At 41.0% G+C, this 72,089-nt stretch overlaps 2 protein-coding genes across 5 annotated transcripts; both read left to right on the top strand.

Annotated features, from left to right (window-relative positions):
* Positions 1-3,013: 3,013 nt before the first annotated feature.
* On the top strand, positions 3,014-12,721 carry LOC139543536 (T-box transcription factor TBX3-like). Of its 4 annotated transcripts, none has more exons than XM_071349706.1 (7): positions 3,014-4,074; positions 4,950-5,217; positions 5,716-5,862; positions 7,228-7,304; positions 7,907-8,064; positions 9,021-9,664; positions 10,825-12,721. In XM_071349706.1, exons 1-7 carry the CDS (start codon positions 3,683-3,685, stop codon positions 11,251-11,253), a joined length of 2,115 nt encoding a protein of 704 aa, XP_071205807.1. In that variant the 5' UTR covers positions 3,014-3,682; the 3' UTR covers positions 11,254-12,721. The 4 variants fall into 4 exon arrangements, with proteins under 4 accessions (XP_071205807.1, XP_071205805.1, XP_071205806.1 ...); XM_071349704.1 differs by having other exon boundaries at positions 5,698-5,862; XM_071349705.1 differs by having other exon boundaries at positions 4,950-5,232.
* A 20,475-nt stretch (positions 12,722-33,196) lies between these two features.
* On the top strand, positions 33,197-56,790 carry LOC139543535 (T-box transcription factor TBX5-A-like). The gene is made up of 9 exons (XM_071349702.1): positions 33,197-33,655; positions 34,529-34,701; positions 35,351-35,445; positions 37,117-37,236; positions 38,739-38,886; positions 45,365-45,517; positions 50,468-50,559; positions 53,291-53,523; positions 53,697-56,790. Exons 2-9 carry the CDS (start codon positions 34,558-34,560, stop codon positions 54,284-54,286), a joined length of 1,575 nt encoding a protein of 524 aa, XP_071205803.1. The 5' UTR covers positions 33,197-33,655; positions 34,529-34,557; the 3' UTR covers positions 54,287-56,790.
* Positions 56,791-72,089: the final 15,299 nt, after the last annotated feature.

The raw sequence follows: 72,089 nt of genomic DNA, 5'->3' as shown, positions 1-72,089 counted from the left end.
TGTCCTGGGAAATGTTCTTGTTACTTACAACCTCATGCTAATCACATTAGCCTACGTTAGCTCAACCGTCCCGCAGGGGGGACTCTGATCCTGTAGAGGATATATATAGAAGAATAAGCATGTAATCGGCACAGGCCTGACCTCACAAACACAAAGAGGACTATAGACCTACTGTATGTGCCCTTTTAAGTGAACAGCATATTCAGGCTAAGATGACTGGAGGGAAGAGTTTGCCATAGCTTAGTAACCATAGGCCTATAGTTTGATCAATGCTGAATTGTATTTAGGCCTATTGTGTCAGCAGTTATCTCATTAGTTAGTCCAGAAAATATCAATAAATATTGACACCTTACAATACACAATATATGCTGCCCTCCCCTAATTAGTCATAGAGACACAAAGGATAGCTTGGGGACAGTTTCCCTGCTCTGACATAGCGGCTGACAAAAGAGAGCACACAGGGTGTCACTCCATTGACAATAACTAAGCTACACTCACACATAAAGTCTGGAGAACTGGACAGCGAAACTGCAAACTGGTTGTCCCTAATAATTGCATTCAAATGTTAAAGATTAACTTCATAAATACAACACAAGGAAACTATTTACAAACTGAAAATGAGGATAACCCTACACTGTTACAGAAAACTGTAATTTATACAGTCATTTTAGGTATTATCAACAGTCAAACATTCTGAAACGTTTTACTGCAGCATACTGTAGATGATGGTGAATTGTGGGAATATTGCTGGATTTCAAATGGTACTGTAATTCAACCCCACAGAATACAGTACCGTACCCTATCTTTAGAGCTCCATAAACCTATTGACCACTAGTGGGTGCATGGTAATGTTGTTTCTAGTCCATTAACATATTTTGTGGCACGCCTTGTAAGAGGCTATATTTGTTGCACCAATTTATCTCTTATGTGGATTATAGTGCACCATCAATTAAAATGCATAGGGGACAGGATGTGGCAGCAAATCTTTAAATTGTTTAACATTTTGCCATGTCCTTTTGGTCTGTTTTGCCCTGTAGTTGTTGTCAGTTTGGAAGCCTTTGTTTAGGCGTCTAGAAGTGCAAGTGATATAAAACACCAAATATTCATTAATGTGCTGTAATGTGTAAACACTTTACCTAGCAGCCAACCTGCTTGCACCAATCCCTTTCCATACCCCATTCCGATTACAGTAGCATTTACTTTTTTTTACAGTATAATACAGTCAATTTTACGGTATTGACTGTGTGTCATTACACAATGCTTGCTTTGATACCGTATGTATTATACAGCAGGTGTACTGTAATGTAAAATACATAACTGTACTTGCCACTGAGCTGCCTGTATATTACTGTCAAATTCATGGCAGTCCCTTTACATTGTAGGGACAACAAGTCTCCTGTCACCGGGAGCTGGTAAGACTATTGGGTTTGATGGGCATTCAGACACGCAGTACACTATGCCTCATGCAACTAACTACCCATGCACTCATACCATCAAATAGTCTGCTCAAAGGACCATGTCACCAGCCTCTGTCTTAGATTGCTCAGTCAAATTGACAGTATAAATAGGTGCGTTTCCCCACTAACAATCGTTTGGTTAAAGGATAAAGAACTTTCATGAAATAATGGATAGTACTAGTTCAAAATCATAGCTCAGAAGATTGGCAAGTCCCTATAGTTCAACCTTGTAGGCCTACGATTGGATGGGATGTTATTTGGTCAATGTTTGGTCAATATGGCTGACCACTGCCACTCCCTTTGTAGTTTACTTGTAAATTAATCCTTAAATATTTGGCTGGTGCAGCTGTCTAGACTTGCGCGTAATGTGCTTAATGTCCCTTGAATGACCAAATAAAACCAACCCGTCTTGATAAGTGATCCAATATCACCAACATATTATCACCACTAACAACGTTTTTAGTGGGTTGTATTTTCGAAATATCGTTATATCAGACTACACATTGTTATATTAGGTAGTGTGTGCGTGTGCGTGTGCGTGCGTGTGTGAGAGAGAGAGTGAGAGAGAGAGAGCGAGAGAGTTTTATTCACGCTTTATTCATGTTAACCTGCCTTAAAGTGTGTAAAACAATATTATCCACAGACCAAACCACACACTACAGGCGCCATGCATTCAGCACACGGAATGACCCTGTCATCTCTTCACATTCAAGGTAAAATGAATACTGCAATTCGGAGAGTTAATGTCGAGTGATGCTTAATGATGTCAAAATTGGCTATCAAACGCAACACTGTAGGCTAATGATTGTTACAAAGGCTGGCCAATGTGACAGATTAAATCAACAAGAAATAATATATGCAATAAAGTGTCAGCAAACATTAACATGATCGTTTATGTAACGTATTGTCATATTATTAACATTGCATAGCCTATGCTAACTGGACATCGGGTCATCGCGCGACAACCGGTCAAAATTCACTATAATATTTCACGAATATGGTGCTGATAATGGTAGCTTGTCGTGTTGCTCAAACATTCCTTTCCGGTGTTGTGGATCGCTACAACGAAGAACAACGGACAACGGACGATTTCTGTTCATCAAATAAATTCCAAATGATCAAATCAGTGACGATAAGTTGTGTATATTCATTCATTCCATATAGCCTACATAAAGCGTCCACGACTTCGCACAAACATTTGTCAGTCAATATTTTGATGACGGGGCCAACCCTGCCGCTCTGACTGCACACGAGACAGTACTATCTTACGGACAAAGCATCTGAGACTGGCTACTTTTCATGTGCAGGGTCCCAGAGACCGAGTGATCGCACTAGTTCTAATGATGTTGACATATTCACACAATATTGACTGAGGCAGTGGTTTTTCACAGCAGCATTTGAGTTTCCAAACACCTTTTAATAAGTCTGAAGTCTGTCCCCTCCACCCGACCTGTTAAAACCACGCCTACGAAGCCACACAATTGGTCCAAACGCGTGAAAGAGCCAATCAACAGAGCCCAGCTTCTCGTAACATGCAACACATCCATACAGTTTGAAGCCTATGGGGCACAGAAGCACTAGGAATATCTTGGTGCTGGGACCTTACCACCTCTCTGCCGTCAAACGACTCCTTTCTCTGCATACGTCTTTACTGAAATGTGTGTGTGCGTGAAAGAGAAACGAAGAAATAGTGTGCGTGCGTGTGAGGGTGAATGTCTGGAACAAGTAAAGACAGAGGAATTATACCGCGCTATCGAAATATTTCAACACATCGCTTTTGCAGGAGGACTGAAGCCAATGAAAGCGAATGCATTTTAACAGGAATGCCGATATTGTAGCCTAGACAACAGCAAGAAAAGAAGGCAGCAGTCAATTAAAGCGTAGTTACTCACCCTTGTTGGTTTAATTCGAAAATTGTTCGCAAGACAACGCATAGCAAAGTGCTCAACGCCCGTCAATCTCGGAAGAAAATCTTTATCTCAACACAATTGAAGACTAATGGAGTGCATTTGTTCATTTCTCATTGCAGACACTTTGTTGGAACTCATAGAACGACAGTAAAGATCATTCATACCACCCAGCCGAACACAAGTGGATGCTTATTTCTGCAGTGGTGACAGTGGACTTCTCAATTTGAGACAGTTTTGCTCGTCAATAAATCTGCATAGACTGACTATAGTATTCAACTAAATAAATCCATATATTTGGTACCTGCCTGGACTTGGATGAGCTTCCTGATGAGAGATCCAGTCATACAAGGAACGAGTATGGCATACCATCCGTTTTTACCTCACCGGGGTCCGGAATTTGCCATGAGTGCAATGTTGGGTCACCATCCTCCATTTTTCCCGGCCCTGGCGCTACCTCACAACGGCTCCCTCTCTCTCCCGGGCGCCCTGGGGAAGCCTATCATGGACCAGCTGATGGGCGCCGCCGAGTCCGGCCTCCACTTCTCCTCGCTGGGGCACCAGGCAGCCGCAGCCCATCTGAGGCCTCTGAAGACTCTGGAGCCTGAAGAAGAGGTCGAAGACGACCCGAAAGTTCACCTGGAAGCGAAGGAACTTTGGGAAACGTTCCACAAGCGAGGCACTGAAATGGTTATCACGAAATCTGGAAGGTGAGCTCAACTTTAATGTGTTCGAATAAGACATATTTGTGTTCTGCAGTCGAAATACATCAGTATGCATCTTGTTATTATGAAAATCATTCGGATCATCAATACGATGGCATGCCTCTCGAGTGAATTGATTTAATGACGGGCGCTTGGAACTGTACCTTCGCGAATGGTGGCCAACGTTTTGATTTCAAACTAGGGTGGTGATAGGCTACGTGTGTAAATCAGCTGAATAGAATAGCCTAACTTTGTCCTATCGACAGAATCTGTATGGCCATATTGAATGGTCATGTAATCCTAACACGATATCAAATAAAACCCAACCCAAACTATAAAATATACAACACATAAGGCTGTTACATTTTAACTTCTTATGACACAATAAAAGTGTGAGCAATTCTAAAATGTACTCTACAAAACAATATGTACTCTACAAAACGTTTGTAGATCTAAAGTCAGCCCACAATACTAGGCTATGAAACGGAAACATGTATGCCTACATGCCTATTATACTAAAGTGTAATAACAAATGTTATTATCACAACAAACAAATAGTAGGCCGTACAAATACATTTACACAATGCATGCTATACATATTATGCGTTTTTAAAAATTATTTGTGGGTGTTTTATATTCTCGCACAGCCTCTGTTAGATTAATAATTTCTTCATGCACTAAATCGTATGGCAGACGCATATACGTATAGGCATACAAGTAAATGCAAAATGTGTAATATTTGAGTATTCGCAGTGTTACATTTTCATTATCATAACCAGTATAATAGCAATGTAAAGATAGCTGCTCCATATGTATGTATGAACATAGGATAGGTAGGCCAGTTCACTGTTTTTAAGTGATTTTCTTATTCCATTTCACAGGCGAATGTTCCCTCCGTTCAAAGTGAGATGCACAGGCTTGGACAAGAAAGCAAAGTACATTCTGTTGATGGATATTGTTGCAGCCGATGACTGCAGGTATAAATTTCACAACTCGCGTTGGATGGTGGCTGGGAAGGCCGACCCCGAAATGCCAAAGAGGATGTACATTCACCCGGACAGTCCGGCTACTGGCGAGCAGTGGATGTCAAAAGTCGTCAATTTTCACAAACTCAAGCTGACGAATAACATCTCCGACAAGCATGGATTTGTAAGTTCATCTAATGTATGTTTTTTTCTTATTTGCATGCTTCTCGACATTTTTAGCATGTATTATTGTTATCATGATTGTTATTGGTATTATCAGAGGTATTATTATTAGTAGCCTAATATTAATAAGCCCGTTAACGTTGCCTCTCTGTGGTCATATGGAGCCGAGGGCTGAAAAGGCTTCACCAAAATATACAGGCCTAATTTCAATTGAATAGGTTTGTGTCCATCATGAATGAGGTTTTAATATTTTCACTGCAACATGTTTCTCCAACTTTTTCCCCAACTGCTTCGGTATATATAAATGTATTGAACCTTTTTGGTAAATGCGTTGTTGGTGAGAGAAATTCAGGATAACTTTCCAATACAGCCCATTGCATCAAGTAGGCTAGGCCTGAACTACGATTGAGTAAGCTACAAAAATGGCTAATCTTCATCAAAAGTTAGAAATCCGTGTGTGCTTATCTTTTTTTAAATCCAGAATTCTTTCCTGTTCCAGACCATCCTGAATTCCATGCACAAATATCAGCCCAGATTTCACATCGTGAGAGCCAACGACATTCTCAAACTACCCTATAGCACGTTCAGGACTTACGTTTTCCCAGAAACGGATTTCATTGCTGTAACTGCCTATCAAAATGACAAGGTAGGCAGAATCACAATTTATTCGTTTATTTTCATGAAATAGTTGGATATTTATTTTGCATCCATTTTTAATCAAATAGTTTCTATAGCCAATGCTAGCACTGCGCCATTTGCCATCATAAAATATGAAAGATTTGTTTCATCTTGTTTGAGTGTTGGGCCTACAAGCTATCGTGTTAGATACATGTAAACCTCATCTCATGCCGTGTTTCCTACTAAAGCAATTGGGTCAGAATTATCAGGAATGTATGTAATACATAATACTTCATTATATTTAATCACATGGAAAGGATTTGGCAACGACCCAGACTGTGTGTGTGTGTGTGTGTGTGTGTGTGTGTGTGTGTGTGTGTGTGTGTGTGTGTGTGTGTGTGTGTGTGTGTGTGTGTGTGTGTGTGTGTGTGTGTGTGTGTGTGTGTGTGTGTGTTTGCGAGACATTGAGAGAATGTTAGAGGCAAGGGGGAGGGAGAGTGTGAGAAAGAGAGGGGAACAGAATGTGCAGTTACTCAGAGAAAAGAGCATTTTGATTTTAACAGGCTGCGCTGGTGGTAACATTTAATTCCACATGTGATACACCGCTAATCAAAATCATCTCTTATGTTGGCTCTTTGATATAAGGGCGAAATGTTAGCTAAGTGTTACCTCTGGGCACTTGGGTCAAGCAAAAATGCAGTTAATGTTTGGCAGCCACATGAGTTGAAGAATATTGTCAATCCTGCCAAAATGTGCACATGGGAGGGGTGGAAAGCGAGAGGAAGTGAGTGGGGGGAAATAATGTGCTCTGCGAGGTTGACATTCAGTATGCATTGCACGTGTGTGTGTGTGTGTGTGTGTGTGTGTGTGTGTGTGTGTGTGTGTGTGTGTGTGTGTGTGTGTGTGTGTGTGTGTGTGTGTGTGTGTGTGTGTGTGTGTGTGTGTGTGTGTGTGTGTGTGTGTGGAAAATAAAATGGTCTCTAATAGCATCAGACCTTAAGCTCGTCACTAGTTTGAGAATCAATTATCAACACATTTCCAACCATTCAGATGGTGGCTCAATTATGCAATTTCTTAAAAAAACAATTAAGCTACTATTCCTTTCTACGATTTTATGGTTAACTGTTGAACTTTAAGAATAGAAATCGAGGATTTCACTCAATTTGTCACTCAATTTAACCACCTCTACAAACATTTATTGTATATTTAATTAGGCAAGTCAGTTAAGAACAAATGCTTATTTACAATGACGATCTAGTGGGTTAACTGCCTTGTTCAAGGGCAGAACGACAGATTTGACCTTGTCAGCTCGGGGATTCGATCTAGTCCAACGCTCTAACCACTAGGCTACCGGCCGCTACCTACAAACATTTATAACTTTGATTTCTTTCAGATTACACAATTGAAAATCGACCATAATCCTTTTGCCAAAGGATTCCGTGACACTGGCAATGGAAGACGAGAGAAGAGGTAAGGAGAAGTTTAAACTATTCCCTAACTGCGCAACAAACATTTTACGATTTCTGATGTCGGATTTTATGGACGCAATGGCTGACAGTGATCTTAGTGAATTCCAAAAAGCGGTACGACTTAAAATGATGCTATGTAGTTCACGTTTTATTAATGAGTTGGCAGAGGTAATAGACATAGTTTATCATGTTGTATTTACACTGTTATGGTTCTCCGAGTGCAGAGATCTAAAGAGGAAAATACAATTTTGAAACTCCTACTATAGAAATAGTGTGGCGTTATTGATAGTTAACTCTTCAAAAGCTTTTCTTTACCATTTTGACAACAGTATACAAGAAAATAGTTTGGGAGGTGGGTTATTAGTGTTCTACAGTGGGTTTGAATAGCTTGATTTCTTCGAACAGACATATATTGATTTATAAAATGCATCTGGATAATCTTCACTCAAAATGAATTGCAGGCCTGTGAATTTGCCTATACGCAAAGACTGTACATAGCAAGGCATGTCCTATGCCTTGAATAAATGATCCGTTTTCTTATAGATCGTTTTTTTCTTACAAAATAATAGTAGTGATGACCAATAACCTGTCTGTATGATGTAGGAAACAGCTGGCCCTGCAGTCAATTCGCTCATATGAGGAGCAGCAGAAAAAAGAGAACGGGACGTCCGACGACTCCTCCGGCGAGCAGGCCTCATTAAAATGTTTCGACCAGGCCTCGTCTCCCGCTGTGTCTACCGTGGGGCCTCCCAACCTGAAAGGTAATGGAGCCCATAGCCTCTGCTTGGGTTAAGATTCAGAACTAGGCCTACACGTTCCGCATCTCACAGACCCACATAGCATAGACACCTACAGTAACCTATGCTTGTAAAAAAAAAAAAGTGTGCTGTGAAATATTTTCCAATGAGTAGGCCTATGCTACATTTTGGATTTAGTTTGAATTCAGTTGAATGTCTTTGGATATCAGTAGGCCTATTGTGTTGAATAATTGCACGACAAATGATATAATTTCGTCCAGCACCAACAATAACATACAAACTATGTAGCCTACCTTTTATGTCGGCTCATTCTTGTAATTCCCATTCACATGATGGGTCTCTCGTGCTAAGCATTTAGCAATAAAATGAATCATACATCTGCCAGAATGATATACTGGATATAGATTTATTTTTTATTTTTTATAAAATAAACTTTCGAGATGTAGGCGTAGTCAGTTATCTGAATGACAAAAAATCGTTAGAATTGTGAAAACATTCCATCGGTTAAAATGAGGCCAATTTGAAGGACTTGATCATATGCTGAAGGTTAATTAAAAAATAAAAATACATCTGTAGCCTATGGATGTCAATGTAGCTCAATACATTATGAACACTAGCCTACGTAGCCTAAAGCATTAGGCCTAGGCCTACTTACCATGATTAGCCGTACAGTATCCTACAGATAATTACATCTCATTGACAGCGCAAATTACGATCCTCCAAACGAGCATGGATTAAAATCTAGGCATATTTGTTTATATGAGATATCATTTTGACCGATACTGATTATATATCTAGTTGTACATTTTTATTTTCATTTTTTATTAATATGGCATCGAAAGTTGTAATAAAGTTGGCTATATGAGAATTTAGGAGAATAAACCAAAAACTAAATGAATCCTGATGAACTTTGATCATCATTTCTCATGTATCACTAACTTTTGACTCATTCCTGATAGATTTCTGCGAGAGTGATGAAGACAGCGACGATGAAAGCAATGGAAACCTAAAGGATGGGCCGGACTCCAGTAAGATCTCAACCACTACGGAGGATGGGAAGGATCGTGAGGCAAGCCAGACTAAAGGCCATCAATTTGGTGGCAGTGATTCTACCGGCCGGTCTCGGGAAAGCGCCCGGAGGACTGAGAAAAGCCAAGCGGACTCACGACAGAGCCCCATCACCGTGATCTCCAGCACCACTCGGTCCGGAGAAGACTTCAAGAGTCCAAGCCGGGACCAACCCAAAGCGGACGAGTGCAGGTCTATAAGCAAGGAGAACTATATGCCTTTGACTGTTCAAACTGACAGCAGTCCGCACTTAAGCCAGAGTCACATGCATCATTTTGGATTTCCACCGGGTTTCGCGGGACAGCAGTTTTTCAATCACTTAGGGGGCGCGCATCCCTTTCTTTTGCACCCCAGTCAGTTCAACATGGGAGGCGCGTTCTCGAATATGGCCGCGGGCATGGGCCCCTTACTGGCAGCGGTGTCCTCTGCAGGGGTTAGTACCATGGACACGGCCAGTATGGCGTCACCCTCGCAAAGCCTGACGGGAGCTCATGGACTGCCTTTTCATCTGCAGCAACATGTCTTGGCATCCCAGGTAAAACCTGTTTTATTACCACCAGCAGTACATTAATGCCTGTGTAAAACACATGCTATGTGCTCCTGAGTTTTTCGTTACATTTTGACGAATATACTGTGTAGCCTATATCATCTTAGGTGTCCTTGTCCCCATTACTTTATGTGGAAATGTCAACATGGTGTAGAAGAAAAATAGTATAATTTACATTTCGTTTTAATAGCCAAGTTTATTCCTTATAGTGTTCAAAATCACAACAGGGGCGAGCATAGCCTATTGTAGACAGTTATGTTATAGCCTAAATAATAACCGAATGTGTTTTATAGGGACTCAAGTTTATTTGGATTTTAGGAAGGTGTGGATATTATTTGTCTCAATTGTTTACAGCATATGTTGGGATTTAGGCAGAGACCACCTAAGCGTTACAACAATAGTTTTAGGCTAGTGTTGATGTGAACTCATTAAGTAAGTCTGTGTTTTAGAGGAACATGGCGAATGAGATGTGCTTAGTGCTTCACTGGTTCGGGGAGGGAAAACAACTTCTCCTAAATGCATAACAGATTTGCTGTTTCCATCTACTTTCAAAACATATGTGTTGCAGAAATAGTTCCTTTTAAATTGCTATTTTATGAGCAACATCATATATAAAGAATGTTTATTTGCATTCACAATTCATGAACTATTTGCAAAGCTACATAAAACACGATATCACATAGTGGTGGGTCTAGATATCACGTAACACTAAAAAAAAAACTAAATATTTTGTTCATTTGATTCTCGGAATGTTTTCATGGATTTACGCGTGGATAGCGTTATATATTCCATATGTAAGGCTAAATTCAAGAAAATGTATTGGTAATGGGTTTACACCCATCTATGTCAACACCGCCGCTGTATAAAATCATTACGCATAGACACAGAACAGCATCATCATGAAAATCGCTTTATGAGAAAAGTGAACGTAGACTTACACAGCCACATAACACGTGTCTGGGTTCATTATTCACACTCACTACATGACCTCAATTCAATATTCAGGCTTACATAGACAGTGTACATTGTGAACAATTTAAATGTAGCCTATTTTCCCTGTTTTGCTGTGTTATTATCGTGACTAAAAGCTAGCGTCTGTTAAATTTGTGCATAGTTCTATTCATATCATTCCCCTCCTCTCTCCCCAGGGCCTGGCCATGTCTCCATTTGGGGGCCTGTTCCCTTACCCTTACACGTACATGGCAGCAGCCGCGGCAGCCAACTCCGCAGCCTCCTCCTCTGTCCACCGACACCCTTTCCTGAACGCAGTGCGCCCCCGCCTCAGGTACAGCCCTTACTCCATCCCTATGAGCGTTCCGGACAGCAGTCTGCTCACCACCGCCATCCCCTCCATCGCGAGCAGTGCGGCCGAGCGGAAAGGGGACGGCATGGCCACGAGCCCCGTCTCTGCCACCCTGGACTCCACCTCGGAGGTCACCAGCAGGTCATCCGGCTCGGTCTCCCTGTCCCCAAAAACTTGCTCTGGGAAAGATTCCATTAACGAGTTGCAGAGCATTCAGCGTTTGGTCAGCGGACTTGATTCCATTCAGGACAGGTCACGAAGCGTGTCCCCATAGATTCTAATGTTGTTGTTTTTGTTGTTGTTGTGATGATCATATAAGGACGATGAGGATGAGAATGACGACACCCTTCTAGCGAATGCGGGTTTAGAAAACTGACCTATTGAACAGTTTAGATTTTGAAATGCACTTTGGTTAAATACACATCTCATATGTATATTTCTCTTTTGTTAAATTAAACAACACTTTTGAATTTTTCCTGTTATTTGAATACCGTACAAGTATTGAAACTGAAAGGTTGGCATGGATAATACTCACAGATCTTTGATAAGTTGCTGCTGTGTGATGTCCTATGTATACGTTTGTTTTACGTCGAGTTACTGAGGTAACGAAATTTGTTCGATTTAATGTGCACTCTGAATTGGTTATAATTATTTGAATTCACTTCTCTTTATCTTATAAAGACTGCTGTGTTTGATGTATTAACTGCATAACAATTTGAAGCATATCATTATGCTTATAGGGGGGTAGGTGACACTTTGCATGCCCTACAAAACGCTACATGTCTCTTTTATGACTGTCAGTTTGTTGTTATGATTTATTTTCACGACCAAATTCAAATGAAACGAATAAGGCTAAAGGAATGCTTCAGGCTGATCTTAAAACCAATCTGGAGGAGAGAGAAAAACATGTCTCCCTCCCTTTTTTCTAAGGAATCAATCAATTGGTCTTCGGTTATTGATTTTACGAACGAATGTCTCTGTTTGTCAAATTATAAACGCAGGATTATGCTGCGGAAATCCATATGCTGGCACTTGTTTGAAGTATGCCAAAACAGAACCGAGGTTATGAACTTCATGTGCGAGTGGTTGAGACTGTCCTAATTTCGCATGCCGAATCCAACATAAGTATTCAACTGGCAAAGGGAATCTGAAATACAATTGAAAAGGTAATATTGGGTTTAAATGTAAATAGTGATATATACAAATATTTATGTAATTATTTCATATTGATATTGATATTGCGTGTAAATACAACGGAGTAGTTTGATTTTAGGGATCTGTCCTTAATTTATTGTCGATACCTGTGTAAAGATAGTTCGTGGGCTATTACCCTTGTTTTTCCATCTGCATTTTATATCCCACTGAATACGGATTTACCTGTACCTCAAATATCCACAGAGCTAGTTGTTTTAGCGGACACACATGTGCCATTGTACCTCTAGCCTACCTGTTGTCTCTGTGTGTTAAGTGCTACTGTTCAGACGAATGACAGCGAGAGCACACATCAACAGCTTTCTGAAAAGAAAAAAAACATTCGTCTAGGTGTGTGTCAAAATGGACGAATTTTCTGTTTAAAAATGCTTTGCAGCCTGATAGTAAAAATGCTGCATCTTATTGAAATATGAAGGTTCCTTTGTGTTTCTAAAGTTGTCATTGGGTTATGTTGTATTCGGTTTTTGTCTAGTTTACAACACCAACGATGTGTTCTTGAAAGTGTCAATAAAATAGTGAAATGCAGTCTCCATACGTTTCCATGTGTCCGTTTCTTTAGGCCTACATGATATTATTTAAACTATGATGTAAACTCTGTGGATAAATACAAAGTAATGTAATTGCTCAAACCAAATTTGTGTCGATCCTTCTCTATCATGCAGTCTGGCATAGCCAGACTTTCTCTTTCCACACTTTGTCCACTTTAAGCATTTAGGGATAGAGGCGTCGAGACAATGATCAAAGAGTTGAGAAATGTTCTTAAGATAACCTGAGAGAAGGCACTGGGATACTCTCAACCTCAGCTATGATACCTGGAATTCCTTCCTGGACGCGCAAGACCGCGCCAGAGTGAGTCATTGTGCGCGTGTGTTTTATGGGCCTGCTGAGTAGCCTATTGACGAATTGTTTATTTCGGCCAACGTGAACCCTAAAGAATGTAAAATAACTTGATTGCACTCTCCATTGCGCGTAGAATCATGAGTTTATTAACTTCATATCTTTATTTGTAAATTGTATGGTTAATAAGTAACGACAGTGGCGCTAGGGAATAGGAGTAAACATGACATAGAATCTCAATTGCTCTGTCTATTGCTCACCTGGCGCCCTCGATATCTTACTGGATTTTATTGCACGGAAGGCGGCAGTGCGTCTGCAATAGGCTAATGTTGAACAGGATTCTTACGTTGATAATCCAGACGTAACGCCACCTAGTGAACACTACACAAACTACACAACTACATGACAAAGTACTGCAGGATGATTACTTTGAACAGGGTCAATGCTATTGGGGATCATTGGGACGTCCAAAGTCTAAGTCCTAAACCTAACCTCAACCCTACCCTGAACATAACGTTAACCCTTACCTAACCTTAACCCTTACCTTAAACATGTTCAATTTCAACTTCAATTGGGGGTAGAGACGTCCCAAGGATCTCGGATAGCACGGACCTTTTGTATACTGTGGACTCTGACCTGATGAAGCCTACCTTGGTGTACGGTGACGATATTATTCAACCAGATATGGAACATTGGAGTGGAGAACAGTTTACGGCAACGTTTTTGCCACCTGAGATTAACCAGACCATCGCTAGATGTGTGGTTTTCTGGAAATGGAGAGAGAATTGGCACAACCAAAACTAATACAACACAACAGGCCTACAAGAATGGAGAGTTGGCATATTAATGTAATTACAGTGTGTTTATAGTAATCTTATATAATATAAAATATGTCACACTTAATGCTTTTCTTACGCCTTTGACGGTAGAAAATGAGAGGAGAGGAAGAATTTCGGCCTACTGCGCTTTTTACGTATGCGTCATGCTTAATTTGTCATTAATTTAGAATCCTCCAAACACCTAATTCATGTTAAGCTTACCTCGCTTCGTTTCATTGTCCAATATTGGTCATAAACTGAATCGATTGCGGTGTTGGGTTCTACATTTGTATTTTGGACCTATATTTCGAGAAATCGGACAAAGGTGAAAGCCTAGGAGGTGCATTTCACAAAATTATATAGGCAACTGCAGTATCCACCCCGACTTAATAACCCTATTTTTCTCATTCCCTCTCACTTTCTCACGTTGTCTCTCTCTCTCTCTCCCTCTCGCTCTCGCTCTCTCTCACAAACACAAACACACAGAGATAGAAATAGGTGTTTATATTTTCAATATTAGGCGCATGCAGTGCAAATAGTAGCATAATCTTCCACAGCAAAGTAGAAGTGTGCCAAACATCTATTCATGTGGATCCATTGTATTTATTCGAGGCAATTGACCTGGGATATCACTTTCAATTCTCTGCGAATGGGGTCAGGCCTTGGGAGAGTATCCTTTATAATAACAGCTCCATTACTCAAGCACCTGACAGCTTGGGCGAAGTTCTCCCGTGTCCTTGTTAACACCATTTCCATCACAGCGCGCATGCGACTTTGCTCCAATAAGCACCTGCTAGGCGCGCTCGGCGCGCGGTACTGGTTGCTCATACTATAGCGCGTTTTAGGACAATGTCATTACAGTTGATTCATACATAGTACCCATATATTGTGTATGTTGTGCTTTGTCAGTATGTCTTATGTTGTCTATATTTCTGACTGTCATGTATGCTATGTCATACGGCGCAGGACAATAAAACATGAAATACTTTTCTATAGCTAGGCCTACGTGATATTGGTCAACGGGATTGAGATGTCCAGTGCCCCAGAGACCTACAAAATAACCAGGTCTTTCACAGGCCCACAGTCTGATATTAGTTTCAGTCAGTGTAAACTAGGCTATAGTGCTGAGATTAGAGTTGGAGTGTGTTAAAACGCATGCCACAGTTTTATGCCGCCACTCAGTGGCTATGCAATAAGACTTTGGTATTACATCAAGTCAATGATTTACAAGTCAATTACGTGTATTTATTCAAAAAATGATTTATTCTCAATTAAAAAGTAATTAAAATCGAGTGAAAAAATACAAATTACGTAAATTATTTATAGATGAACATATAGGCCTACATGTATTGATAGAAGTTACTATACTAATTTCATGACAGAATCACACATTTTGCATGGTGTCTGTCTCCCTCATCAGGTAGAACTGGGATTTCCCATAATACTATGGCTTTATTTTGATCATGATTTAAGCATGTAGCACTGGATTGGCCTTAGTAAACCACATACAACACAAACTAGTCATGGTTATCTTGTGTTCATGAGTAATAACAGCTGGTATCACTGTCCCTAATGCATATCATTAAAGTTATGCGTCCTAACATTGATAGTTAAACCTACACAACTGCTATAAAACGCCCTACAACATTAAACAATAAGAATCACACATTTTGTACTCAAAGATTACATTTGAGAACTGATTTTTACACTGTAATAAATATTTTGAATGATACTTTTGTGTGTCTTTTTTGTGTTTGTACGAATGTAAACAATATATTTTGCAATCTCAAGGAAGTTTATTTGAAGTTTTGAATTTTTCTCTGTACATTAAGTAAACCCAGTACAAACCACATGTGCACATATTGTTTCCAATGATTCCTTTAATGTTTACTGGTTGCCTGCCGTAAACGTAAACCATCTTTATGGTATTGCTGATAGATGATTAACAGTTGCGCACAGAGACAAAATAACAAAGCAAACAAGGGTAAACAGTGATAAACAATGTTCCCTTCATTTTTTTGCAGCACTAAGTCAATTTCAGGTCTGCTGAGCGCAAACTTGAACGTTGTGAAAATGATGTGCAAGTTCCAGGGTGAGTTTACTGTGAACACTGAGGCTGTACCCGCTTTAAGTTACAGTTTTACAGTGAACACTGAGGCTGTACCCGCTTTAAGTTACAGTTTTACTGTGAACACTGAGGCTGTACCCGCTTTAAGTTACAGTTTTACTGTGAACACTGAGGCTGTACCCGCTTTAAGTTACAGTTTTACTGTGAACACTGAGGCTGTACCCGCTTTAAGTTACAGTTTTACTGTGAACACTGAGGCTGTACCCGCTTTAAGTTAGTTTTACTGTGAACACTGAGGCTGTACCCGCTTTAAGTTACAGTTTTACTATGAACACTGAGGCTGTACCCGCTTTAAGTTACAGTTTTAACAGTGGCCATGTAGGCTACTGTGGCTATTGGATCATAATGTAGGCCTACCAGAGTGGCCTACTATCAAAAACAATGGAGAAAATGCATCCCATAACATTTCAACATGGAAACAGCTGTTCTATCATTCAGCCTACAGTAGCAGACAATGTGTGGTGTTCAATGTAGGCCTACATTCCATGAGACTTTTTTTTTTGGGGGGGGGGGGGGGGGACATGCAGAGCTTGACATTAACCTGTTTATCCACTTGTCTTTCAGACAAGGAGGTGACTGGAAATGTTGTTGTGTTGTTTGATGCAAGAAACCACTGTCAGGACCCGGTGTGAGAAACAGTCACTAATAGTCGGCAGAACCCAGAAGATGAGGCAGACACAGCAGTACTAGAGACGGTGGTTTAATCAAAGTAAAAGATCTTCAGGCAAAAAATATAAATCCACAACGTCAAAAGTAAAGCCAAGAGAAAAAATGGATATCCTCCAAAATACAATGAAAATCCACAAAGTGGTAAGAACAGCAGGAAAAAACAAACCTCAAAAGACTAATCAAAAATAAACAAGAACAAAACCAGAGTACCTCTGGAAAATCCAACAAGAGAAATATATGTTCACAGCATGGCTGGGGCTGGGTGCTAACATACAAACACTGAGCAAAGAACTGAGGAACACTAAGGATTTAAATACCTACAAAGAAATAAGGCACAGGTGCAAATAATAATTAGACCAAGGGAAAAACAAAAGGTTCAAAAAAGGCGCAATGGGGGCATCTAGTGACCAAAACAATCCTGGCCAAATCCTGACAACCACTTTACAAAATAAAATGTTTTTTATTCACATACCATTATTGCAGATAATCAGACAAATTATGCTACCCTCTGACTATTGGCTAGCTTATTCAAACCTGTCTCAAAATACAACACTGCCCCTTTAAGACAAAAAAAGCTCTTTACTTGACTGGCTTTTCAAATATGTCTAGAAATGTATACATTGTGTGCTCTTGTAGGAAGCAATCACTCCCTTATTGCTGACTACAAATGATCTATAACTGGGCTAATAACTCACTAACTAGCAAAGGATATGAACAAAATGTGCACACATGGCTACATGCAGCTCTCGCTTTGATCTCAAAACAACCGCATCTACTCATGACCACTCATGCTGTAAACACAGTCCAGATCAAAGTAAATGGCAAAGATCCATATATGGCAATGGTCTATTTAAGCAATAAGGCACGAGGGGGTGTGGTATATTGCCAATATACCACGGCTAAGGGCTGTACTTACACACGACCCAACATGGATTGCCTGGATACAGCCCTTAGCCGTGGTATAGCTAAGGTACTGGTATAGCTAAGGCTAAGTACTGTAGCAATAAGGTTTGTGCAGTAAGCTATAGGCCTAATACATTATCACCGCATATTGGCTTTGCTTGAATTGCCCTGCCAATGCACTGTTGTTCGGGCCATTAAAAAATATATATTTCAAAATTTGAGGTAGGCTATATGATCACCCCGGTAATAGATCAGTTGTTGTATTACTTGTGAAGCACAGCTGAGTGAGCATACATTTAAATAATTTGCTTTTTATTTTTATTTTATTGGGCTAGCTTATCAATGTACTAGGCTGATGGTGCCTGCATCTGATGGTCAGTCTCGGCGGAGAGAGAGAGCAGCAGACTGAGGGTCCGCCTCTCACCATCCCTCTGGTCTCCCTTCCCTCCACTGACACTGACCAGATGATGGAAAAACTCGAGTCGCACCGCATTAATGCACAAATTCATGTTGTTACTCCTATGAACAGAAAACGTGAAATATTCCTCGATATTAAAAAAGACCAAAGCCGCTAATAATAACAACGCAAGGCTATAGATACACTTTCCTACTCAATAATTACTGCTGCAGTGCTTGTTGTAGCATGAGTGGAAATAGGAATGCACATTTTATGGCTTATAAAAGTGTTGAATACAAAGTGTTGACAGTGCTGAGTAAGAACTTAAACATTAACTCACTCATAAAAACAGTATATATTTTCTGTATTCGTTGATAGTCTCTCTTTTGTCATTGTTTTAAACGTTCTGAAATCTCACAGTATCAACTTTGCTGTAGCTATCTTTTATGCCTGCTACATTACTGCAGACACCGCCATCTGACCCATCCGTTCGGCCAGGTCGGTAGACCTTTTGTGCAGTTGATTTGCTCTCTGGGCCCGCCCGGGTATGCAGAAGTTTGTACCTTCAGACACATAAAATTGTTCAAAATGGCAACAGTTCGCCTATCCGACGCACAGGGCAGCTGAATTGGGTCCACATACAGCCAACAGCCGGAGACGAATAACAAGAAAATAAGAACAGAAGGCTTTATCGTTGGGTTTTTTACAGAAATGTTTGGCGGTCGACTAGGAATGCCTTGTAGATCGACCAGTTGAGCGCGATCGACCGGTTGGTGACTACTGCTCTAGAAAATTGAGTGAAGTTCTATCTCGTGCTTCTCTGTGGGTTTATATTTCTGCGCGGCAGTCCGGGGGAGCAGCGTGGCAGTCTCGGGGCTACTGCACGCGCTCAGTTTAGAGGCAACCTTGGTGAAAAGTGGTAATCTAATATGGTGTTCTATATGTACAGAACACTGTTATGCAACTGATAGTACTTCTTGCCTTCGAGAAAAAAAACAGTGCTTTTGGGCGAAGTACAAGAACATCAGAGAGTACGTGACGTCAAAGCTCAAGAGTTTAAAGGAACAGAACTAGCGATATGTAAATCAAACCTATGGATGTCAGTATCACTGGACATGTAGGCCTAGTACCCCATGACGGACCTGGTGGAGAAGATTTGGACGCGTTACACGATTTCCTTTCCTGTGCATAACATTAGTTTCTGAATGTAAGGCCATAATTACAATCACAATATGAAGCGCCATTGTTCCTCATAACATCCTATAAGAGAATGTAGTCAGCGGCACGCCCATGATCCTTAAGACCTACCATAATAAGCTGATGGCATGGCCGTTGGCACACCAGGAAGGAACACGTCGCATCCATCTTTAAGTCATACCTGACATAAATTAATCAATGGAAACAGTAAAAAATAATTGTCACGGTTGTCAAAAAAGAATGAAAAAGATCTCAGCAGTAGTGGCTCAGGCTAGAGTCAATCATAGGTAATTGTTACCATAGAGACAGTTGTTCTGTGTAGTTCTTTACATTGTGAATGACTTGTTTAAACTGACACAGTTCAACTCAATTTCACACCTGCTTGACTCGCCAGAGTAATAAAAAGCATATTGTGTTATGCTGATTATACTTATTTTCACTAACAAGTACAGAATGGCAAATTCATTTGTTAGTGTGGGTAAGCGGTTTCTTGTTTTGGACTTTCTTTCCCTCGTAAATGCAACCAGAGAAGATAGCTGAATTGTTATGGTTAAGTTGACATCTTGAATTCATAGTAATGTGATGTATAATGAGCAGAGAAAAAAATACAAATTGGCACCTATAATTAGTGACTCATCTTAATTTTCCTCAATCTTACTGATGAGTGACTACACATGCAATCTTCTCCGTTGTGCTGGCCACTTCATAATTGCCAGCCAATTAATAGAGATGTAGCATTAGCAGACAACTAGAGGGATGGAGTTGATTTAGTATCTAGTCTGGAACAATATTTTGAATGACAATTAAATGTTGAAAACAACAGGCTTTATCCAGGTGCAACTATGGTAAATTAACTTAATTAAAGTTGGAAACAAATGTGGTTATGGACAGTGTAAAGGAGAGGCCTTACATCAGGTCACTGAGTTACCAACTGATTGGAGCTAAGCATGATAGATCACAATAAGTTATTGGCTAGAATATGAGGCCACCATTGAAAAGCAAAGAAGCCTGCACTTGGTATTACTGTATCAGACAGTAGGGGGTAGCATTTGCCTTGCTTGGTCACAGTACATTTGATGTGGCCTATAGGTCACGTGTTGTAAATTTTGAGCTGCAAACCAAAGTCGCAAAACCTTTGGTCCTTTGGTCAATATCCCACTTCAAGAGAGACTTTAATTCAATAAATTAAATCCTAGAGTCCAACCACTATTGTTATTGTATCCATGCTTCAAATATACTACAGAAACACCTAATCTAATTACACAAAGTGGCTGGATGAGATTCCTTAAATGAAAACAATGTAAACCCATTTATTATACGATGAAACAAAAACATTAGGTAGTACAATAGTATAGATTTAAAGTCATTGTGATCAGAAACGCTTGTGACTCATTAGTAATACCACTTTAAACCACATGGTGGAGACATCAGTTCACATTTTTAATTCAGGGTCCCAAAAATGTAGTCAAACATTTACTATATTAACTCAGACTCTGTGTAAAACAGATATCTGGAAAATATGTATACACAGGTTCATAGACAATCCACACGATATGGAGACAGAGACTGAGATAATATTGTAAATGTTTGATTACATTTTTGGGACCCTGATTTCAAAATGTGAACTGATGTCTCCACCATGTGGTTAAAGGTGGGATTACTAATGAGTCACAAACGCTTCAGATCACAATTACTTTAATTCCATACTCTTTTACTACTTCATGTTTTTGAACATATTTTCCAGATATCTGTTTAAAAACACAAAGTCATCTTACGTAAATATGCATCAAAACGTTTTTGGAATCTAATCCACTGTTTCTCAAGTCAATGATGGTGAACCCTCATTTTTGTTCTAACCCACTACTAACACTAACTCAATAAACCAAGGGTCTGGTGATTGGTTGAGTAGTCTAATCAGGTGTGTCAGTGCTGGGCTAGAATAAAATGTGTACACCATGAGGGTCCCCCAGGAATTCATTCAGAAACACTTATCTAATCTACCCATCCAAATATGGCTTTTTATATATATATATATTTAACTAGGCAAGTCAGTTAAGAACAAATTGTTATTTACAATGATGGCTTACCAAAAGGCAAAAGGCCTCCTGCGGGGACGGGGGCCTGGGATTAAAATAAATAAATAAATACAATATAAATATAAGACAAAACACACATCACAACAAGAGAGACAACACAACACTACATAAAGAGAGACCTAAGACAACAACATAGCAAGGCAGCAACACATGAAGAACACAGCATGGTAGCAACACAACATAACAACAACATGGTAGCAACACAACATGGTAGCAGAACAAAACATGATACAAACATTATTGAGCACCAACAACAGCACAAGGGGCAAGAAGGTAGAGACAACAATACATTACCCAAAGCAGCCACAACTGTCAGTAAGCGTGTCCATGATTGAGTCTTTGAATGAAGAGATTGAGATAAAACTGTCCAGTTTGAGTGTTTGTTGCAGCTCGTTCCAGTCACTAGCTGCAGCGAACTGAAAAGAGGAGCGACCCAGGGATGTGTGTGCTTTGGGGACCTTTAACAGAATGTGACTGGCAGAACAGGTGTTGTATGTGGAGGATGAGAGCTGCAGTAGATATCTCAGATAGGGGGGAGTGAGGCCTAAGAGGGTTTTATAAATAAGCATCAACCAGTGGGTCTTGCGATGGGTATACAGAGATGACCAGTTTACAGAGGAGTATAGAGTGCAGTGATGTGTCCTATAAGAATTACTAAGCATGTTTTATCTTGTTAAGCCTTTGATGTCATCTTTATAATTTTTGGAACATTTATTTTACTCAACACTTTTTTACAAACAGGAAGTTTGGGGTAGCCTGCACATCATTTCGTCATTGCAACATCAAGATTTGGAAATAAGTGAAATTCCAGACTACACGCATGTAATTGCATCATTGCAAGCAACATGTATGTGCATTGCATGATGTAGGCCTACAGTGAATGTACATTTCACAATCAACCAGTTAAATGTAACTAAATGTAATCAAAAAAGTAATCTACATAATCACCAAAAGTAATTATTTATCATGAGAGGTCCATAAACAATAACTAGCAACGCTGCATACTCAAAGAAAGGTTAAAATCTCACCTTTCTGGTAAAAAAAATAGTTGTAAATTGCTTGGTCACTTTGGAGGACACAAGCTCAAGTACACAGTACAAATAAGATAAAAAATATGAAGATATGTAATATTTTTTATTTCCTATTCAACAAAGGTGTATGAATAAGGCTTGAAATTACTTGTATGTTTTCTAAATACAGCATAATCAAATTATAAAATGACTAACTAAGATTTCACGTTCCTAATAAATGTAAAATACGTATTTGTATTTTTAGTGTTAGAGAAAATTTGCATATTTTCTAAAGGTCTCTCTTGATCAAAAAGTTTGCCCCCATCATTGTGAAAATATAGTATCACAGAGCTCGAGGTTCCTGAACTCCTTAGGAACTCACCTTCAGTCTCATATTAATCTTGTCCGTCTATGGCAAACAGAAAGTGTTTTTGTTTCACATCAATTAATTATTTCAGATGAATGGCTATAAATCAACCTCTGAATGTGCTACCATGATGAAACCACTCTCTCCTGCTGCTCTACAATATAACACTCTCTCCTGCTGCTCTACAATATAACACTCTCTCCTGCTGCTCTACAATATAACACTCTCTCCTGCTGCTCTACAATATAACACTCTCTCCTGCTGCTCTACAATATAACACTCTCTCCTGCTGCTCTACAATATAACACTCTCTCCTGCTGCTCTACAATATAACACTCTCTCCTGCTGCTCTACAATATAACACTCTCTCCTGCTGCTCTACAATATAACAATTGCAGACATGTGCTTCGTCTGTGGCTGTGATGTAGGGTTCAGCCAGGAGTTGATGAACAGTCGGAATAGCGAATTAAATGGTGGGAGGGACATCCCAGCTTCAAGTGGTTTCAGATTTCACATCCTACGTCACACAGGCTCAGGAACATACTACTGTGTCGGTGGGAACCAGGGCTAATGCGCAATGCAAGCAATTTCCATCTACGGGATCCACAGATCGATTTATAAGCAAAAATGTCAGTCGGCACATGTAGATGAGCTGCTGGGAATGATAAAAGGCAAATCTCCATCTCCTGAGAGGCCTAATAGTCTCCAGCACCAGCAGCACTTCATACACAACCACTGTTTGCAGATTAGAGGGAGTCATACCACACACACTATGAAAGTAATGTGAAGTGTGTAGCATGACAACAGCTTTGGCCTTTCACCTGCCACCTTCAATCAATGACAGATTCACTGGACTTCCTTCTTTTGAAGGAGCAATGAGCATGTACTTTAGGAATAAATATAATTCACAGACTCTTAGTGTATTTCAATTGTCTGAAATGCTTTGAAGGATGCTTATGTTCAACAGAGATCCCTCCAGAGTTAGGCTATGGGTTTACTGCAATAATATACACTGAACTAAAATATTAACACAACATGTAAAGTTCTGGTCCCATGTTTAATGAGTTGAAATACAATTTCCCAGAACACAACACAATGCCACAGATGTCTCAAATTGAGGGAGTGTGCAATTGGCATGCTGACTTGCAGGAATGTCCACCAGAGCTATTGCCAGATAACTTAATGTTAATTTCTCTACCATAAGCCTCCTCCAACGTACCATTTTAGAGAATTTGGCAGTACGTCCAACCAGCTCCACAACCGCAGACCACATGTAACCACACCAGCCCAGGACCTCCACATCCGACTTCTTCACCTGCGGGATCTTCAGAGGGGGGGGTATTTCTGTCTGTAATAAAGCCATTTTGTGGGGGAAAACTAATTCTGATTGGCTGGGCTTGGCTTCTCAGTGGCCCACCCATGGCTGCGCCCCTACCCAGTCATGGGAAATCCATAGATTAGGGCCAAAGAAATGTATTTCAATTGACTGATTTCCCTATATGAACTGTAACTCTGAAAAATCTTTTAAATTGTTGCATGTTGCGTTTATATTTTTGTTCAGTATAAGTGAAACACTACAGAAAGTACAGGAACAGGAAAGGGTTATTAACCTGACTATAAAATAAAGTGTGTCTTTGTGTGTGGCAATCAAGATTTGTTTGCTTATGACCAAATGCACAAGATGGATGTCATGTGCACAAGACTAAAGTCTGCAGGTGTTCACATGGTTTTGCACATGTGTCAGGTGATATAACTGTCAACTTCAGAACTGGCGCTCGAATAAGTCGGGTAAACATATTTTCCTTTCGTCTCAAATTTCAACCAACCACACAGACAAGCCATAGAACAATTAGGCTAACATTTCAGTTCGGGCTAGCCTAGTGCAACTTTTTTAGCAAACATTGTTTTGTGCTTGGTTTAAGTGGGTAGCCTGCTTTACATATGAACTTATGGATGTTCACTACACCACAGGAGTTTGGTGGCACCTTAACTGGGGAGGACAGGCTCGTGGTAATGGCTCGAGTGGAATAAGTGGAACGTTATCAAATACATCAAGCACATCGTTTCCATGTGTTTGATGCCATTCTATTTGCTCCGTTCCAGCCATTATTATGAGCCGTCCTCCCCTCAGCAGCCTCCACTGCACTACACTTAGAGGCAAAGGTGTTCCTGGATTTCAACGTTTACTTTCTCTTCATTGTTAGGGTTAATCCCCATAAAAATGAGTTCAGTGCCAAAATGACAAGTAGTATTACTTATCTACAGTGAGGTTTCTAGTGGTTTTTACAGGCTTTTGGCACCTATGTGGCATGTTGATTATTTTTTCTTCATATTGGAATTTGGTACAACATATTATGACCCCCTTCCTGAAAGCTATGACTCTAAGGAACACGTATATGCTTTCTGTTTGGTACTCACAAGGACTCCCAGACCCTAAATCCCTGTAAGGACTGCCAATGCTGGACCAGACCAGACAGACCAAACCAGAAGTTTCCCATCCCATACCACACCAGAAGTTTCCCACGCAACTCACTTTACTCAGTCTCCCCTAACTGTGTTCTGTTCTGCTGAAATAATCTTCATGGTGTCTTCAAACAGGACAAATGGGCAGGCACCATCCGATTTAGCTTCCAAAACAACATTCAGGTCAGGGCGACATCCAACTCATATCTCAGTTGTTCATAGTTTTCAAGTAGGCACCGTATGCACGTGGTGTTTAACTATTGACTGATTGATAACTGAATACTTCTTGTGATGTATGTAGTGCAATGTCTGCTTTCTCGCTTGATTCTATTGAAGTCGATTTTGGTACGTCGGTCTTTTCTCTTTTTCACAAGCCAATGAACTAAGAGTGAAAGGCCAATAGAGGGCAGCAGAGTACATGACATGTAAAATAATGTCCCATAATTAAAGGGGAAATTATGTCAGAAGATCAAATCAAATCAATTTAAATGATGATAGGGAAACAGGGCATATAAAATATGCTTGCAATTAATAATATTGTAATTACCATCAATATTATTACGATTAATAATATTTTGTTATTTATGTATGAATCCCCATGTTTGATTTGAGCATATCTGGCCTACAGCTGCAGAGTTCCACTGAGAGCCAGCTGGGGGAAGAGGAGGGCTGTGAAGGAGAGGTTGTGGGTAGAGAACGGGATCAGGAAGTTGGAATGTGGGTCCCTGTGTGTGATGTGATTGTTAGCAGAAATGTGTCAGCCTAGCCCCACCACGCCTCGGAGCAGGGCTCCGTGCAGCCTGCACAACTCAGAGCCAGGCTAGAGGTGTGGGGGACTCTGCCTCTGAACGCTGCAGTGCCGTGCAGCCCCAGATAACTTATCATCCCTGTCTCTAGTGGAACAAGCATAAACCCACAGGGAGGAGGAAGAAGGGGTCTTAGTGGAAGGCTGAGCGTAGAGCCATGTGTGGCCAAGGAGGGTCTACCCATTCTGCGGAGGATTCGGTGGGTCACCCCCTCTCTTGGAGAGGCCTGGAGCTGGAAGAACTGTGTTGGCAGGAGAAGGAGACTCTGTGATGGGATCTAATCAGGAAGGAGCACACAAGGCACACAGACAAATGAGGCATCAATCAGGACACAACACATCGCTTTCTAGTCATTATGCAAGACTGAAAGCTGGAGCTACAGTATGTCCATGAAACTTTGGCTCTGACATATTCTTTGAAGGTGCATTTCATAGCATATCCTAACACTATTTACTCATTTTACTTTCTTGGAATGTTAGAGGAAAGATGGATGTTTACATTTCAAAAACTTGTTAACAGAAAAATCATTCTCTATCGAATGATGAATGCTGTTCTATAGTATATGTTTTGGATTGGACCTAGGTGAACAGAAAGTAGTTTTGCCTAATAAGAATAGAATCACATTTGTGCATATTCATTCAATCACAGAAGGGTCACACAGTCCTGAGGTGGACTAGGTTGATTGAACCCAGGTTGCTTTCTGACATGTCCTGTATCTCTGTCCCAGACGGACTCTTCTGGCCCTATCAATGACAAACTCCATGTCACAGTCACATGGAAAAGTCTCAGCCTGAAAAATACAATCTCAACAACTTTTGTTCTTCTTCTTTCTACTATTCTCCCCAGGTCTTGTGACCCAAACCACAGCTGGGTTTTCACCCACAAACCATAGCTGGGTTTTCACCCACAAACCATAGCTGGGTTTTCACCCACAAACCATAGCTGGGTTTTCACCCACAAACCATAGCTGGGTTTTCACCCACAAACCACAGCTGGGTTTTCACCCACAAACCACAGCTGGGTTTTCACCCACAAACCACAGCTGGGTTTTCACCCACAAACCACAGCTGGGTTTTCACCCACAAACCATAGCTGGGTTTTCACCCACAAACCATAGCTGGGTTTTCACCCACAAACCATAGCTGGGTTTTCACCCACAAACCATAGCTGGGTTTTCACCCACAAACCACAGCTGGGTTTTCACCCACAAACCATAGCTGGGTTTTCACCCACAAACCACAGCTGGGTTTTCACCCACAAACCATAGCTGGGTTTTCACCCACAAACCACAGCTGGGTTTTCACCCACAAACCATAGCTGGGTTTTCACCCACAAACCATAGCTGGGTTTTCACCTACAACCCATAGCTGGGTTTTCACCCACAAACCACAGCTGGGTTTTCACCCACAAACCACAGCTGGGTTTTCACCCACAAACCACAGCTGGGTTTTCACCCACAAACCATAGCTGGGTTTTCACCCACAAACCACGGCTGGGTTTTCACCCACAAACCACAGCTGGGTTTTCACCCACAAACCATAGCTGGGTTTTCACCCACAAACCACAGCTGGTTAGGAGCAGCTCTCCTCACCTCCAAGTCAGGGGCAGACCTGCAGTTACCCAACAGCGCTTTCACCTGCCTGTCTGTGGGATTCCAGACAGATTCCAGACGCTTCCCAGGCCATCCATCACCATGGGAGCGCCACATGGAGCGGAATATCAGACCACACAATCACCAAACATACTGGATGACCCTGAAGTATAGAACACGCACAATGTCTGTATGTGTGTGTGTCCATTTTCTCCTCAGGGCGAATAATATGTAGCCAATCCCCTTGCATATTTAATTCTGTCTAGGCTTTCCATGTACCTATTATGTGTGCCTCTCTCCACTGGGAAATCAGATGCAAGCCTCAACCTAACATAATATGAGATTTTGGGCAACCTGTGATCATTGCATGGGTGAATGGAATTTGTAGTTTTGTCTTTGGAGGGAACTTGCATTATCGTAATTCGTTATTATTAAAGGGGCTACAATTACCAATCCCACTACCAGCGCATTAAACGTCAGTCATTCATGCATTATAATTAGCCTTTTAAAGGGAATGAATATAACATACACTCAGTGCACAAAACATTAGCATCACCTTCCTAATATTGAGTTCACCCCCTTTTGCCCTCAGAACAGCCTCTACAAGGTGTCGAAAAGCGTGCCATAGGGATGCTGGCACATGTGGACTCACAGTTGTGTCAAGTTGGCTGGATGTCCTTTAGGTGGTGGACCATCCTTGATACACACGGGAAACTGTTGAGCGTGAAAAACTCAGCAGCTTTGTAGTTCTTGACACACTCAACCCGGTTTGCCTGGCACCTACTACCATGCTTCCGGTGGCGCTGCACGGCCATTTTTTGGTGGTTTCAGTTCGCTTTTTCCTGTTCTATATGATACCCAAATGTCCCCTACCCCTTTGTGGATTATACATATTGTAACGACCCTGGGTTTATAAACGCGGAAATCGACTCTGCTGCATTAGCATGCTTTTGCGGCACAGTCGATAGCGCGCCGGACTTCGGGCTAGGAGGTCGAGGGTTCGAGACCTGCTCTTTGAAAGGAGGGAGTAGTGTAACGACCCTGGGTTTATACGCGCGGAAATCGACTCTGCCGCACGAGCATGCTTTTGCGACACTGTCGATAGCGCGCCGGACCTCGGGCTAGGAGGTCGAGGGTTCGAGACCTGCTCCCTGCTGTTTCATTACAATATAATGGACGTGATACGAACTGTATCCACATGTGTTGTCTGCTGTAGTTATTGCTAGGGATTTATTTATGTATTTATGCATCTATTGGTGATGCTGTGCTGTTGTTTGTGGGGATGCAAGACACCAAAAGGGACACACAATAAATAATTACTATTACCCGTTCAAAGGAACCTAAACATTTTGTCTTGTGTCCTCCCCTTCATCTACACTGATTGAAGTGGATTTGACAAGTGACACCAATAAGAAGATCATAGCTTTCACCTGGATTCACCTGGTCAGTTTATGTAATGGAAAGAGCAGGTGTTCCTAATAAGGTTTGTACAATCCGCATATAATACAACTATCAGAACATATTTAGACACAATGCTTTTGATTAAGTTGCGCTCTCGGCCCCCAATGGTCTCTTCCGTAGGTAATAACATGGTAAATATACCTACATTATGTACGGCCCTAATTGGTGCAAGTGTTCGATGGTCTTAATTTAAACGTTATTGTAAATGCTATGTATATTCTCTCACCACGTGAAGACTAGTTCATTATTTCAACATGAATAAAATATAGCCAAATGTTTTACCTTTTTGAAGATAACCTTTTTGAAAACTTTTGCTGCAAATGTTCACAAGCGTGATGTTTTGCATGAGTTGCAGTGTGCGTTTGTAAAATATGTGGTGTTAATAATATGAAATGTTTTTCGATCAGTTTTATGAGTAATAGACCTAAACTTTCAATATGAACACAACCACAATTCTTCGGCAAAAGTGAAAATGAGGGACAGTGCCTTTATTCACAAATTATTACAAATAAGTAAATATTTTAGATTTTTTATGCAAAAAAAGCGTTTGATTTCTAGGTCTGAAATTCACTTCTTACATACATTTTGCACTTTTCCATTGAGCATTGCCAAAAGGCCCATTTTATTCTAAACACACCTTTGGCAGTGACCTACACCTTTATCTGGCGATTAATTCATTTGTCAGCTTTGTTCACGTGCAATTAGATACCAATTAGTAAGAACAGACTTCGATAAATTCATCGGAATTACAGTGTATTGAAACAAATTCAAATCATACACAAATGCGTCACGATTGTCATCGTTTAGGCTACTGTATTAAAACAGTTATTTTTTTGAATATTTGCATTCGAAAATAAGCCTGATGCTGACAACCAAGCATAATAGCATACACATTTGTTGTTGTTTTGTTGTGTGGAATTGAGTGGCTCTCATATGTCTAATTCAATCTATATTATTTTCTGATCAGACTTTACATTCAATTCCAAAAATAAGATGCAGTGCCATGTCGCTTACATTATTTTTTTACATCTCGATGCAATTACATGTAGGCCTAATTACACTGTATAATACGTTTTTTCCCCGTTTCATTTCATTACAATCAATCATTATTCATTGTAGGCTGACTCCAAAAGGCCTTGCTAAGTAATAACGTTCTTGTTGTAAACGTAGTTAGGCTATAGAGTAACTAACTACATGGCATAAATGTAACATAATAAAGGGTGACACTTTATCATTGGTTTTGAATTACCCGACCACTCTGCGTTTCTGGCATTGGCCGTTTGATCGTGAGATATCTTCACACTGGTGTTGTTCATGCGTTATAGACCAGCCCAGCCTCACATTCAATTCGCGCCAGCCCATAGACAGACTATCGAACATAACAATCAAGAGCAATTGGCATGTTGTTGAACTTTCAATATCATTCATTGCAATAAAATATGCAGTCAATTAATAACAGTTTTACATTTTAAAGTTAATGTCCAACAGTTATTTTGAAACGACTTAGATGCAGTCCTTTTACACAGCTAAGTTAATTGGTGTTTTGTTGTTGTTGTTGTTGTTTTTCGTTATTACCTCATTAAATGTCAGGAATCAGAATGTAGGCAAGCCCATGTTGAAAGTTAATTGCTTTATATATAGTATAATCTCTGGTCATTTGATATCTTCCGAACTGACAGTCATTAGCCAGTTACGTTCAATGAAAACGTTTGGTCCGTAAAACTACTTCCAGACTAATTTGTCAAAACAAGGGTTGAGTCCCATTACGCACATGTTTACCTGTTGTTGACGAATATGATTATGATGATGAGGATAATGCCATGATGATGATATTGAGGATGATGATAAGGATAGTGATGGTGAGGATTATGATGATGAAGACTGTGATGATTCTAGCAGATTGTGTTTGCACTTTTGGGCATCAGTAGTCGTGTTCTCATGGGAAGTGAATGTTCTGGTGAATCATTTGGAGGAGGAAAAAACAATATCATGAACATGCTTGTGTATTTCGTCAAATTGGAACCAAGCTGGAATTACGCAATCTGGCATAATTAGCCCTATATCACCTCCATGCTAAACAATGCATTATGAGAGTTTACATTCCAGTGGTGCGTCGGGTGTAATGTTGACACAGAATGCAGTGAGCGGTGCATCACTCCTATAAAGTTGTGTTGCCTAAACACAACTCAAAAGTTACGTTTCCCTTAGGGAGTCGGTAATAATTATTATTTATTTTGTCTCACGCACATGCACTGTGTACGATCTTGAATGGAAATAGTGTATTTGACAACAACAACAAAATGCACCGCTTTTTGCTCTTTTTTATAACGACTGTCTCCTGTAACGCTAATTTTACTAAATGCATTACTGCTGTTGCCTCATGTAACGTCCATATTTATTTGACAGAAAGCATTAAGTAGCCTAGCAGTTATATGCCCTCGGGTATTGTGGCGTATTTATTATTGAATAGTTATTCATCACTTGGTTTTAATTTCACGAAGGTCTTACAGTATTAATTATTAGCGGTCACAGAAGTAGTAGTAAATGGAATATTGAGAGTAGCTCTACAACGACTTACACCAATATAGTATTTTAAACATTGGTACAGCCTCTCTCATTCAATTAGATTTGCTACTATATTTTTCTCCTCAGAATTGTCAAAAGAGGAATGCCATGGGGCGTCCTAGTGTGGGGTAGTCCTACAGTTCAGTGCATATCTTAAGGAAAGCTCTTGCTTTTCCCCCGGCGGCCAAGAACTGGGCTACTTTATCATGAGTTTCCTGGATCTGCATTTTATCATTGCAAACAACCGGTTCGCATACACGCCTGTGTGAAGCAACGGGTTATCATTTGCTATTTTTAGGCCTATAGGCCTAAAGCTGATGAGTTAATTTAAAGGACTTTCATTTAATTACAAACGGTGTCTTTTGGGGGTAGGCCGACTTTCTACTTTGGTGATGTGTAATATTTTGACACGTGTGAATAGAAATGCTGTTTACGATGAGTCCTAGCCTAACTGTAGCGGTCAGTCGTCACATGTGTGGTGTACGTGGGGCCAGGGTGTGGGCTACAGGGTTATAGTAATTGGCATAAGAACCACTGACATCTTAGAAGTCTAAATATTGACATCGTGCCACTTAACTGACCCAGAACAGCATATGGGGTCATACCACGCAGTGTGAGGTGGCTTTCGTCCCATATTGTTTTTGTCACACAGTTCTTCCCATTCGACGTGTGTCACAACGCGCTGAATTAAGTCAGGGAAATTGCCTGTAAACCAAATGTGGTTTTATCAGAGGCAGGGCGCCTGCATTCTGGAACAATAGCCTCGGGAAAATCAAACCTGATGTACTGTGCACAGTGCTCATCTTGACAAAAAAGCAGGAAGCTCACAATAAACAAATCCATGTAAAATAGAGATTTCGGTGCTGTCCACATAAGAGTAATGTCCAGTTAAATACTAGTATTTCGTCATTTTGTGATCCCTGATGCTGCCTGCGAGATCAACGACAAAGCTCTCTATATTATATGCCAATATCCCTGCGAACAATGGAGAATCTTCCGTGTGATTTTGTATTCAATATCGATTTGTACGATATCTGGCCTTCAATGTACATTATAGGCCTACTCATCCTCATGGAAGTGAGGGCATAGCCTATACAATTGTGCTGTGCTATATTGTAAAGGTTATTCACTCAATAGAATGTTCGTCTATGAATGTAAAGCTGGGCTGCCGTGGCCCACTCCAACTTCACCTAATGTTACACATTCACACATTGCATGGATATTTTCTGTACAATCCACATTTACTTCTTGTTGCCTATTATCCACATGCACTCCCATTTGCCTATGCTTTTGTTGGCATTGTTTTTCGATCTTCCCAAAGTATCCCATCAAAAAGTGTACTTTTCAGTTATCTGATGCAGGACGCATGACATAGCCCAGTCCAAATTTATAAGCACATACAATTTTTTCAATATGATGGATGTGCTCTCACACATGTCTGTATCTGTGTTTGACTAAATTGACGGTGATTAGTTATTTCTGTAAACAAAATCCCAATGGCGAACGTTACTGAGTCTGCTCAATAGCAAAATATATCCGGAAGACTTAGCAGTAAAGGATAGGTTTTGGAGAGAGGACGGAAGGGGTAGAGGGACGCGGGAGGGGGGACCTGAAGAAGACTTTTCTTGGGGTAGACCATTGCTGTTCAGGCACTTGATAGGCAGAGAGGACAATCCAAACTAGCCTACGCTGCTCGTCACAGACTCAGCGCTTCCGCGTCATAACGCGTACTACTGTGGGCCATTGGTGCGTAGAGAGAGAGAGAGAGTGAGAGGAGGGAGGGGAGAAGGTGGTGACGGATCTGCTCCTCTGTAAACTTGCTATACTGCTATGTGCTATCACCAGGGAAGGCTTCCCGAACAACGGTCATCGACTCTAAAATGTACAATAAAGTAACACCGCGTGCTTATTTTAGCCATCTTTGCTAGACTCCTGAATCTTCCTTCACCTGTGTTTTCGCTTGGTCACTGTACATTTGGACTTGCACGGAAGATAGAGAAAATCTATGGGGATATTAGATAGCCTTTTCGGGCTACACATTGGGATTATACATTGAATTGGGTGGAAATTTTTCGCAAACACTTCGCATTTTTGAAGAAACGACCTCTGCTGTGCCATATCTTCACGACATTGAAAGTGACGTATCTGGTTACAAGGTAAATCCGTTTTTACTGTGCGGAGTATTCCGCGTTTCCGTGGTCAGTGGTTCACTATTGTCATTGTTATCGCAGTTCATTTTAGTGTAGGACCTCGTAATGGAAGAAAATAGTCTGTTTTTGCATGGAGCCACGTCGTGCTCTCTGTTTTTTATGCCTACAAATACATGTATATGTTTTGCAGTGGTGGTTGTTACCAACACCATCTATGGTAGCCTATTGTTTTTTGTTTCCATTGGCATTTTAGGAATACACAACCTAGAGGATCTGTCCCGAATTTATGTTTTTTTGTGACCAGTTGTCTAGATTCCCTACAAATACGAACAATGTCAGCATCATCGAATTTAGAAACCTTCAATGAGTGGTGTCCTTGCTATGAATATATCACAATTGGTATATTCATTATAGCCTAGCCTACTTTTTACAAGTAGCCTTCATCATTATTTGTTTTGTAATAATTTGTGCTGTTATTGAAGTCTTTATATACTTCTTTATTGTGGGCTATCAGTTATAATGAAACGCACGTCATTTGTTCATTGAAAGAGTCCAAAAGGTGAAATGTATTAGAAGAATAAAGACAGTGCAAAAACGTCCTTATCCTTATTAATAGTTCTCTTTACTGGCAATTAAGTTATATTTTAAAGAAAAATATTGACTGATATATTCACAAAGTTAACCTAAATAAGTTGTTTGTGATCAGCAACTGTGTGTGTGTGTGTGCCATGTTAATAGCAGGCCATGTTGTCTAATGATGGCTACATTTTATTTTGGCCTACAACTCATTAAAGACGGCTAATGTCACATTAAAAAGTTATGCGCATATTCAGGACAGAGAATGGGAGGTTGAAATGCACTTTTGTTTCGATCTGACAGTTGGGGCCTTGGTCTCCGGAGCTCCAGACATGGCAGACCAGAAGGAAACATTTGGACTGCAAAATTCTCCCAGTGGGTCAGAGTCAAAGGAATTACACACTGAGAGTAAACCAGAGAAACAAAATGGAACTTCGAGCAAATCTCCATCCTCCCAGACGACATATATTCAACAGGTCAGCTTTACACGGTATTTTGAGTCTATGTACTTCAGGTCTCAAGTCTCAAGTCACTGCCTATGTGTTGCTCTGGACCTGTATCTAGGCCTACGTATTAAATATGGAAATCTGTAAACGACTCATAAGAGAAGTACGTGCACTGCCAACTTTTCAGACCTTAGTGTGCATAAAAACGTAGAATTACCATTGTTTTGAACTATAGCCTATAGGCTACAAAGTTTCGTGAATTTATTATGTCAATCAACTCGATTAATCGCTTGGTAGTTGGTTACGGTAGTCTAGTGCTGCAATTATTGCAGTTTCGTGTATTTTCTTTGTGAGATTTTATTATCTGCCTATTTATAGTCAAATCACAGAATTTATAGGCTAGTTATATAATAGGCTTAATGGAAAATGATGGTATACTATTTCAGAATAGTAGTCTATTGTTTCACGAGGTAGCCCAATGTGAATAGTAGGCTAATATGAAATTATATTATGTCTAGGTTTTTGTTAAACTATTATGGAATTTATACCACAGTGCAACATTTATCATATGAATGGCATGACATATGCATAATACTAACTGGGCTAAATAAGCTTACCAATTGGTCTCCACTGCAAGAAAAGTAATATTGATATTCCTTTTACTTGTCTAATTTTGAAGGGAATGGAGGGGATAAAAGTGTACCTGCATGAGAGGGAACTGTGGGAGAAGTTTCACGAGGTGGGGACGGAGATGATCATCACCAAAGCGGGAAGGTAAGAGATCAACGGCTGCTTATACTGGCATTAACGGATTATGCAAATACGTTTGAGAAACATACAATTGCATGTGAGGTTATTTTTTAATCATTATTTGTAAATAAGAATGGTCAGCATTTAGTGGTTTTAGTTTTGACAGCGCTGTCTGAAAAAGCTATTTCGTCCATACATTTGCTGTAGACCTATGTCCACGGAGAAAATGGATTTTTACAAATCTTTTTGTGTTGCAATAGTGATAGCTATACTGATGCTGTACTCGTTTTCTGGAGGGAGGCCTACTGTATTTACACTTCATTCTTTACCAATGTACTACGGCATAGTTCCCTAAAGACATCTAAAGGGATATACTGTAGTCGGTTTGAGACTAGCCCTTGGGTAGATAAATGTACACGAAACATGCTTTATAGCCTATATATCCTCAATTATTTTAATCCTGTAATTTTTTCCACCCTTTTGTTGTCTTTTTCCAAATTGGATGTATGATATTACTTTTTATTTATTTATTATTTCTTTATATTCTTCACGTTTGCCATATTGAAAACATTATCGAGTGACTTTTCAAGACAAAAAGGCCAACACGGCAATTAGGCTTATTGGGTAGACCTGTGCTGCTCAGAGTCTCTTACGGAATATGGTTGAGATATTCTTCTACCTCAACTTAGTGTGAACTTGAATATGCATGATGGTCGGTGGTCTCTGCTCATGTTAACAAATCGTCTTGTGGCTCTTAGGTAGCCTATTTATTATTCATTTCAGCTATGTCTCAATATCCTTCCAGTCTGCACTAGGTTCGGTTTTTTTTCTCAACTGCATAAAGCAGTCTTTATATTCTGTCCATTCATTCCCCCGTTATTGGCTTGAGACGTTATTATCCCTCCCGCCCTCGTTATTAACCAGCCCTTACACCTTTCCATCACCTCGCGGCTGCCTCTTTATTCAGGCAGGTCACCCGTTAGAGAAACAGCTTGTAGGCCTGGAGGCTTGGATCCCAATCGGCGTGCGACATCTTTTCCTGAGCAATTTCAATACTCTCAGCCACTCACTGACTACTGACGTTTTTCCAACCTGATAGACCCTATTTCATCAGGGTACTTGTGTAAAAGTTCTGAACATATGCACGTATGAAAATGCATGTGCAGGCTACCATGCATCTGGTTTTAGTGACGCATTTGATGCAAAAGCAGCTAACGTTATTTCCCCGTGAAACTACAGGCTCTTCCTTAATACATGTTTTATCTTGTTGAAGTATGCAGTCGCTTCCAAACGAACAAAATATATATTAGGCTACCTAATTCCCTTTCATTTTATTATGTTTGATTGATTGTTGTTCTACCTTTCATTTGGTTATGCATAGGCTATCTGACGTTGATAGCATATACATGCATTGTGAACCAGTGGGTTCACACCCTGACCCACCCCAAAAGACGTGCAGTGTAGTTGGTCATATGTTGATCTTTTAAGCTTGCTAAGTTTGGAACAAGTTGTGGGCTTCTATGCAACGACTGTGCGTCAAGGTTGTATAATTTCATAATGTGATAGCATAGACTGTAAATAATCGGAAATTTCCTTAAGGAAATATACGGTAACTTTAATCATCAATAGCCTATAGCAGGCATAATGTATTCATGTATGCACTTACATTGTGTAACTATATTGTTTCATTTGCAGGCGAATGTTTCCCAGCTTCAAAGTGAAGGTGACTGGATTGAACCCTAAAACGAAATACATACTCCTAATGGATGTCGTGCCTGCGGACGACCATCGCTACAAATTCGCGGATAATAAATGGTGTGTAAGACTTTTACAAATAATGTTCCTCTGGGATCGCATCAGAGCTCATGTCCACAGCCTTATGACAATAAGTAGCCTACCTGTATACAAGATAGGAACATATCATATGTAGCCTATTTTTGATCCAGGATGTTTCACCTTGTAATGAGGTGTTTTCTGTTTGCAGAGTGCAACACCCCTACTGAGTTTTAATAACTTTACAATGCATTTCAGGAGCATATGGGTCTATAGCTATCAGACTATTGCATATAGATAGAAGGAAACTGTAGTCAATGTGCAATAAAGTAGCCTAGTATTAGGTCGTATCCAGTTTATGTAAATAAAGCATTATACTTCACACATTGGAATGAGATTTATAATCAGTCTTGGGACTAAAAACGTTTTTTGTTGAAATTAGGTTGGCCTACGATTTATGGCTCAAATTATGTTCGAGTGCATTTACTGGTTCTTTAGCAAACTATTAATTATTGCTCAAATGTCTCAAAACGTTGATGTTTTGAGATATGCAGCCTTAGCCTAAGTACTAAACGTTTACCAATTCTGAAGAAGAAATAGCTTCCGTGTGGTGTAGGGGGATCCTTGGCAAATGATGGGGAGTTGTTCTGACTACCGACTAGAGGTGGTTTATGCGAATTAATGAACTCGTATTTGTGTTGATGTTTCCTTTGGTGAGGGTGTAGATCTCTTTAGACAGCTCTGAAATACAATCTTTACCATCAGCGAAACACAGCCTATAAACACTAGTTGTTAGTGTCATGTCCATCTGGTCAAGAATGCCTTGTTTGGGTCAGTGGTTTTCAATGGCGAATACCGCCGATAATGATCCGGTCAGGAACTAATGTGGAACTAATCTGCTTTTGGTCAAGTAGCCTAGGTTACTGTAAGAAAATCATGTTCGCCCGTGCCAAATAGCATGCAGGTTATTGGTTATGCTAATTAGGCTGACCCAACCCAACTGTCCACGTAGCACCACACAGTTAATGTAGACTATTAAATAAAAAATAATATTTTAATTATTGTCACGCAATAGCCATTTTTACAATACTTTGTAATTCTTATTCCAACGGGTTGAGAGTACAGGCTAAACAAAATTAGGCTATAGCCTTCGCGGATAATACTACAAACTATAGGCTAGGCTACAACTAAAGGCATTTCTCCAACCTTAAATTTCATTAACTGGATAACCTTGATAAAATCTCCAGTTTTGGAACAAACCCCAAGCCTACTTCCAAATAGCCTAACTGAATTTATTTCGAAGAAGCTTTGGCTACATATTAGGCTAAACCACTATTTCCGATGAAAAGGGAAAGGGAGCCTAAGCATTTTTATGAACAGCATATTTTAATTGTGAGAAAGTAATTTTCATGAGTGGAACAACTTTATAGGTTAGAGGTCGCTTTTATCTGCTCAGATAAGCGTAGGCCTATCGTACCATTTATAGTTGGGTTAATGTAGCTGTGGTTTGAGTGTAAAACGCTGACTTTGGTGCTGTGATTCAGGTCGGTGACCGGGAAGGCCGAACCTGCCATGCCCGGGAGGCTCTACGTTCACCCGGACTCTCCTGCGACGGGGGCGCATTGGATGAGGCAACTTGTCTCTTTCCAGAAGCTGAAACTGACGAATAACCACCTGGATCCTTTTGGACACGTATGTGTTACTTAACTCTTCATATGTTACGGCTTTGTCTGCAAGATGCTCGGTGAATTTCGTAAAGGATTATAATGATTAACACAGTATCTGATGCATTAGTACAGACTAGAAGTCAGATGGCATCCGTTTCTTTCTTTTTAACGACCTATTATTGTGAACTCCCAAGACCCCAGATTTTGTGATCCATGTCGGAAACAAAACAGCAAACAAAAACATAAATGACATCATCTATTTGCTTGGATGTTAAAAATGGTGATCTTGGCTAGATATTTTATGGGGTCGGGGTGTGGGTGACATTTTGGCCAAATTACACATCTCAACAGAGAATGCAGGATTGGACAGATTACAATAAAATACAATACAACAGTCATATCCCGTATAGGACATAACAACAGCCCCATGCTATAGTTGACAGCCCCAAAAAACAATAGTGGTTGTTATGTAACTTGAAATAAGGAAGTAGATTATGCACAAATAAACAAATTATAGAAAGCTAAGTGATAAACTTCCTCTATCCATCTCTTGAATTATGACAGGCAGGAAAGTGTCAATGTTGGTCACTTCCTTGTTACTTCTAATTGTATGAAGCTGATAAGAATTGCAGTTGGTGGAACCTACTCTTTCTGCTCAGAGTGAAGCAAATATGTGATATTACTTCAACATAACACACTGGGTGCAAACCATAACACTATAAAAGGTCAGCACAAAATCAGTCACAGATTTAATAGATTTAATTGATGATAGCTGTAGTAGGGAGTATGTTGATTGGAAATAATTGTGTATTGTTTGCATGTGTTGAAGTCAGTAATAGGCCAGATTTTACTCTCATTGACTATCACTTACAGCACTTTCTTCAGCCTGATCACTTGACTCCATTGGCGGTGTGTAAGAATTGATAGTGATTGTTGCCTTGCCAAAACCCAGCTAGTAGAATGAAATTGGAGCTCAGTTCAGTTGGAATGTGAGCGGTGTTGTAAATTTCGCGGCCAGAATGCATTTTTGATTGGTTGCAGTGGTTCCTGGCTTGCCCTCTTTCGTGTCCAGGAAGTACCATGGGATTCATAAATGAAATACTGGTGCCGGGCCAAAAAAATATTCCATCAGCTTGTTGGTCCAGCTGGCTGAAATAACTTTGAGACGATTTATAATTACTAGCTTCGGACGTGGAGCTAAAACATGTCGGTGAGGTAGCTTGAGCCAGGAGGGACCTGAAACGGTCTGGAAATTAGACAGAGCAGAGCAGGATCTCACTTCCTCAGCCAGAGAGCATGCTGCTATAGACCAGTGTCTCCTATAGCGTTTTTTGGTTGAAATTCATGTTTTTTATTACTGTATGTTTGGAATTGACTATGAATGTGGGATTATTGAAGGGATTTCTGATATTCCTATGATAGATTTCTACAGTTAATTGTATATGGTCAATGTTAACATGCATCTTAATGACTATCTATATATTTTGTTTCTTATTCTCAATAATTTAGATGGTATAATCTCAGCTATTTGGGTTACATGTTGCTAATTGAGCCTTTTGTTTCTTTCTGATACCAATAGTATGCATATAAACATACAGTATGATTACCCATTTTCAACTTAGCACCTACGGTTTATCCAACACAACACTTATCACAAGCCTAAACTATGGCTTTGATCTTCCTCTAGACTTGCAAAACATTTTTCCACGTTATTCATCTTCTCCAAAATGTGCTGGTGCGCTCGTCCAGTCCTCCCCACACATGTTTTTGCCAGCTGGGTGGGTTGTGGATATCTCACTGTTTATGTTCGAATGGCAGTGTGAGATGAGCAATAGATGATGGTGTACAAATTCTGCTAATCCAAAGTCTTCAGAAAGCTCTCTGATGTGGAGGAACTTGAAAGGCAGCCGCAGGGGACCCAGGGTGATCCCTCACTATCATTAAATACTATCATACAGAGTCGGGGGGAATGGAGATGCAGAGAGCCAGGCAGCAGAGAAGGCGTGTGCTGGAGGCCTAGTGGGTGGTCTGGTCTGCTCTACTCTGGTCACCCCTTCAGCTAGACAGACAGACAGACAGACATGCAGGGAACCAACCCACAGTATGTCTGTCTGTGCTTCATGATGTTGTTTTGTAAGAAATTAACACAATACTTTTAGTGTATAGGTTACATGACAGACGTGGGTGTTAATTGTAACCTTGTCTTCTATCTACATGTTGTAAATCAAATCATCCCAATGGTTTGTATCATTGTGAATCTGTTAGCCAGATAAAGGGAAAAGGGGATACCTGTCAGTTGTACAACTGAATGCATTCCACTGAAATGTGTCTTCCGCATTTAACCCAACCCCGCTGCTTCAGAGAGGTGCGGGGGGCTGCCTTAATCGACATCCACGTCATCGGTGCCCGGGGAACAGTGGGTTAACTGCCTTGCTCAGGGGCAGAACGGCAGATTTTTACCTTGTCAGTAACTTGTACATTTGCAGTGCAAATGATATACGCTGATGTTCATAATTTATTTTTAAGTCCCCAACCAACCTCAATTGAAGGCTTTGTGATGGGATTGGTGAATGTGAAGATACAGTGCCTTCGGAAAGTATTCAGACCCCTTGACTTTTTCCACATTTTGTTACGTTACATCCCTATTCTAACATTTATTAAATTGTTTTTTCCCCCTCATCAATCTGCACACAATACCCCATAATGACACAGCAAAAACAGTTTTTTTAATGTTTGCTAATTTATTAAAAAATTTAAAAAAACTGAAATATCACATTAACATAAGTATTCAGAACCTTTACTCAGTTCTTTGTTGAAGCACCTTTGGCAGCAATTACAGATCGAGTCTTCCTGGGTATGACGCTACAAGCTTGGCATACCTGTATTTGTGGAATTTCTCTCATTCCTCTCTGCAGATGCTCTCAAGATCTGTCAGGTTAGATGGGGAGTGTTGCTGCACAGCTATTTTCAGGTCTCTCCAGAGATGTTTGATCGGGTTCAAGTCCGGGCTCTGGCTGGGCCACTCAAGAACATTCAGAGACTTGTCCCGAAGCCACTCCTGCATTGTCTTGGCTGTGTGCTTAGGGACGTTGTCCTGTTGGAAGGTAAACCTTCGCCCCAATCTGAGGTCCTGAGCACTCTGGAGCAGGTTTTCATCAAGGATCTCTCTGTACTTTGCTCCGTTCATCTTTCAATCAATCCTGACTAGTCTCCCAGTCCCTGCCACTGAAAAACATCCCCACAGCATGATGCTGCCACCACCGTGCTTCACCGTAGGGATGGTGCCAGGTTTCCAAGCGTGACGTGTGGCATTCAGGCCAAAGAGTTCAATCTTGGTTTCATCAGACCAGATAATCTTGTTTTTCATGGTCTGAGAGTCTTTAGGTGCCTTTTGGCAAACTCCAAGCAGGCTGTCATGTGCCTTTTACTGAGAAGTGGCTTCCGTCCGGCCACTCTACCATTAAGGCCTGATTGGTGGAGTGCTGCAGCGATGATTGTCCGTCTGTAAGGTTCTCTGATCTCCACAGAGAAACTCTGGAGCTCTGTCAGAGTGACCATCGGGTTCCTGGTCACCTCCCTGACCAAGGCCCTTCTCCCCTGATTGCTCAATTTGGCCGGGCGGCCAGCTCTAAGAAGAGTCTTCTTCCATTTAGAATGGTGGAGGCCACTGTGTCCTTGTGGATCTTTAATGCTGCACACACTATTTAGTACCTTTCCCCCGATCTGTGCCTCGACACAATCCTGTCTCGGAGCTCTACGGACAATTCCTTCGACCTCATGGCTTGGATTTTGCTCTGAGATGCACGGTCAACTTTGGGACCTTATATAGACAGGTGTGTGCCTTTCCAAACCATGTCCAATCAATTTAATTTACCACAGGTGGACTCCAATCAAGTTGTAGAAACATCTCAAGGATGATCAATGGAAACAGGATGCATCTGAGCTTAATTTCAAGTCTCATAGCAAAGGGTCTGAATACTTACGTAAATAAGAATTCTGTTTTTTATTTTTAATGCATTTGCAAAAATTTCTACAAACCTGTTTTCATTTTGTCAGTATGGGGTATTGGGATTTTTTACATTTTATTCCATTTTACAATAAGGCTGTAACGTAACAAAAAATGAAAAAAGTCAATGGGTCTGAATACTTTCCAAAAATATTCACACCCCTTGACATGTTCAATATTTTGTTGTGTTACAGCCTGAATTTAAAATGGATTTAATTTAGATTTTTTTTTGTCACTGGCCTACACACAATACCCCATAATTTCAAAGTGTACTTATGTTTTTCGAAATTTTTACAAATTAATTTCAAATGAAAATATGAAATGGCTTGAGTCAATAAGTATTCAACCCCTTTGTTATGGTAAGCCTAAATAAGTTCAGGAGTAAAGATGTGCTCAACAAGTCACATAATAAATTACATGGACTCACGCTGTATGCGATAATAGTGTTTAACATGATTTTTGAATGACTACCTCATCTCTGCACTCCATACATACAATTATCTCTCAGTCAAGCAGTGAATTTCAAACACAGATTCAACCACAAAGACCAGGGAGGTTTTCCAATGCCTCGCAAAGGCACCTATTGGTAGATGGGTAAACAACAACAACAAAACAGACATTGAATATCACTTTGAGTATGGTGAAGTTATTAATTACACTTTGGATACAACACATTCGGGAGTATCACTCTCCATATTTTCAAGCATAGTGGTGGCTGCATCATGTTATGGGAATACTTGTAAACGTTAACCATGGCAAGTTTTTCAGGATAAAAGAAGAAATGGTATGGAGCTAAGCACAGGCATAATCCTAGAGGAAAACCTGGTTGAGTCTGCTTTCCACCAGACACTAGATGATTAATTCACCTTTCAGTGTGACAATAACCTAAAACACAAGGCCAAATCTACATGGGAGTTGCTTACCAAGAAGACAGTGAATGTTCTTAAGTGGCCGCGTTACAGTTTTGACTTATATCTACTTGAAAATCTATTGCAAGATCTGAAAATGGTTGTCTAGCAATGATCAACAACCAATATGAAGAATTTTGAAAATAATAAGTGGGAAAATGTTGCACAATCCAGGTGTGTAAAGCTCTTAGAGACTTACCCAGAAAGACTCACAGCTGTAGTCGCTGCCAAAGGTGCTTCTACAAAGTATTAACTCAGGGGTGTGAATTCTTATCTGAATTAGATATTTCTGTATTTTATTTTCAGTAAATTAGCAAACATTTCTAAGAACATGTTTTCACTTTGTCATTATGGGGTAATGTGTATGAGTCAGAAAAAAAAATATTTAATACATTTTGAATTCCGGCTGTAACAACGAAATTAGGAATAAGTCAAGGGGTATAACTGAAGGCACTGTAGTTCGTTTTCTCCCACAGTATTTATCTGATTCAGTGTTTTATAAGATCTCAAAAATACTTAAGCTTTGACCCATTATATTATCATGTAGAAAATCAACCTGAGTCATAATGCATTTCCAGTGTTGGCTGTTGAAAGACGTTGACCCATTTTTGTTTAGAAGACAATCAATTTCATTGTACACTGACCTACTATCAAGGTGCTTTTGGAAAATTCACAGTGGATCCCAATTTACTCTCTATTTTGAGGTTAAATTGTTCCATCAGTTGTGAGAATCCATTGAGGTCATGTCTTTGTAGTCAGCGCATCTTCTCCCTTTTCTCTGCAGCGTGCTTGAAAGGCACAAAAACTACAGATAACAGATAGGAGGAATACCCGAGGGGCAGGGGTTCCTGAGGAGGTGAAGGAGAAAAACACTGTTTTGTTATCTCTAAATTTAATGAAATTAAAAACCATTAGATTGCTCACGGCTGATGCCCATGACTCCATAGTATGTCAGACCAATTAAGACTAAAGCCTGAGAAGAGTTCATGGCTCAAGTTCAACTGGGTGGACCGCCGTCTTAATGTCGCCAGCCTAGCCAGTGGTAGTAGTCATCACTTGGCACAAACTAGGTCAGGGGTCAGGGGGAAAGCAGGGAAAGGGAAGATATTCACGCGTTACAATGGGAACTCATCTCTTTTGACATATGTGCATTATCATGTACTGTAAACAGCGTTGTGTTGTATGTATGTGTTTATTTATTACTGAATGTATTACTGTCATACCCTTCAGTGATGGGCTTGTAGAGTTAGGCAACATATAAACTATGCACACATTTAGATTTTGACTGTACATTCTATCGTCAAATATATTTACATGCTTTTTCTTCCGAATTGCTATGATTAGGCCTATTGGTATATTCATGATTTTATGAAATACGTTGTATGTTTTATATTTGTATGTTTTTGTTCAAAGCAATAGCAATAATATTTTGTCTTTATCTTCATTGTCTTGAATGGGTTTGGATTTATCTGAATGTGATTTTGATAATATCAGAATTTGGGTTTTGGCGGGATTATGCATCAGGGTATTTCTCAGGAGAAATTGTCAAAATACAAAAGGCGCTTAATGGAATACATTTCTCTCTTCAGATTATCCTCAACTCCATGCATAAATACCAACCCAGGATTCACATCGTGAAAGCGGATGAAAATAATGGCTTTGGCTCCAAAAACACGGCGTTCTGTACCCACGTATTCCCCGAGACTGCCTTCATTGCGGTAACATCTTACCAGAACCATAAGGTAGGCCCAAACCTTCGATTTTGGACATATTTACGCCGTGGTATTATGTATGTAAGAATAGCCTAAATTGGTGTGAATTTGCCAGTGCATTAGAAATGTATAGGCCTAATTACAATCAGTTTAGAACGAATGAAAACGTTTTGGCATATAGAGAAATCGAATTGTTGCATTGCCCTTGACCTTGCCGTCTCAATTAAAAGTAACAAGGTCACAACACATATAGTCTATAAAATCCCTTCATGGATAAATCGAAATCAGTTCATGAACATCAGAATGTAGGCCCACATTGCTGCTAAAGACGTGACGGGAAGATTGAAAACTGATGAATGAGCCGATTATTAAAGATTGAATGATAAAGCGGATGGAGTGTATCCTTTCGCCACAAATGGAGTCTGACGTAGGCCTATGTCACCATGAGCAGTGGCAGAACACGAGGTTCACGTCTGATTATCACTGATATCATATTCAGATCATTGACAGATGTGAGTATGGGTCGGGGAAACCGCATGTCCGAAATTTTGGACAAGGCACGACCTCAAGACACACAGGAAATTTCAACTGGTGCAGTTTCATTAAATTTTAGTGAATGATACGGATTGCAGATAAGGCTCAGAGCGTAAGTATAACGTCCATACATTTTGAACGTTTTATTATATGCTTATATGTGCTTTATTATGTTCAAGCTTTATAAATAGTGTATTATTAACATACTACTACAGTTATTATTATGACTAGGCATATTATTAATAATATTAGAGAAAATGTAGGTGTTAGCCTGTAAGAAATAGGCCTAAAGCAACTTGTTTTTTTTAGCCCGAAGTTGCAATAAATCTCGAAATAGTATATATTGTGATGAATATTCGATTACAAAAAAATCGATTTATGCATGCATTTATTTTATTTGTATAATGTAAATGTAGACTAATAATTCACCGGTTCGAACATGAGTTCGCACATGAACGAAAATATTAACTGTTGAGCGTCCTGCTTTCTTAAAATGCAATTTTGTCACTGAATTAAGAGCATTTCAGCATTTAATCATATTTATTCTTCTTTATGCAATTAATGGTTATGGTTAGACACAATCCGTCTCCCATGGTATGCTCAGGGTTGTTTATCAGAAAGCCAACTTCCTCACTTGAATTTATTATTTACTCAAATGTGATGTAGGCCTATATAAATTATTTTCAAAATATTTTCAGAGTGAAATGAAATCACTAGGAAAAATATAGGCATAGTCTATTTACAAACCTGTACATAAATCCCTGGAAGATAATTGGTTAAAGTGTTGTAATTTACTTATTAAGTAAGTTTTAAATTCAAAAGTGGGTATATTTTCAATCATGTAGTGTGATATTGTCCTCTATGAACGTTCAAACATTTACAACCACCTGTTGCATGCGCTTTATTTTGGCTGCGCATTGGAACGTTTATTTACAAAGAGAAGACATATAGAAATCATATCAAACGATTACATTTTCCTCAAATCCGACCAGGCCTACTCATAATCTTAGGAGTGTTGCCCAATCATTTCTGCGTCCGTTTAACATCCGTTTTTAACTATGTCTGAGTCAGATTTTACTGTGGGACAAGAGGGAATATGCAGAGGGTAAGGACCCTTAATGTGTCCTGAGCCAATCCGAATTCCCAAAGACTCTGAGAAACAGGAAATCCAAATGACTGAAACCCCGAAGAAACCATTCATTAAATTCAGGGAGTTTGAGGACTCCTGAGAATGCAACATGGGCTAATTATTATTAGGCTACCAGAGCCTGCCAGACTTCCAGACAAACACTCTATTCTGATTTCCTCAACTTTTACCACGAATACCTAATCAAAGAATGTTACATCTGCCAGTTAAGCTAAGAAAAAGTTATCATGCCATGCCTTTTGGGGGAACTCTGTTAACAGTTTATTCAGAACGGCCAAACATGCCCATAGCTATACTTGAATTGAAAACAAAACATTTCCTTCTGAATAAACTATTTCGAAAACAACTCGCCTTTTCATATATTCTGTTCTCAAATGAGTTAGTTCTATACAGGCTACAGAAAACACTGGGCCCAGGCCTATGAATCTGAACGTATTGGCTACCTCTTAAAAATTATAGTTGCATTATGGTAAATTGGCCTACAACAGCCAAAAAGCCTATCACATGCAATGCCTGATAAACAAATGCAGTAACCTATTATGACTGAATGTTTGTCATGATTGCTATCCTTGGTAGTCAAGGCAAGTAGGCTATCTAACGACCCATCATTGGTAACAACTTGCTTTGTATTAAACGGGGTGTTTAGGCCTATAAATGTCTCCAGAATTGTTAGGAAACTGTCACCCCAGGCTTGTAGTTTTTTTCACACGAACAGGGTTAGTTCATGCATGGCGCTTACATGCAACGGCACACTATACAATATTTCTACGTTTGTGCTCAGTTTGGAAAAAGTCCTACATTTGTATAGTCGGTTATGAATTCGTCCAAGTGTAAATATACGGTATGTAACCTGGTTGACCTGCATTAACATTTCGTTCCATTAACATTTGCATTTACTATGCTATTCAAATGTGAAGATAGCATTCTTTTTCATGCCCCCCTTTGTAATTTCATAGGCCTTTTCACCTGAAACACCTTAAATGATCCTGCATAGGCCTAATTGGCTTACAATTAGATAGGGATATTAAGCGATTAAATATCAGTTAGGCTTTTAGGTAGGCCTATAGCCTATTTTGTTGAGCATGTGTAGGCTACAAGTTATTTTTGCAAACATTTTGAACCACCAACAGTTATTTTCAAAATTATTGCTTTTTTAATAGGCTAGTTACTTTTTGAGAAATCATTTTGAGAATCATGTTGTTGAAATATAGTAAGATTCAATACCCTCATACTCCTGTATTATCCACACTTTATTCTACATTTGCTTCCCAAAGAAAATCTAGACTTTTGCCAAACGCACAGTGCATTAACGAGAAGCTAAAAACGTGTATGTCTCAATGAGATATATTTTACAAGGTTTCGTAGAAAGTGAAAGCCAGCGCGTGGACAAAAATCCAGTCTTATTGTGAGGCATGAAACACAGCAGACCAGCCAACTAATTAGGCCTACCTGCCAGAAACCGCGTGCCCTGCATTCTGTTTCATCTCAAATCGTAATTTTGGCGGATGTTAGAACTTCATTCCATTATCCATTATCCAAAATCTATGGCTTTGGTCCAACCTAGAAAATAATATAATTGTTTCCTAGATGGGCTACTTGCTCTCTACACTGTAAAAAGTAACTGCTTAACTCATTAAAGAAATTGAGTAGTGGCTACTAAAAATGTATCCAGTGGTCATTAAAACTCAAATCGTACTAACTCATATGTCATTACGATTTCTTATCACTTAATATTTTTTAGTACTGTTTATTATTGAGTAAATCACTTTGTGTTCTGCTAATCTAGTTCGTTTTTACAAATTATGATTAATTAAGGTTTTAAAGTCAATCTGGCATTTATTAAATAAGTTGTCCTTTCTTGATTTCAATATGTTTTACATCTTTACTTAATATAATGAAGTAGTAGACATTGATATTTGAGTAAAAAACACTGGATTCATCTGTGTTGTTCTGATGTATAATTATAAACATTTTGCAAGTTATGAATTCCTAATAGTGCCATGTGGCTCTGTTTTTAGAGGATTGTGGGTAATTCAAAATGTTTACACTTTATGATACTTCTACACGATGTTGTATGCATGTTTGAAGAAAGTGAATGATATTTCTAAAATAGTATTAAGCAGTATGTTATGCTGAGTTGTAATTGAACATGATGAACGCATATCAAAACCATTAGACTAATTGATGTTCAATATTGAGACAAGTCATTCCCACCGTCAACGTGTGTGCAGCGCCCTTAATGAAAGGTATATGTAGCATCCTGTAATGCTTACAGCTCTACCTCCACTTACTGCTAGAGGAATGAGTACTGTGCTCAACAGTGCCTGCTAAAGTGGGTTAGAATAAGACATTTTAAACATGAAGACACGATCACTTAAAATTACCAATCAGAACTACTTACACTTACACCAAATTTTTTTTAACAAAGGTAAATCATTTAAGTAGAAGGGACCCTAAATGTACATGTTCACTACAACAAAAATTCATGTTCAGGTAACGTCAAAAGTTATAGTTCAGAAAACAATGCAATTTAGTGTCAAAAAGTTCACACAAAAAAAACAGTTAAGTATTTTACAACTTAAAAAATGAAGTTATAAAGTGACATCCCCATATATGGTTAAGTATTGAACACTGAAATAATTTGAGTTGGGTTACTTGAATGGTTCTAGGCAAGGGTTTCCACAACCCCCTGTTAGCAGAACTAATGACCTTTTACAGTATATAGCTCCATGGGAATTCAACTTTAGATCTGTAGCCTGATCCACTTTAATATTTAATATTTATAGAGTTGTATAGTACAGCAAGCTAATATTAGATGATAGAAATTTACATTAAATTAATGAAATATGTTTTTCAGAATTAAATTGTGTGCTTAATGGTCTGAGCACATGGTCATTTAATCTACATGTTAATAACTAAACCAGGGGCACAGCAACCAAGTAGTACAGTAGGCCTAAAATGCCAATGCTTTTGTGAGGTTTCTTCCCTTTTGAGTGCTTATTTGAAAAGTTAAGATTGTCATACAACTACTGACCAGTGTGTGTGTGGACCTATGGCCAGTGTTTCATCCTAAAACCATCTTGAGGCTTTATGATGTTCCACATGGGAGGGTAAAAGACGCTGGTTTTGAGTGAAGATGTCCTGCTATAGGCTTTGAAGGACACAACAAGTCCTTCTCACAGAATATAGGAAAAAGGAAATGTGTATGGCATTGGGATGCAAAGTTTTCTTTTTACATAATATTGTAGGCTAATTGACGGTTGAATCACTTATGACAAATGTGCTTTCTGTTTTTGCAGATAACCCAACTTAAGATAGAGAACAACCCGTTTGCCAAAGGCTTCCGTGGGAGTGATGACATGGAGCTCCACCGGATGTCCAGAATGCAAAGGTAGGACCTATCACAGTCACAAAGAGACCCATGATCGCCAATGGCTAAGCTTTGATTCAGTGGTTGACTTTTCTAACTCTAATAATCCAATATTACCATCATTAGAGGTTGTTAAGCACACTAAATGGTAAACTGGAGGCATGCATTAGACAATGTAACCACAATTAGATAAGGATTACTGACATTCTAATCACAGTGTCACTTCACAAGCACCATTGTAATCCCTGAATCAGTGAAATGCAAACCAGATGAGTGTTATTTTCAGTGAGACCCCCCCCCCCCCCCCCCCTGCCCCCCTCTCCCCAGCTGAGTAAGTGTAGTTCTTGAGCAGGGGCCAGTCTTCATGTCCCAGGGCTTTTTATGGCTGATCTGGCAGGGCCTTCTGAACTAGCGACATCTCCCTCTTTACCGGGAGGGATATTCCTACCAGTCGTCTGTGCATTGATGATATGGCTGGTCCAGCAGCGGCATCGACCACATGGCTCGTTTCCCTATTCACTCCAGATGAGTACTTTCACATGCATCCACACAGTGTGGAAAACACATTTTCAAAGAAGAAAATCTGGTTTGAAACTTGCCCAGATCGGCCAACAAAGGCGTTGCAAGGGCTTTCAAACAGACGATTCCTAAATCTGAGAAAAATGTTAAAGGAGTTTGGTTTACCATGCGCAAGTGACACTTTGCCTCCCATACATTTTATTTGGAGTGGGAGAACAGAACATTCTCTCTAATTAGCCACTGCAGGTGAATCTAATTTTGGTAGTTTTGGTTGACTATGCTTTTCCACATTAGGTGATAGTACACATTTAGCTCATTTTATAGTAGAATTAGTGAGAGAAGACAGAACAGTTTGGATGTTTTTCCTTTTTCTCCAAAACTATTTCACCTGCACACATCATCCATTTTTTATTCATCACTGAGGTGTTCACAAATCTATATTGTATATTTAATATTGGGTTATCTCAGTCAGATGTTGATTAAGTTGGTTTATGTCACAAGATAATACTTCTGTAAGTGGGATAGTTATTTTGTATAGACATTTGTAAATTGATTTCAATTGGCCAAAGGCCAAACCACACCATAACTCCGACATGCCACTGTCCTGTCTTGCCAAGTACAGTAAGCTCAGCACATCTGGTCTTGGTTAATATTTCCAAGGGAGAGCTTATTGCAAGATGAGGTCACTGGTTCAAAAGAAACAGTCAAAGAAACAGAAGTAGCAAAAATTGTCCATTCATAGATCCTCTAGATTAATGCAACTGGAATAAATGCCTTTCTTTCCACTGGAAACTAATCCTCCCGAACACTTTCTCACTGGATCCTAAGTGGGTGTGACTCATTGATAGTCCGTGTGGTTTGTTAGTATTGAGAAGGGTATAGTGTCAGATCATTGGATGAAAGAGACAGTGTATACAAGTCAGCCATGGTTAATGACTTAGGTCAGGGGCAGTTCTCAAGTAACATATCTATCTTCTTTTGCATGTGAAAAACCATGATGAATGCAAATAAATGAACAAATACTAAAGATAATTAGAATGATTGATTTAGGATAATTAGGTGATGATTAAAGGTCCAATGCAGTCATTTTTATCTCAATATCAAATAATTTCTGGGTAACAATTAAGTACCTTACAGTGATTGTTTTCAATTAAAATGGTAAACATTTTTGTTTAAAAATAGCTTCTTACCAAAGTGCAATTTCTCAAGCAAGAATTGTTCTTGTACTGTCTTGGAGTGGTCTGAATGGGGAAGGAAACCCAGAAAACTCTATTTCTTATTGTCTATGTACTCATTTACTGGCTGAAATTCAGGCCGTCTTTTCAAACAGCTCTTACACAAACATTTTACAATTTCACAGTATTATTCCAACCTCAGTGTGGAAATATATATAAAACACAATAAAATCACGTTTGACTGCACTAGGCCTTTAATAATCACTACTATTAGTAATAGTAATGGTAATTATAGTAGTTGTAGTAGTAGTACTAGTGTGGTGATATATACTGTGTAGAAAACATTATTTCCATGACATAGACTGACCAGGTGAATCCAGATGAAGTGATCCCTTATTGATGTAACTTGTTAAATCTACTTCAAATCAGTGTAGATGAAGGGGAGGAGACAGGTTCAATGATTTGTTCAAGCCTTGAGACAATTGAGACATGGATTGTGTATGTGAACCATTCAGAGGGTGAATTGGCAAGCAAGACAAAATATTGAAGTGCCTTTTAACGGGGTATGGTAGTAGGTGCCAGGCGCACCGGTTTGACCGTGTCAAGAACTGCAACTCTACTGGGTTTTTCATGCTAAACAGTTTCCCATGTGTACCAAGAATGGTCCACCACCCAAAGGACATCCAGACAACTTGACACAAATGTGGGAAGCATTGGAGTCAACATGGGCCAGCATCCCTGTGGAACGTTTTTGACACCTTGTAATGTCCATGTCCCGGTGAATTGAGGCTGTTCTGAGGGAAAAGGACAAGCGACTCAATATTAGGAAGGTGTTCCAAATGTTTTGTACACTCAGTGTAAATTGAAGAAGCATACAGTACGATAAGTGTTATGATAATTTCGTAACCCTGCCTGTGTGTGTGTGTGTGTGTGTGTGTGTGTGTGTGTGTGTGTGTGTGTGTGTGTGTGTGTGTGTGTGTGTGTGTGTGTGTGTGTGTGTGTGTGTGTGTGTGTGTGTGTGTGTGTGTGTGTGTGTGTGTGTGTGTGTGTATTTGCAGCACTAAGGAATATCCGGTGGTCCCTCGCAGTACGGTGCGCCAGAGGGTGGGCACCAGCCAGAGCCCATTCAGTGGGGAGGTGCAGGTTATGGTCACCCCCAGTGGCCTGGCCTCCCAGTACACCCAGTGTGAGAATGGGGTCACCAGCACCTCACAGGACCTCCTGCCCCAGTCTGGCTGTTACCCCCTCCCCCACGAGCACAGCCAGGACTACCATTGCATCAAGAGGAAAGGTGGGCCAGGCTATCATGATATATGCATGCCAATGGGATGGGTTGTTGGAAGCATAAAAAAGGGAAAACATAGTTGATTACTAATGTATAAATATATCAATTGTTTTGCTCAGCTGATTAGTCTACAGTATGTGTACATACTGAAACTGTAACTGTTCCCTGTCTGTCTGTAGTGGACGATGACTGTCACTCAGGGGAGCACACCTACAAGAAGGCTTACCTGGAGAGCTCCTCCAGCGAGGACGACCATTACTACCGTCCCGTCAGCTACCCACAGAGCCTGGGCCTGCCCGGGGGGCCCTACAGGACCGAGTCTGGCCAGAGGCAGGCCTGTATGTACGCCAGTGCCTCCCAAGGGGCTGAGCCCGTTCCCAGCCTGGAGGACATCAGCTGCAACACCTGGGCCGGTGTTTCGCCCTATGGCAGCCGCTCCGTCACCTCCATGCAGCCAATGGAGCGGCTGCCCTACCAGCACTTCTCCGCCCACTTTACCTCGGGGCCCCTGGTGTCCAGACTGAGCGGGGTGGCAAGCCACGCCTCCCCGCAGCTGGGCGAAGCCCACCACGCCATGTACCAGGGCCCCATGGCCCACCAGACACTGGGCCGCCAGTGTAGCCCTGGGGCAGGCATCCAGTCGCCCACCGCAGGTCTCCAAGGCAACGAGTACCTGTACTCGCACGGGATCCCGCGCACGCTGTCGCCTCATCAGTACCACACAGTGCACAGCGTCAGCATCATGCCAGAGTGGAATGAGAGCAGCTAAAATAACTTTCTTCATAGGAAAGGATGGAGAAGTTGGATTAAAAAAGGCTCTTGATATGGTTGGGCTTTAGATAAATCTATATTTATATCTTTGAAGCAGTACAGTACGGCAGTGCAGTCTCGTGAGATTAATGAGGCATGACCGCCTAGAGCATTGGACTTTGGTGCTCAGAGGAACTGCGTGACTGTCTTTGCAGTTGACTTCTTACTGCGCCTAAAGGCAAACATCATGAGGATGGGCAAAACAAGGTGGAGAAAAGGATTGGCCATGAAGTTAAGGAGACTTACAAGGAAACGAAACAAGTTAAAACCCAATGCTTTTGCATGAGGAACAGAAGCACAGAAGTAGCTTCATCGAGAGACCCCAATTTTAAAACTGTTCTGTTTTGAGAGTGTATTTTACATCTTGGTGTTGCATTATCAATGGGTTTTTTCTGCTGCCAATAGAAAGCTCTTTTACCTTTATCCTGTAGATTTGTAGATTTAAAATTTTGTGAAAAGAAATACCTCCCGGTTTTCATTTTATTTGTTTTTTTTGTTGTTAACTGCTTCCTTCTATATTGAACAAAAATAAACACAACATGCAACAATTTCAACGAATATACTGAGTTACAGTTCATAAAAGGAAATCAGTCAACTGAAATAAATGTATTAGGCGCAAATCTATGAATTTCACATGACTGGGCAGGGGAGCAGCCATGGGTGGGCCTGGGAGGGCATAGACCCACCCACTGGGGAGCCAGGCCCAGCCAATCAGAATTGTTTTTTCCCCACAAAAGGGATTTATTAGAGACAGAAATAATGGTGAAGTCATATGCAAGTGACAGTATGTACTGTAGAGGAAGTGTGTATTGATATCCTCTCTAACCCTGGCATGTAGCAACACACACTTTGACATGGAAACAGTTTGTTATTTGCATTAAGTCCAGGAACAGTGTGTGAAAAATGGACCCAGTATTCGCCTGCTGCAACCCGCATGAAAAATACTATAGTATATTATGGCATGAATACTAAAAGTATTCACAAGTGTTTTTGCCAACTTCACTGTAGTATACTGTAGTATTTACAGTTAACTACAGTATAAATACTGTAGTAAAATAACTAGTGTATATACTATAGTAATTAATGTAGTGTTTTTGCAGATTGTAGTATACTGTAGTATTTACTATAGTGTTTTTATTTTATTATCTTTGACATAGAAATGGAGGATTTCTCCTAGAGTAAACCTACTGGAGAAATATTAAAAGGCCACATTTTCCACAACCTGTAGGTACGACTGGGGTCTGAACAGATAGCTCTTCTCTATAACCTGAAGGGAACACATTATATGGTCTATACTTGGAATGTAGGTTTCTCATTTATGGGTGGCACAAATTGGGATATGGGAAGGGGACTGGGAAGGGTATATGCAATTAAATACTTTAGTATTTACTATAGTTAAACTGTAGTGTTTTTGAGGACTGTAGTGTTTAAGGATATTGGTCAAGTATTTACCACAGTGTTCTTTTGCGGATAATACTGTAGTATTTACTATAGTATTATACACTATGCTACAAAATTCTACAGTAAATACTACACATGGGATACTACAGTGTGTAGTATAGTATTCTACAGTATACTACAACATTCTATAGTAAGTACTACTCATGATCGTGGGATACTACAGTGTAGTATAGTATTCTACAGTATACTGCAGAATAATGTAGTACGTACTGTAGTATTCTATAGTAAACTGTAGTATTTTGTAATGTGGAGAAAGCTAAGAAACAAGAAACCTTCTCAAATAGCAGGTATAGTTCTCATTCAGACACTGCCCTTATAAGAGATTGAAGCCAGCATTGCTGAAAAGGTGATTGCATATTAAAAAAACTTTTTCTTATCCTATTTTTATTAGTTGACTTATTTTCCATGTTGTACCGAGCAAATGTGTTGTTTATCAATATTTTCATTTATGTTTTGACAATTGGCACTTCTCCCATGACTACAGTCATAAACTCAAACTGAGCAAACAAAGATATGTATGGTATATATGATTTAACAATGTGGAATGTAAAGGACGAGAGGCACAGATTATTAATGACAAACAATGATAATATAAAAGCATGGTCACTGCAGAGATTATACACGATCTAAACATGCACATCAATACATACATTCTGCCAATATATGGAAGTCATGGTATATGTTAAAGGTGAGTTTGACGAATGTACAAAGACTTATTTTTGAATTACTTGTAGTCGATAGAATGCTACTTGTCAATAGTATTTATTTTTTTCCCATATTCTAAATCAACTTGCTCCTGTTGTATCAAAAGTTAAACGTGTTATTCGGTCCTGTTCTTTTTGTTACTTTGTTATTTAGGCTCCATTTATTTTCTTTTTTAATCATACTGCTTTAGAAATCAGGACATTAATTTAGTTGTTAAAAGTCTAAGAGAGAGAGAGAGATGGATTACGTTGTTGTAAATAAACACATGTAAATAGAATAAAGAATACTTGCAATACATTTAAGAGCATTCTGTCTTTTCTCATTTGACCACTTTTTTTGATGATGCTTTTTGTCCTTTGTTTACATACACATAATTTGTATTAAAGCAACAAGTTGAAAATCTTGTCATCACAGTGTAGGTAGCAGCAGTGACTAATTGTGCCTAATTGTCCCCAGCATCTCTTGATTCAACTGATAATCCTGAGGATTAAAGGTCTGCTGTCTGGCCAACCCCTCTGAGCCCCTCATAAATTGTGTGTGTGTGTGTGGTGCTGGTTCACACCCTCTAGTCAACCCCTTGGGTGCAGTTGACCGGTTACCTTAGACATGGAGGACACATTGACCAGAGTGGACCACTCCTTGACCACTGTTTCAAACCACAGCCTGATGCACACGTTGTATTCTTTTACAGAACAGATTGTTGCTGAGCAGTTTAAATCAGGCTTGGAAGGTTCTCACTCACATTAATTCACTTCATGATCATGATCAGGACCATTTATGATGAAGTGTCCTCTCCTACATAGCACACAGTTTTTAGAATGATCTAATTAAAAGCTATATCAATTCATTATGCTACAAACAATTTATGTAAAAATGTGGATGTGAACAAGTTTGATGTTGCAACGGGTAAAGAATGAGATGCAGCGCAGGGAGTGGCAAAGCTCCATCAATCAATGTGAAATTATTTTCTTGGTAGGGTTAGTGGAGGTATACAGATGTAGGATCTTAATTTGATCACTCTTTTGTTGCCGAGAATTTTCCTGTGCTGCAGGAAGTGCAGATGAGCTTTGTGATTTGCATAAATTCACTGTAAATCCACACTAAACACAGAGTTATATTAACAGTAATCCACTTTTCATGTAGCCTCATTTTGACCAGCTAATGGCCTAACCACTGATCAAGTAACATTATGGAGTAAATGTTCAAATCCTGTTGCTGCAGGATTATTTTGCTGTGACAATACAGGTCAAATTAAGATCCAAAACCTGTAACAGTTCATTTCACATTCCAGCACACAGATGTGTCACTTGGTATAAGAGGATATCACAAGATGATACATTACATGACCAAAAGTATGTGGACACCTACTCATCGAACAGCTCATTCGAAAATCATGGGGATTAATATGGCGTTGGTCCACCCTTTGGTGCCATAACAGCCATAACAGGGACTTGCTTCCATTCAGCCACAAGAGTATTAGTGAGGTCGGGCACTGATGTTGGGTGATTAGGCATGGCTCGCAGTCGGCGTTCCAATTCATCCCAAAGGAGTTCGATGGGGTTGAGGTCAGGGCTCTGTGCAGGTCAGTCAAGTTCTTCCACATCGATCTCGACAAACCATTTCTGTATGGACCTCGCTTTGTGCACGGGGGCATTGTCATGCTGAAAAATGAAAGGGCCTTCCCCAAACTGTTGCTACAAAGTTGGAAGCACAGAATTGTCTAGAATGTCATTGTATGCTGTAGCGTTAAGATTTCCCTTCACTGGAACTAAGGGGTTTAGCCCAAACCATGAAAAACAGCCCCAGACCATTATTCCCCCTCCACCAAACTTTACAGTTGGCACTATGCTGTCGGGCAGGTAGCATTTTACTGGCATCCGCCAAACCCAGATTCATCCGTCCGACTGCCAGACGGTGAAGCGTGATTCATCACTCCAACGTGTTTCCACTGCTCCAGAGTACAATGGTGGTGAGCTTTACACCACTTGTAAGGGGTGTCCATTGAAATGAATGTTCAGGTCTTCTGGGTGGGCTCTCTCAGGTACTGAACAGATGGCACTAAAGAGAAAAGTACAATGAACTTGTAAATAAACATGACAATCATTGGGAGCCTGGGACCTGAACTGGACATCCACATCCATCAACAGTCAAAGGACAGAGGGATACACTATCTAGAACCTTCTCGTGGATCTGGTTGGACAAAAAAACATGGCTTTGGTCCTGTGCCCAATTTGCAACACTGTTTTTGTTTCCCCTGCGTAAGATGCTACAGGCAAACTAGCTGTCTACCGGTAGCTAGCTTGCTAGCTCGTACGTCAATTTCAAGTGTAACTAAAGTTACTGGCGAGCTCATCATGCTTGTAACATTATGTTAGCTAGCCCCAGTTTAGATCATTTGTTTTCACGTCTTATCTGTGCTCGTTGAGTTTTCCTTTTGCTTGTCCGATGCACTGTGAGCTAGCTGATGCTTGTGCCTCGTTCTAAAAATAGAGCACATTAGCAGCGACAGTGATTTTGAACAGGCAAATGTGAAATAGGCGTATTTATGCTATGGTTCAAATGCACAGATCACTTTATATAGAAACAAGAGGGAATTTGAAAACATGGTATAATAATTATGTCATGTGCTTTATTGACTGGCCTCCACTCCACTGCTTACCACGTTATGTATCTTGATGCCCACCGCCACCCCACAGCCTGTGCATCATACTCTCATTTACACAAACATGCACGAGTGGGCAAGCCCGGCCAGGGATGATGATGCAAAAGGCTCTTTAAACATTTAAAGAAGGTCAGCTTTCAAAGGGGGGAGCCAGAACAGTCGGCCACTGGTTCAGTCATCATGGTCAGTGGTTGAAAGCAGAGAGATACGTTGAAGGGAGAAGGAATGAATGTCTAATGAACCAAAAGACTGAATGATTAATGAACACTGATACTGAAACTTATTTACATGACGACCGTATAGGTATGGAGAAAAGGGAGGAAAAGTATTAAGTAAATTTTTTTTTAAAACAATGCATACTTATCTTCACTGATTTGTGCCATGAGTTGTGGCTTTGCTTCTCTTCAATTAACTCAGGTAGTTAATCTTATAATAGTTCTGTAGAATTACAGTTAAACATAAATGCAGTACAGTAGAAAACCCCACAACACTGTAGATCCAGTAGAGAGAATATTTAAAAAGCAGAGTCAACGTAGAGTGAGTCAAGGCCTTAGCCAACCTTAAATGTGAAACTAAAACAAATCACAGCCAGGGTGCCCCGCATGACAAAGGAGAGGAGCGCAAGAACAAGAGCATTCCTACCGGGAGAAAAACGAGCAAGGGATTACTTTATTAAGCTTTACTGAAAAGCTGTTTGCCAAAGATAGATGGAGCAGTTCAAAAAGCAGGGTTTTGGGGAGAAACAAATCCATCTCGTTTTGGAGACACACATCTGCTTTGAAAAGACAGCCCGAGCCAAACTGTAGCAGCTTCAGAGGCATCATTCGAAACTGGGAGCTATTCCTATTCTGACAGCCCCTGGACAGCAGTCTGAGACCATAGTGTCAAAGGGCTCTCCATGCCTGTAAAGAGAGAGAGAAGCTCCATCTCACCAAGGGGCTGAGCTTCTTGTCACACCCCAATCTGGAGGCTTGATTCTGGGCTTCGGCACAGGGAGGCCTGGGCTCCCATCCACACACGGAGGCCTGGGCTGCCATGCACATGCGGAGTAGAGGGCTCGCTCTACTCTGTGCTGGCAGGTAAGAGAGGCGAGTTGCGATCTCTTGGCAAGTTCCCAGGGCACATGCTGGAGGCCAGGCCTGAAGGTGGGAGTGGGGTCTGGAATTAGGAGAGCCCTCCATCAGATAACACATTTTCTGGTTCATGTAAAGACGTTGGGCGTATCAACAGAGACATGCATCACCCTGATGGGGCTCCAGCATGTGTACGAAGCCTTCGGCTCTGGCTCTGTGGCCAGCCAGTGCTGAGATGGGAGCAGAGGCCCTCCAGCTCCCACCATTCAGTCTTTCAGCACCAACCTTTGTCAGAGCCTGAGGAGGGGGGCTCCTCTCTGGGGGAGGCAGGGAAGGAAGGTGGGGTGTTGATAGGGTGAGAACCAGAGTGTCGCAGCGCTAAGAAACCGGGATAAAGCTGTTAAGCCTGGACGTACAGTAGCATAGAGCTTTCAACTCAACTCTTGCCAGGGTGTTTCCACCAGTACATGGCAGAATCTGAACACTAACACATTACAATACAGTACTGACAGATCAAATCAAAGTTTATTGTCACGTGCGCCGAATACAACAGGTTTCACCTTACAGTGAAATGCTTACTTACAGGCCCTAACAGTGACATTTTTAAGTAAGAAATAGGTATTAGGTGAACAATAGATAAGTAAAGAAATAAAAACAACAGTAAAAAGACAGTGAAAAATAACAGTAGCGAGGCTATATACAATAGCGAGGCTATATACAGGCACCGGTAAGTCGGACTAATTGAGGTAGTATGTGCATATAGGTATGGTTAAAGTGACTATGCATTAAATGATAAGCAGAGAGCAGCAGTAGCGAAAAGAGGGGTTGGCAGGTGGTCTTTGACAATTTTTAGGGCCTTCCTCTGACACCGCCAGGTCCTGGATGGCAGGCAGCTTAACCCCAGTGATGTACTGGGACGTAATCACTACCCTCTGTATGTCACGATCGTTGTTAGAAATGGACCAAGGAGCAGCGTGCGTAGAGTTCCACATGTTTATTAGATGAAATTCACCAAAAACAATAAAGAGTAACGAAACGTGAAGCAAATGCAGTGCTCACAGGCACTACACAAAAACAAGATCCCACAAAAACCCAGTGGGAAGAAGCTGCCTAAATATGATCCCCAATCAGAGACAACAATAAACAGCTGCCTCTGATTGGGAACTATACCAGGCCAACATAGAAAACAAAAACACCTAGATAGGAACACCCCCCTAGTCACATCCCGACCTAACCAAAATAGAGAATAGGAAAGGCTCTCTTTTGGTCAGGGCGTGACACTGTAGTGCCTTGCGGTCGAAGGCCGAGCAGTTGCCGTACCAGGCAGTGATGCAACCAGTCAGGATGCTCTCAATGTTGCAGCTGTAGAACCTTCGGAAGATCTGAGGACCATGCCAAATCTTTTTAGTTTCCTGAGGGGAATAGACTTTGTCGTGCCCTCTTCACGACTGTCTTGGTGTGTTTGGACCATTCTAGTTTGTTGGTGATGTGGACACCTAGGAACTTGAAGCTCTCAACCTGCTCCACTACAGCCTCGTCAATGAGAATGGGGGCGTGCTCGGTCCTCCTTATCCTGTAGTCCACAATCATCTCCTTCGTCTTGATTATGTTGAGGGATAGGTTGTTATTCTGGCACCACCCGGCCTCCTCCCTATAGGCTGTCTCGTCGTTGTCGGTGATCAAGCCTACCACTGTTGTGTCGTCTGCAAACTTAATGATGGTGTTGGAGTTGTGCCTGGCCACGCAGTTGTGGGTGAACAGGGAGTACAGGAGGGCACTGAGCACGCACCCCTGAGTGGCTCCAGTGCTGAGGATCAGCGTGGTGAATGTTTTGCTCCCTACCCTCACCACCTGGGGGCGGCCCATCAGGAAGTCCAGGATCCAGTTGCATAGGAAGGTCTTTAGTCCCAGGACCCTTAGCTTAGTGATGAGCTTTGAGGGTACTATGGTGTTGAATGCTGAGCTGTAGTCAATGAATAGTATTCTCACATAGGTGTTCCTTTTGTCCAGGTGGGAAAAGGCAGTGTGGAGTGCAATAGAGATTACATCATCTGTGGATCTGTTTGGGCGGTATGCAAATTAGAGGGGGTCTATGGTTTCTGGTATAAGGGTGTTAATGTGAGCCATTACCAGCTTTTCAAAGCACTTCATGGCTACGGACGTGAGTGCTACGGGTCGGTAGTCATTTAGGCAGGTTGCCTTAGTGTTCTTGGGCACAGGGACTATGGTGGTCTGCTTGAAACATGTTGGTATTACAGACTCAATCAGGGACATGTTGAAAGTGTCAGTGAAGACACCTGCCAGTTGGTCAGCACATGCCCGGAGCACACGTCCTGGTAATCCGTCTGGCCCCGCGGCCTTGTGAATGTTGACCTGTTTTAAGGTCTTACGTCGGCTACAGAGCGTGATCACACAGTCATCCGGAACAGCTGATGCTCTCATGCATGCCTCAATGTTGCTTGCCTCGAAGCGAGCATAGAAGTGATTTAGCTGGTCTGGTAAGCTCGTGTCACTGTGCAGCTCTTGGCTGTGCTTCCCTTTGTAGTCTGTAATAGTTCGCAAGCTCTGCCACATAAGACGAGCGTCGGAGCCGGTGTAGTACGATTCAATCTTAGCCCTGTATTGGCGCTTTGCCTGTTTGATGGTTCATTGGCAGGCATAGCAGGATCTCTTATAAGCTTCCGGGTTAGAGTCCCACACTTTGAAAGTGGCAACTCCATGGCTTCTGGTTGGGGTATGTACGTACAGTCACTGTGGGGACGACATCCTCGATGCACTTATTGATAAAGCCAGTGACTGATATGGTTTACTCAATGCCATCGGAAGAATCCCGGAACATGTTCCAGTCTGTGCTACCAAAAGAGTCCTGTAGTTTAGCATCTGCATCATCTGACCACTTTTTCATAGACCGAGTCACTGGTGCTTCCTGCTTTAATTTTTGCTTGTAAGCAGGAATCAGGAGGATAGAATTGTGGTCAGATTTACCAAATGGAGGGTGAGGGAGAGCTTTGTACGCGTCTCTGTGTGTGGAGTCTTGCATTTTTTCCCCTCTGGTTGCGCATTTAACATGTTAATAGAAATTAGGTAAAACTGATTTAAGTTTCCCTGCATTAAAATCCCCGGCCACTAGGAGCGCCACCTCTGGTGAGCGGTTTCCTGTTTGCTTATTTCCTTATACAGCTGACTGAGTGCAGTCTTGGTGTCAGCATTCGTCTGTGGTGGTAAATAAACAGCCACGAAAAGTATGGATGAAAACTCTCTTGGCAAACACAGAATGCAGTAGAGTACAGTAGGGGAATGGGTAGCAAGATATTTTCATATCTATCTGGATGTGGGGAAATGTGTTGGTATCACTAAAAATAATATTGATAGCGAGATCATATCTGGACATAGAATTTACTTGATGGACAAATCCTCCCTTTTTTGTGTTTTTACATTGCTATTCACTCAATTTAGCTATTTATTATCCTAATCAGCTCCATCAGTGGAATGCCAAACTTTATTATTAGATAATATCTAATTTGAACTGTAAAAAGTTTGGATTAAAAAAGAGAAAGGGATACACATCTATTGATCATTTACTTAGTACATCTATTTATCATTTAATCAGTGGAATCTTAGTAATGATTTATTTTCAACACAATAAATCATTCATAAAATTTTAACATGAGGCTTTCATCATACAAAAAGGATTTACAAAGACTTGCCATGACACGGGCAGCGCTCGACTCCAACGGTGAATGCTCTGTCTACGACAAAGAGATAACCAAGAACGAGTGAAATAATGGCATTTGTGCAGAAAGGCATTCATATCAGATTTTAATGTATGGCTAATGTCGGAGCGGTCCCATCCGTCCTTGTCATGGGGAGTGTGGGTAGGACAGGCCATGGGTGTTTCAAAACCTAATCTGGACCAGGCTGGAAAATGGCTTCCAGCTGTCTCATCATTAGAGCTGATAAGGCACCATGGCTCCCTCCACTCTCTGTCAGAGGTGGGAATTAAAAGTAGAATCCTGAGGTAAGGGGAAACACACAGCAGAGTACAGTCCCCTGTAAGTCTGTTGGGAATTAAAAGTAGGCCTAGAGTCCTGACGTTGCTGTTAACTTTTTATTTTACAGGTCAATTAAGAACAAGAGGCCTCCTGTGGGGCAGGGGACAGGGATTAAGGGCTAACATAACATTTGAGCCTTTGTGTAATAATAGTAATACATTAGATTTCTATAGGGCTTTTTTCATAGAATCTCAAAGCGCTTCAAGAGAAAGAAAAACAAACAAGCAATATTTCATGACAGGTCAACAAATAGAGGCCAAGTGTTTGAAAGTTGCATCCTCCGAAGATGGAGAGGTTCAGTTCATAGCTTAAGCGGAGACAGCTGGTCAGAGGATGGTAGATGATGGCGATGGAGTCTGCTGATGATCTTGTAGAGGGTAGGTCTGGGAGGACTTCTCCCCTTCCACTCTGTGTACCAACCACTTGGGTGATGCTTCAGCAGCTCTCGGCACCAGAAACTCACCACACAAAGTTCAGAATAGTAGCCAGTCGTCCTTACTAGTAGCCCTCTGTCTCAGCACTGCCGTATTGGATGTCGATTAAGGCAGCCCCCCGCACCGCTCTGATTTTGAGGGGTTAGGTTAAATGAGGAAGACACATTTCAGTTGAATGAATTCAGTTGAACAACTGACTAGGTATCCCCCTTTCCTTTCCCTTATTCCTCAATTTCCTCTCACGCTTCAGGCAACTCTTAAATGATGTTCTCAGAAGATCATGAATTTTCACTACTTAAAGTGGTGTTGTCACTACAAAAAGAGCTACATTTTAATTATTTTCATCAAGCCTTTTGATACTGGGTCTGTTTTGTCTGGAAGTGACTGTTTAGTCTCACACCAAGTAAACAAACAGGGGTCAACCGGGGTCAAATAATTGTCTGCTGTGGGAATGAGCCTTATCACTTAACAAGGATGCCTATAATTTCCATTCAAATGTACTCATACTTTTTTCTCGTTGGCCTGGATTCAGTTTGCATTTTTGACAATAGCAGTCCATGAATCACTATTGACAAACATACAACATATACACTTCCATAGTATTTTGATTAAGGGGCACTGATTTAATCTCATTTGAAGTGACAGAATTGATTCAAGTGGCCTGTATCGGAAAAGCTCTCAATACACAGTACATAGGTGGGGAAGAATAATCAGGGCGCTGATCACATCTAATCTGATGCCAGCAGGACACACTGGGTGGAAGTAATCTGGTCACGGAAAGCTGTCGATGGGGCAGGATTGTGCCCTCTTGCAAAGGCCCTGTAAGACATGGTGCCCCAGCTATGGGATACCCTAGGAAGGGGCCACCAGGCTATTGGAAAAGCCCAGCTGAGGATAGGGGAGCTCTACAGGGAGCCCTGTAACCCCTGCCTAGAGATCAATTGTGTACCTGCAGAGTGGCGGTGCCCAGGGGAAGCAGAGGTGTGATGGCAAAACCTCACCCAACCTTCTGAGCCCACAGAGACACAGACAATGCACCAGGTCAATGAGTCAATGAGTCTGGGGACAGCAGCATGGGGCCTGCGTGTTTTGGGCAGCACGTTGACCCACTATGGCAGCCTTTTGACCTGGTATCCATCACCAACAATACATTTCTTGAAAGAGCACATTGTGATGCCTCAAAACAAATAACAGATTTCCTTTCAGTTGAAAGTAGGTGTTTTCAAGAATTGAGTATGTGTTAAGTATTTATTTCCAAGAAATGTGTTTCAGTGTGAAAATGATTCACATTTAACACAATCAAATGTGGTACAAAAACTCTATTCTTACACGTTGCTTTTTTATTTAGAGGAAACGTGTTTTAACTGTGTTGGAGGTAAAGGATCCAAAATAACCAAATAACTTAGAGTGGACTATATCAGGTCATGCTCATTCTATTAACACCAGTGCTCAGTCGATACGGACCTGTCTCCTGGGAGGCCCTGAGCTGTTAGTTGAGGGGTATTGATCTCCCTTAATGCAGGGGCCTCCATGCTGATCTCTGAGGAGGAACAACGTCCTGCTATGGCTACCTCTGCCCCTTTCCTTCTCTTTTCCTCTCCCTCTCTCCCTCTGCCCCACCACACAAACAGGGCCAGCCAGAGCCTCCTTCACCTCCACAGAGGCCAACGTGTGACTTGATGCCATCGATAAAACTACCGCCTGAGATGGACCTTGGTCACATCCCTGCACAGTAAGACAGGCTCTCTGCAGTGACTCAATGGAGGACAGCCCTCTAGGAGACAAACACTCAATATCTCACCGGCAGGTCTGTTCTCTCGGATCCATACAAGTTCATGTCTCAGTTTTTTCCCCTCCCCGTGTTCTGGGTCTTCAGGGTTTGGGTTATTGGTTAGCGCCACTTACATAGGAGAAAATCTGGAACTATGCACGTCCAAGGTGAGCTATGGAAGGTAGTCGTGGTTACATTGGGATTTGGGAGGTGGGGGAACAAACATGACGGCATACTACAGGCTATAAATTAATAAACTGCTGTAATTGGCAGCTGTTTACCACATTTCTTCACAACCAAATAGCATGTGATTTGTGTAATGCTCAGATAATGACATTGCAGTGGAGTGACAATTCATACTCAAACAGGAAAAGTCACTCCACTTTAAGCTGCATTTGAAGTGTCCAGCCTTTAACAAAAATATTGAAATGATTGGTCAGTGTTTCCCCTGGATTTTAGTATATTTTTTGTTCATGGTGGCAGAGGTTGCAGAGGGACCTACCATTTGTTCATGGTGGCAGAGGTTGCAGAGGGACCTACCATTTGTTCATGGTGGCAGAGGTTGCAGAGGGACCTGCCATTTGTTCATGGTGGCAGAGGTGCAGAGGGACCTGCCATTTGTTCATGGTGGCAGAGGTGCAGAGGGACCTGCCATTTAGTAGTAGTAGTATAGCTGTAGAACTTTTTGAGGATCTGGGGACCCATGCCAAATCTTTCCAGTCTCCTGAAGGGGAAAAGGTGATGTCATGCCCTCTTCACAACTTTGTTGGTGTGTTTGAACCACGATAGTTTGTTGGTGATGTGGACACCAAGGAACTTGAAACTCTCGACCCTCTCCACTACAGCCCCTTCAATGTGAATGAGTACAGGAGGGGTCTAACCACGCACCCCTTAGGGGCCCCCGTCTTGAGGATCAACATGGCAGATGTGTTGTTGCCTAACTTTACCTGGGGGTGGCCCATCAGGAAGTCCAGGATCCAGTTGCAGAGGGAGGTGTTTAGTCCCAGGGTCCTTAGCTTAGTGATGAGCTTTGTGGGCACTATGGTGTTGAATGCTGAGCTGTAGTCAATTATCAGCATTCTCACCTTGGTGTTCCTTTTGTCCAGGTGGGAAAGGGCAGTGTGGAGTGCATTTGAGATTGAGTCATCTGTGGATCTGTAATGGCGGTATGCAAATTGGAGTGGGTCTAGGGTTACCCGGGATGATGGTGTTGATGTGAGCCATGACCAGCCTTTTAAAGCACGTCATGGCTACCGACGTGGGTGCTACGGGGCGGTAGTCATTTAGGCAGGTTATCAAATCAAATTTTATTTGTCACATGCGCCGAATACAACAGGTGTAGGCCTTACAGTGAAATGCTTACTTACAAGCCCTTAATCAACAATGCAGTTCTAAGAAAATCCCCCCCAAAAGTAAGAGATAAGAATAAAAAATAATTAAAGAGCAGCTGTAAATAACAGTAGCGGGGCTATATACAGGAGGTACCGGTACAGAGTCAATGTGTCAATGTGCTGGGGCACGGGTGTTGAGGTAATTTAGATAATTATGTACATGTAGGTAGAGTTAAAGTGGCTACGCATAGATAATAACAGAGAGTAGCAGCAGCGTGGGGGGGGGGGATAATGCAAATAGTCTGGGTAGTAATTTGATTAGCTCTGTAGTACCTTGCGGTCGGAGGCCGGGCAGTTGCCATACCAGGCAGTGATGCAACCAGTCAGGATGCTCTCGATGGTGCAATTGTTAAACCTTTTAAGGATCTGAGGACCCATGCCAAATCTTTTCAGTCTCCTGAGGGGGAATAGGTTTTGTCGTGCCCTCTTCACAACTGTCTTGGTGTGCGTGGACCATGTTCGTTTGTTGGTGATGTGGATGCCAAGGAACTTGTAGCTCTCAACCTGCTCCACTACAGCCCCATCGATGAGAATTGGGGCGTGCTCGGTCCTCCTTTTCCTGTAGTCTACAATCATCTCCTTTGTCTTGATCACGTTGAGGGAGAAGTTGTTGTCCTGGCACCACACGGTCAGGTCTCTGACCTCCTCCCTATAGGCTGTCTCGTCGTTGTCGGTGATCAGGCATACCACTGTTGTGTCATCAGCAAACTTAATGATGGTGTTGGAGTCATGCCTGGCCGTGCAGTCATGAGTGAACAGGGAGTACAGGAGGGGACTGAGCATGCACCCCTGAGGGGCCCCCATGGTGAGGATCAGTGTGGTGGTCACCTTTGTTTTCTTGGACGCAGGGACTATGGTGGTCTACTTGAAACATGTAAGTATTACGGACTCAGTCAGGGAGAGGTTGAAAATGTCAGTGAAGACACTTGCCAAGTGGTCCGCACATGCTCTGAGTACATGTCCTGGTAATCCATCTAGCCCCGCGGCCTCGTGAATGTTGACCTGTTTAAAGGTCTTGTTCACATCGGCTACGGAGAGTGTTATCACACAGTCGTAGGCTGGTGCTTTCATGCTTGCTTTATTGTTGCTTGCCTCGAAGTGAGCATAGAAGGCATTTAGATCATAGGTGCCGGATATCGGTCCCGGCCCAAGTGAACCCGTGCGAGTTAGGAGTGACAGGGCCAGAGAGGTAAGGGATGGAGAGAAATAGCCAGAAATAAGGTCTGAAGAAAGGTACCACATAGCTCTAAATCCACAGATGAAGGTTTTTGCTAAGGTGTGTTTCATAGTATCACAGAGATCATTCTCCAAGGCAGGGCAGTGAATCAGCTGCTCCTTTTATCTTATCCGTGACAGGTTGTTTGGCTTTTCTAGCAGCTTAGCTATCGCCCGAACAGAATAGTCCCTTTCTTCTTCTTAGCCTCAATGTGTATAGGCAACGTGTGTGTTTGGGTGTGCGTGTGCATAACATTCTCTGGAGAGGGTTTGAAGGGTCCATTTTATCTTGTTGGTGGTCTGATTCTCCCACGCACTTCAAAACAAATGGGCCCTGAGACAATATAAATGATTGTTCTGTGTAAAACAAAATGTTCAAGGGCTATCAAAAGATCATCATCTTAACGATAGCTTTTCTAACCTATTCATTACTTTGACTGTTTTTTGTTTTCTGTTTGTGTTTCTAATAAAAGAGAGTGGTTTAAGAGTCCCCATTTGTCTCACTGACAGTTAACTCACGTCTTGTTCTCTCACTTTACTGTAGTATGTCTAGATTGATCCTACTTCTATAATCCAATTAGTTAACAGCATTGATTGATAGTTAGAATTGCTAACCTAACACTTGACAGGTGACAATAACAATGTGGAAGAGAGCCCACAGCCCCATATCTTAACTGAGAGCCCTATCAATATAGATTGGCTTGGCTGGACAGTGGATGGTTAGACAGCTATTGATAGGAAAACAAACAGACACCCAGACAACAGCAATGATAGGCAGGACTCTGGATGTCACCCAGACACACAGCACTGTTATACCAATCATATTGTATTGATGTGTACATCTTCAACATCATACCAAGACTAGGTTCTATTCCTCAATATGACAAAAGGGTATTTTAGGGGAAACTGTAGGTTCCCCTTCTTCCCTTCAATCTCACTATCATTGAAGGGTTAATATAGTAACTTCCTACACCTTGTCATTTCATTTATTTTACATACAGCTGTTAGGGTTAAATTGTAACAAAATGTAAGCTATGTGATCCCAAAGAAAAAGGGTGTCTGTTCAAACATTTACACTTACAGGTAGACAACACATCCATTTGCTGGAGTTTATACAGGCTTTCTTGCTCAGCTCTCAGCTCTTCCAACCCCTAGACTCCAGGTAACTTACTTCTGCAGTGTTTGGGTCTGGGAGAAGGCCCAGAAATCAGTGGAGATGGATGAGTGTGTGGCAGCGCGCTACTCTCGCTCTCCCAGGGAGGCTCCGGTCTGCGGCTGGGCCCGGCTGGCAATGTGTGTGTGTTCGCTGTGTAAACTCTCCCAGAGGGACCCCAGGCCCATGGGAGATAAAGAATTCTCCCAGAATGTAAACAATGTGTGAATTGGCGAGGGGGCAGCTGTAGTCACACACAGACACGTTTCAGAAGACTCCCAGCCGGGTCAAGGTTAAACAGCGCTCTGTTTCAGGGCCCGCTTTCCCTCTTAACCTTTCTCGCTGGGGTGCATGGATCTGTCGGGAGGTATTGTGATGACGTGAAGGGTGCCGAGATCATGGAAAGAAAAGTGGAATGTTCAAAGTATGGTTTGCCTTTTATGTCTATGGAAAAGCAGCGATGGGGGAGACTTCTTAAGAAACTTGTTATTAGGTCATAGTGGGGGGGGGGGGCAATGATCTTTGTCATAGGCATCATCATCACCATCTTTGGTGGCAAATGTTTGATGTCTTCTGGAAAGGTAGATCTATATCTGAGGAGATACATTCTCCTCTGACCCAGTTCTTGAGTACAGAAGACGGTTCCCAGCACGGCTTGTACAAAGATCTTCCACCATCACTTTGGTTCAACCAGCCTTTGAAGACTGACTTCCATGACATGTTTAGAATGACAGAAGCAAACAAGCTAAATATTGTTATTAAACCAAAAGAGTTCCCATCCAGTTGTGGAGTCATTACAAAAGATGAATCCTGAATTAAAACATTGCAGTAGAAATGTTCAAATGGGTTTATTGTCATATGCCAAGACAGGGGAACCTTCTTCATTCATCATGCATATTTACACATCCGTTCCACCTACAGCACAACTGAACTGAGCCTGTCATCTTAACTACACATCACACTGAGAAGTGTCTCTAGCTGTTCACACTTGTCCAACATGAAGTGTGTTGGCATGTTGAGAGTTAAATTAGTCATAGTCATAGAGACATGTTCATAATGAGAACACGGGCTCTAGTTGTAATATACACAAGGCCTCTTGAGGGAAGGTTAATGTTCCCTTCTGATCAAAGTGGTGAATTATGTTGTCTGTTCTGGTCTGGTCTCCTCCCACACGTTCTCCTTCAGTCATCCCCCACAGAACACGACAGGCACGCTCAGAATGGACCATCACCAGGGCAATGTTTGTGTGTACAAAGAATAACACACTTAACAACTACTTAACAAAGTAGCTTCTGCCCAGAGAAAGTGCTGTGAAAGATGAGGGGGGCTGGAATGGATCGGTGGTAATCTTTGCTCCGGGGCCATCTTCATTATCTGAGCCTGTGGACAGAAGTGGATCCTCGGGTAAAAATACCCTGGCCTGCTTCTCATCTCTGTGAAGGGCTTATCTCTTATCTCAGCATTTGAAATACAGTTGGAGAGTGAGACAATAATGAATGGTTCCCATGCTGCCATTGTGTTTCAGCATCTCTCTGTTTGATCATGTGTTAATGTTTAGTATTGTGAAATAAATGTTTTCTGTACATTTTGAGAAGAGATAGAAAGTTACAGTACATCATTTCAATCTAAGATCTCTGCACCAAAACAATATTCAATGAGTGACGTACATAAGGATTTCCAAACATGATATTTAAATAAAAAATTGTTGATCAGGCAACTAGAAGCTTTATGCAATAGCCGCAATAGCTACAAGTTGATCTCTATACAATAGTTACAAGCTGGTCTGGTACAGCCAACTGGGCTGCCGGTATATTCTCTCTATCGACAAACCTGGTGGGTTAACTA

This window comes from Salvelinus alpinus, chromosome 18, assembly GCF_045679555.1.
Source record: "Salvelinus alpinus chromosome 18, SLU_Salpinus.1, whole genome shotgun sequence".
Taxonomy (NCBI): domain Eukaryota; kingdom Metazoa; phylum Chordata; class Actinopteri; order Salmoniformes; family Salmonidae; genus Salvelinus; species Salvelinus alpinus.
This window is presented reverse-complemented; position numbering and strand designations above follow the sequence as displayed.

Coding starts and splice junctions, on each gene's coding strand:
- LOC139543536 (XM_071349703.1), top strand. CDS start 3,683: ATGAGCTTCCTGATGAGAGATCCAGTCATACAAGGAACGAGTATGGCA. Junction 4,075..4,949: donor GTTATCACGAAATCTGGAAG/GTGAGCTCAACT, acceptor TCCATTTCACAG/GCGAATGTTCCCTCCGTTCA. Junction 7,305..7,906: donor AATGGAAGACGAGAGAAGAG/GTAAGGAGAAGT, acceptor TGTATGATGTAG/GAAACAGCTGGCCCTGCAGT.
- LOC139543535 (XM_071349702.1), top strand. CDS start 34,558: ATGGCAGACCAGAAGGAAACATTTGGACTGCAAAATTCTCCCAGTGGG. Junction 34,702..35,350: donor AGACGACATATATTCAACAG/GTCAGCTTTACA, acceptor CTAATTTTGAAG/GGAATGGAGGGGATAAAAGT. Junction 35,446..37,116: donor ATCATCACCAAAGCGGGAAG/GTAAGAGATCAA, acceptor TTTCATTTGCAG/GCGAATGTTTCCCAGCTTCA.